Genomic DNA, 70,341 nt, shown 5'->3' on the forward strand with positions numbered 1-70,341 from the left:
CCGACGGCCTCCCGCGTAGAGACATCAAGCCGGCCACCAAAACAATTTGGTGGCGTCGGGGGGGTCGCGCCAACGCAGTTCTTTTCATTGTTGCTGTGTTGACTGCAAACGCTGGTGTAGCTCAGTGGTATAAGAGGAGCTCTCATGAATGCAGAAGGTTGTGGGTTCAAATCCCACAACACACAATTCTTTTCACCTGAGTAATTTTAACACATTATCAGTACGGATGCTCTCAGTGAATTGAATTAAAGTTGGCTAAACCCTGTGAATAATTGATATTCATGCTTCCATATGCATATGCAATATTCAATTTCATAATTGTTATGCATTAATCATTATCTATGATGCACATTAATCATTATCTATGATGCATAACAAACATACATGATTTGCATATGCAATATTCATAGTTTGTTCATGGTGCATGAAGCAAGGGGGTGTGTTGGAATATATGCTTCAAGTCCCATTTGAGTGGCCAAGCTATATGATCTAATATCCAAAAATCAGCAGTAAGACCAACTGTGTGTTTAGCTCACACTACGGGCAAATAGGTGTCGTTGCGGCCCGCAGCGTCACCTGACGTTGCATTAGGGGTCGCGGCCGCAGTGACTGCGCCTACATGCGCAGTCACGCGGGCTTGCAACAACAGGGTGACGCTGCATCCCGGAGCAACAGCTTCATGCCTGTAGTGTCAGTGGAATAAGAGCAGCTCTCATGAATGCAGAAGGTCGTGGGTTCAAATCCCACAACAAAAAATTCTTTTCACCTGAGTAATTTTAACAGGATGGAGAGGGAAAGTACGAATGCAGGGCCTAATTGTGTATTGAAGGCTTATTTAAGGAAGGTGGAGTTGCGCTGGATTGATGCGCCAGGGGCTCTGGTTTTGTCCTACCCCCTCCCTGGGAGCCCACTAATAACTTGATTAGGGCCTTCCTGGACTACTCTAACAACTGGCCCACTTTTGCTTGTTGCTGCGGCACAGCTGGAGGGTCATCCATAGGGCCTTTGGGCCTTTGGGGATTTCAATGTTTACTGTTATTTGTGTGGCTGTTTATGCCAATCCAAGTTTCTTAAATCCACACAAACGTGGAAACATAGATCTAAGTTTTGGTGTATTTCTAATTTAAAAAGAACACAACAGAAGAGCACCAATTTCTACAATACAGGCAGCTGTTGAAAATATCTGCAAAGACCTAAAAGGCCCTATGGATGACCCTCCAACTGTGCCAAAGCAACAAACAAAAAAGGGCCGGTTGTGAAAGACTCTGTGAAAGAGCTGTCAAGGAGGGGCCTAATCAAGCAATGTAGGGGGCCTCAAGGGAGGGGGTGGAACAAAACCAGAAACCCTGGGGGGAAAAATTGACACCCTCCCCTCCTCCTTAAACACCCAAACTCGGCTCAATCATAGGGGGAAAGTCATGACTCTTGACTCTAGGCGCATCCGGCGCCACGACCACTGTATCCTTGTCAACGCCACGCCACCCAGTCCCACCCAATGTAAACCCTCCGCTGGACAGGGCCCTATCACCTTCATTACTGTGGCAGCCGTATTTCTGGACCTATCATCATTGTCTGTGGGGCAGGCCGAAGACGTCGTCGTAAGGATCTTTGACCTTCAGCTTAGCTGGACACATTGGGTGTACATACGCGTTGAAGCAGCTGCTCAAACAAGCCTTGTTGTTTGATGCAAATCAGCCTTTGATACACAATGGCCTTGTACAGTCAAGATACCGAGAACGCCAACTAGACCTTCAACAGCCAAAGTGAGCTGTTGCCCGTTGCCAATCCTTCCATCCTCATCCTGTTGCTGTCCACCGAGTTTGCCGCAGCTCTCTCGCGCTGATTGTAATTGATCACTCACACCAAAGACCACCGAAGATCCTCCCACAAGCATCAGTCAGTGTCACCTCTGCTCTGAGCGCTCCTAGGCGGCCAATTGGATGGCGGCCAAGCTCCTCAAATGGCAGCTGTAGGTTGACTTTGGCTCTTCCAACACAACACAACACATTGCACTCGTCCAGCTTCTCCACTTTCAAGGTTCCAAGACGCTCAGAGTTTGGCTCCCTTCCTTCCTTCGGGTCAACTACTGAATACAACTACTTCTTCCAACTTGGCGGGTTCTTTATGGAGGTGAGATTGACACAGTACGGGCTCTTGATCCCAAAGCACCTCGCAGCAAAACATCTCTAAGGCCACCGGCGGACGTGTGATCTCATCTCAATCAACATCAATGTGTTTCTGTTCTCCCAGAGCTTCCTGCTCCCCTTCTTCGACCATCTCAGCCTCATCACCCCCACTGAGTACTGGTCCCGCTTAGCAGTCTTGTTGACCACGAGTAGCAATACTCTCCAAACAGGAGCCGAAGCAGGAACAAGCTCGGAACTCGACCACGCAGACGAGAATGCTCGAGAACGCACGCGGAGCATGCCCAGGCGGGCATCAGCCCCAACGGGGTCTTCTACTTGATTTTCCAGTGCCAGAAATCGCCGGCCCCCAGGCCAACGCAGCCGAAGCCAGCCGCGGCGGGCTTCACGACCAACTGCTGCTCAAGACAGTGATCTCAATCTCCTTGCGCCCACGCCCGACGACACCAATGATCATTTTGGCGCCATCGACCAGCTCCCAGCGAAGTGTGTTCCTCAACGAGTGCTGCTATTGGCCAGGGGCACCGCCTTCTCTCCCAACATCCCTCTTTCAAGCTCTCGCGCAGGCTGGCCAGCGAGCACGCCGGGGGGATCAATAGAATCTAGAATAAGCTTCTCAGTGCTCATGGAACGCGACCGGGCTATCTTGCCCACCCTCTTTGGTGTTCTGTGCCCACCCCTCTCTTTGACCATCTCTCCCACCCTCCTTGAATTTTTTGCCCACCTTCTGAGACGTTCCCAATCCCCGCCCTCTCCGTCCTCCAATCTGTCCCCTCCATCCTATCATTTCCGTAAATTGGCCGCCAGACTGGGCCCTTGGTGTTCATCTTAATTAGCCTGAGCAATGAAGGATCTTATATGATGTCATGTGCTAATTTGGATGGAATTTGTGGCTGTCAGACCCTGACTAGGCAATGATATCCCCAGCTGGTATCAAGTGTGAGTTGCAGGAGTACATTTGATCACCCGGTAGTAATGAAAGTCAGCAAAATCCATTTTCAGGGTTATATATATATTGATGATTGCCATATAATTAGTTGAGTGGTGAAAGTAGGGAAATCTTATTCTTTGTGATTTCTGGTTGACATCAAATTTTGTTTGTTGTACCTGTTGGCTGGTTGGGCTCCTGTTTCTTTCTCATTAATATAATTCTTATTGGAAATGTTGGGGAAAATTAGACTGAAATACAATGAAATGTAATGCCATGGAAAAGGCCATCAAATGTGTGAAATTATATATCTTGTCTGGGTCAGCCTTTATGCATACCAAAGAAAGACCATAGGCATACCATTTTTGGTGTGAATTAGTGTGCACTCCAAAAAATTGGTGTGCATTAGTCTGCACTCCAAAATTTGGAGTGCACACCCATGTACATACTCCACAAAATTGAAGTGCACACTCATGGACACAAAATTTGGAGTGCACACCCATGTACTCCACAACATTGGAGCGCACACCCATGTACTCCACAACATTGGAGCGCACACCCATGTACTCCACAACATTGGAGACTTGGAGTGCACACTCATGCACCCAAAAGTTGGAGTGCACACGCATGCACCCAAACGTTGGAGTGCACATGCATGCACAAAAGTTGGAGTGCACACCCATGCACTCCACTGAAAATTGGAGTGCACAACCATGCACTCCAAAGAAAATTGGAGTGCATACCCATGCACTCCAAAGAAAATTGGAGTGTGCACCTATGCACTCCAAAAAATTGGAGTACACACTCATGCACTCCATAAACAACCTGAATTTGGATTCCATGTGTTTGCACTCCAACAAGATTGCCCACCCCAAAACTACCATTATTTTTCAGCCCAGTGTGGATGTTTGTTGACTATTTGATTGTTTAAAGACAGAGAAATGCACTACCCAATCATGTAGTGCATGAGTGTGCACACTATGGTTTTTAGAATGCACACCCATGTAATCCAAAGCCAGGTTGGTTTTGGAGAGGATGAGTGTGCACTAAGTTTTGGAGTGCAACCCAATGCACACCACTTTTTGGAGTGAACAATAATACACACCAAAAATGGTGTGCATGTGGTATTTCTTTGTTGTGCATAAAGGTTGACCCGCATCAGTGCACCCTTTGGCACTGCATTCACACTGATCCCCGGTGACAACAAAGGGTAGTTACGTTACGTTGCGTTATCCGCGCAATTTTGGTAACGTAACTATCCCCGTTATCGGTGGCCCCCCGTTACTTTACTAGTAACGGGGCCATTTTAGGCCCCACGGGTAACGTAACGGGCCTCATTATTGAGGCCCGTTATTGCGTTATCCCCCGGATAACGCGATAACGGACCGTTTAAGGCTTTTTAGCCGCATTTTTTGCCCGCTCTCAGGGGCTCCGCGCGCCCGGATAACGCAACGAGCATGAAAAAAACCGGCTTAATGTGGTGTGATAACGTAATTGCACCGCCGTTACGCGTAACACGTAGATAACAACAAAAAATCCGTTATGTTACCGTTATCTACGCGTTACGCGTAGCGTAACTACCCTTTGTTGCCGGTGATATTCAGAGGTAGAACACTGATTCAGTGTAAGTGCAACGGTCAGAGTGCTGCACTGACGCCAATTGGGCTGGAGTATCAGCAGTAGACAGCAGTTTGGCACTGAAAATGCCTCTGATATCAGCACAGTGCAGATGTTTCACTGTTGGTTCCTACTGATCAGTTCATTGTAAGATGGGTAAGAACTTATCTTAGAGAAATTCTTTTTCATTTTAGACACCTGGCATTGCAGCTCCCCCTCCTTCAGCGGCAAAGCCGCTTTGGCCTCTAGTTGTGAGAAAACAACACCGCAAAACTTGGACCCAGAAGTCTAGATTTCTGTGGATTTAAGAAAGTGGGATGTTCTAACAGCTGCGTGTTAAAAAGTGCAGTGTTTTTTTTTGCCCCGCTGCGCTGCGCTGCAGGGTAGCGATCAGAGCGTGCAGCTGCAAAAGTGCCCCCAGAATTGTGATGGTTTGAGACAATGTTGATTACAGAAGAACAAACCAACACGCGTGAGAAAGACGTACTCCTCTCTAGTGAACATAGTGTAAACCCCAAACTTAGCTAAGTCCCTCCTGGGCGCGAAGCGCCCGCCTCCAAAGGAGGGACTTAGGAATGGGTGAAATTTTTTGGTCTGACAAGTTTTTTGAATTTGGCAGGGAAAAATTGAAAACTTAAATAACTTTGTAACCACACTAGGTAGAGTGGCATGGAAAAGATGAGAGCAAAGGCCTTCATCTTGCCTTTCTCCTCACCAATTTTGGGGACCATCCTTCTTCATCTTCCCTCCAAAAGGGGTGTCCCAAGTCCATCATTTAGCAGTTTTGTCTGGCTGCCCGGGGCCGCAAAATGCATGCCTCCGCGTGGGAAAAAACTGAGACTCCAATTCCTTGGGTTGTTTGGTGGCAAGAAGTTACTTAAAAAATAAAAGAAAAAATTGTAGAATGTAGCTGAGCTTCTTGGCTACTCATTACATGTTCTATGAATTTTTTTGGATGAGGTTTGGGAAAGATACGGCCAAGCAAAGAAGGTGTACTTCTACATACCTCTCATGCCACACTACAAACATTATGTACTTTACATGCATGTATAGCGGTTTGGTATAGCGGTTGGACATATAGCGGTTGCATTTGTTTAAAGTACTCCAGATTGTATTATTAAATTGAAGAAGAAATTGACTTTTTTTTGTTTCAAATTTACATCTTCATGTCAAAATGCATCTTTGAAAATGGCCCATTAGCAGCATTTCCCCTCATCATCTGGAATAGAAGTAGCTTAGAGCATGCACATTGGGGTAGAAAAATTCCACAACTGTGAATTGAATGGTGCCCCAATGTTCTCCATTCCATGAGCTTCCATAATAAACACTCTACTCACTGATTGTGGCATTACACACTGGTGCACAACAGCAAAAACAGGCAAAAATCCTGCTATTTAGGCTGCGAGCATGCACATTCGTGTGGAAAAATGCCTGAACTGTAAATTGAATGGTGCCCAAAGGTTCTTAATTGAATAATATTCCGTAATAAATACTCTTCTCACTGATTGTGCCATTAGACACTGGTGCAAAACAGCAAAAACAGGCAGAAATCCTCCTATTTAGGCTGCGAGCATGCACATTGGTGTGGAAAAATGGCACAACTATATATTGAATGGTGCCCAGATGTTCTTAATTGAACAATCCTCCATAATAAATAATCTTCTCACTGATTGTGCCATTAGTCACTGGTGCAAAACAGCAAAAACAGGCAAAAATCCTCCTATTCAGGATGCAAGCATGCACATTGGTGCGGAAAAATGGCACAACTATAAATTGAATGGTGCCCAAATGTTCTTAATTGAACAATCTTATATAATAAATACTCTTCTCACTGATTATGCCATTACACACTTGTGCAAAACAGCAAAAACAGGTGAAAATCCTGCTATTTAGGCTGCGAGCATGCACATTGGTGTGGAAAAATGCAGCAACTGTAAATCAAATGGTGCTCAAAGGTTCTTAATTGAATAATTTTCCATAATGAATACCCTCCTCACTGATTGTGGCATTCCACAGTGGTGCAAAATAGCAAAAACAAGTGAAAATCCTGCTATTTAGGCTGCGAGCATGCACATTGGGGTGGAAAAATTCCGGAAATGTAAATTGAATGGTCCCCAATTTTCTCCATTGAATATTCTCTCATAAAAAACACTCTCCTCACTGCTTGTGGCATTACACACTGATTCAAACCAACTTATATTCCAGATAATGGTGCAAACTCTTGCTAATTGGCCATTTTCAAAGACACATTTTGACATGAAGATGTAAATTTGAAACTATACCAAGTCAATTGCTTCTTCAATTCAATAATACAATCTGGAGTACTTCAAAAAAAACGCAACCGCTACACGGAAGTTGCGGGGCGCCGTCAAAAATGCCGGAAGTTTGGTCGTCAATTTGACGCACCTCGCTCTGCAGCCGTTGACGGCCAAAAAACAGGCCTCCGGTCAGCCGTCAAACACGCTGTCGAAGTGCCAACCGCCCCGACCGCCCACATTCAGGCAAATTTCGGTCAAACCTAACGCCGAATTGACCACTCGGTCAAATTGCCGAGCAAACCCGAGCCCCACAAGATCAGCGGACAGGGACGTTCGAGCGCCCTGACGGGCAAACCACCGGCAAATTGGCGGCCGATCACCTCACCACGCCCCACGGCCGTTTACCGCCGATCGTTTTAGGCTCGGTCCCATCGGGAGCACTCACAGGGGACTCTGACCGAAGTCAGACAAAGGAATCTAGGCCACCAGGGCCTTTTTTTTGTTTTTTATTGCATGTTTGTAGTTTTTTTTTGGCTTTAATATTTGGCGTGTTTTTTCTGCTTTTTGATGCCTTCTCTGTTTTTCTTTTTGTTACAAGCAAGCATTAAATAGAGAGTGGTTGAGAAGAGCGGAAATAAGAACGGATTTTTTCGCGCTCGTGAGAGATAATTTGTTCTGCTTGAGTGCCTTGTCGAGGTTACCTCGGACTTTGATCCGGTTGGCAGCATAAAGCTTTTGAGGATTCATCTGTTATCGTAAAACAGAGATCGATTTTCAGGTTGGTCGTCTGGGCAACAAATACAAGCAGACCCTTGGCCGAGAACAACATACCTCTCCGGTGGCCAGAGCTACTAGGTCGTTGTCTGAACACCATATCGTAACGTCCGGTTTGAACGGTGCCTTTCCTTTAGCCACCCGGTTTACCAGTTTTTTTCGTGAAGGAAAGGTATGATTGGTTACTGAGCCACTGGTGGTGTCTCCTTCCTGAAACCAACTCATGCTTAGTAAAATGAGAGAAGGGGATAATCAAGATCATGTGAGGTGACTAACCCGGAGTAATACATCAATTAATGCAATCACTTTTGATGTCGCAAACCCCTCTTCAGATAAATTGGGATCATTTAGAGCCGCCTGGACAGATTTTAAGCGGACGGGAAAAAGCTGATGGTTAGGGACAGATTTTAAGGGGACGGGAAAAAGCTGATGGTTAGTTTGTTCTTCGAGTCTCTCGCTAGGGTTCAGGGTCGTATCGAATTGGTTTACAGATGATCATTAAGAGGCATCCAAAGACGGCGGCGTAGTGGCAGTATCGATTGTTGAATTGGGCCTTTTGGAGAGTCGAGTTGGATTTGGAATCAAATGTGATGAATGTGCGAGGTTTGTTTGCCGAGCCACTGCGCTGATCTCTCGGAGACATCATGATGATGGGGGCTGATGATCTGGACGGGGTGCTCGGGACGATCGGCACAAGGAGTGAGGGGTGCTGAAGAAGGCTGTATGTATGGGAATGGTGGAGGCTTTCGGAGGCCAGGTCAGAGGGAGCGTAGTGGGGGGCCAAGCTTGATGGACGGGAGCCTGGAGGTGACAAGGAACTTGGTTGAAGGTGTCATGTCCCTCTGGAGGGGTGATGAGGGACTTGGTTGGAGTTATTGCTGGGGATGTGGAGGGTGACAAAGGGACTTGAACGTTTGCATGTGCCTCTGAAGAGTGAGGTGAAGGGGTGTTGAGGGTGACGTGTCCCTCCGACGCACAGACTTTTAGAATATTCTGGAATCTGCTTAGGCCCCCTCTCCTGATGGCCGCTGGTGAGCTCTGGTGGTTGCCGGCGTGCTTGCCGTCAGAGGTTCTTGACGGCGAATTGCCGCTATGCCCGCCGGTGTTTGATTGGTCAAGGCATGTTTACCGTCAAATTGACCAGGCAAGTTAACATAACTTGCCTGAAGTCGAGTCAACTTCACAAGAGCTTGAGTCTGCTTGAGTGTCGGCGGGGGTGCGGTCAGATTGGCGGCAATTTGACAGCGCGGGGGTCAATTTGCCGGTGGCTTCCACCCCGCGTCAATTTGACGGGCAAAACCCAAAATCGTGCAACCGCCGTGTATACCATCAATCTGGAAAGCCCTTCCAAAGCCAGATCTGGAGTTCCAGTGCCACAGAATTGAAGGGTTGACTGGTGAGTGAATTGAGCTGTCACGCGGGTTCGGGACAAGTGACATGTCTGTGAATGTCGCCCCGTGTACACTTCCGTATCTCGATTCTCAAGCCTCAACCCCAACGACTGGTCTCAAGATCGATCCACAGCATACAGGCGACTCCCTCGTTCGCATCGGACGCACTGCTTCGCAGCTCAGTCCAGTTGTCTCGCCCTCCGCTTGATTGTGCCCCTTCCCGATGGCACCAGTAAGATTTTCTCTCTCCCTAACCCCAAACATACCTGCAGCTCCAATATTGACATCTCGATGTCAAACCTCTCAGTCGTCAAGGAAGAAATCAAAACCCAACTCATCAGAACTTGACGCTGAACGCGCTCTCTTTTTGGAACTCCATCCCGATCATGACGAGCCAGCCCGGTTATTCGATGAACTTTGCAATGTTGCTGGATGTAAGCCATTCTCCCTGGGTGATCACGAACTGCAGAGCCGCAACTGATCTTCTTGGACACTCCTGACGAACCTGAAGTGGAAAAGGTGCGAAAACACAACAACGAACTAGCCCGTGTTTTTCGCCTTTCGGAAAGGACCAACAGACAACAGACGCGGATCACTTTCTCCTGGATGCGATTTACTCTGGGAAAACTGGGAGCTTTTTCCATGCTCCAGGAGGAGCTCAAGCTCACCGATGGAGCTGATGAAGTCCATGCACTGATCTCGTGTGCTTACTTCATCCGATTCCCCGACCAAACTTCTGAATTGTCGAATCAACAGATGCTTGCTGCAATTAAGGCTTCCGCCACTCCTGAAGAAGAGATACTCAAAGATACTGAAACAATCGAATGGTCAACCGCAATCGTCCAGAAAGGTTTTGAATCAGATTATAGGGGACACGATCTTATTGTTCTCCCAACCCTGAAAACCCTCAGAGAATTTGCAGGCCTATGGAAGCCAGATGATTACAAGGCACCCTACACTTCGATCATCGGCCCGACCATGAGCGGAAAAACTCGATTACTCAAGGAGCTGGCTGCTCACGTCTGTGTAGTCTATGTCTGTCTCCGGCCTTTCAATTCCAGTGGGCAGCCCCCCCGTTCCGGAATTGCGGATTATTTCACAAGCCCGCCGCCGAATTCAGACTTGCACGAGCACTATACTCGCTTATTAACTGCAATCCTCAACACAGTTTCTCGCTTCTTTTCAAGGGATCATATACGTAAAATCAAAAAGTTCGAAGATCGATTGAAGGCGTGGTTTGATTATAGTTTTCAGTTAGACGGCATTTTGAAGGATATATACAACAACGACGTCGCAGAGGCCATGGACAAGGGAAATGTGCGGAATAGACTACGGAAAGGTGCGGAAAAGCTAGACCAAGCTCTCGCTACTGCGGTAACACAGGTGTCTAATAAGCTCGAGTTCAAAAACGACGGAGGGCTCAGGGTTCTCTTGGCGATAGATGAGGCCAGCAAATTGATTGAGCCCATAGACACAAAGCACAAGATTCCATATTTTCGGGTGTTTCGTCGGGCCTTATCACAAATACCTGACTCCCTGGGGTTCTTTGGCGTCTTCACCGATACAACCTCGCGGGTCGCCAACTTCAACCCAGCCCCAGGCCGAGACCCCAGCGTAAGGTACCACGGTTTTGGCGATAAATTATTTGCGCCGATCTACCAAATCGCATCACTTGATGTGCTCGTCTCGAAAATACCGCCGAGCTCATGGGATGAGTTGCTATTGCCGAAACGGCTCTTTAACTATGGCTGCCCATTTTATGGGTTGTATTTCGACGGCATAAACGAAGAGAAACCAGTGACTGCTGTCAGAACCACGGCGTTGATTGCCCACACAAAATTATTGATGAAGAGTCCATCGGCATCTCTAGAATTGTCCGAGCCGCAATGTTTTGCCATACTGGGCTCTTTGATCCAGACCCGGCTGACCTTACATTCGCCCATCAACTCGAACTTGTTGCAAGTCACGCGGCTCATTGCCTTTTTATCGACGAAACTCGAGAATTGATTGTCAGCGAGTATCCCCCGCAGTTCGTCTATGCGTCGGCGGCAAACGGCATTCTTGCAACCAACGAGAAGCGCTGGATCAAGTGTATCGATGTTCTTGCTTCGGCAGTCCAAAGAGGACTCGTCGCCCTCGGAGACGCCGGCGAAATGGCGACCAGATTAATATTGATATACGCTATGCAGAAAACCCCGGCGGATCCTTGTAACCCAACCAATACAATCCCCAATGGATATTCAGTGCGATTGGCAGATTTCCTCGAGACCTTGAGCGGGAAAGACCCAGATACCATGGAATTTGGCTGTTTCAATAACGACGATGCAAACAACGACAACGCAATCAACAAGAGCGAAGACAACATAAGAAGACTCTTGAAAAAAGGCCAGATATTTTTCAACCACTTTGCCCGGATTTCGTACACCCCCAACGATACCGACTTCTTGGAGCTCTTGTACCGAGGTCTTGCGGTACAATGCAAGAGTGGGCAACCTGGGCTTGACGACCTATTTCCCATCTATCTCGCACCCACACCAGAATCTCAAGAGCTAGACTCCGAAAACATCACCTTTTGTGGTGTTCAAACAAAAAATCAGACGGGTTACGTTGACTGGAAGCAGAGTCCCAACTGGTCAAAAAGTTACGCCACTATTAAAGGCATCAAAAATCCGTATCTCATTCTGCTATTCAGCTTGAGAACCGCCGATTGTAAGGTTACAAAATGGGAAAATCCGACCAATCCCGAAGACACCGGAAGAGTTTCTTACCAGTTTCTTGGACTGGACGAGATCAAGTGTCTCACCCCTGAAATACGCTCTGCGCTAGAGCGTCTGATTACCGCGATACCAGATGACTTACTGAAGCTTCATGATAAACCTAATGAGTCGACTGAACAATGGGTCAAACACGTGAACCACGTCTTCTATCCGAGGGCACCTGAGCAACCGGCTCCTCCGTCAACATAAAAAAGCAGCCAAGCAGCACGCGAAGAGCACCCAAGCGAACCTGTAAGTTGTCCGTTTCATTGAACAAGCTAACCTAAATACCGTCCAAGTTATAAGATTCTCATTAGATTACGTGTTGCAGGTCAAATCTTTCCGATCAGTCCGCAGCTCAGACACTACCCCCTCGGCTTTGGGCAACCCTAGTTTGCGTCGAGTCTTAACTCTCAACAATCATTTCTGCTTTTATCGAAGTCTCTCATCTCATCCCCCGCACTATCCTATGTACTTCGAACCTCATTTCTCTTATTGGTTCCAAAATAACGTGTTTTTCTCATTTCCTTGTATTCTTTAACATGTATCAAGTATATAAAAACATGAAATCACTTTGATCCTGCTTGAATCAGAGCAATATGGTGCCATGTCACAACCTTGTAATCAGTTTTACCGGGTCTCCAAGAACTACGGAGATGTAAAGAACAAAGTATTGTGCTGCTTCAGTGATGCGACAGTGGATGAAAGCTACATAATTAGCCCGGCCCATAGCATGTATGATTCGGGCGGCATTAATGGGAGTGGCCTTGGACTTGTATCCCTGGCTGAAGCTCAGCATCACAAAAAAAAGGGAAAACCTTTTCGCAGCTCACGGATGGGGGTGTTGGGTCAAGGATACACGTATGGATGAACACGCCGGCCGGTTGCCAATGTCACCAACGCCTGGAGAGTCTGACTTGGATGGCCGGATGGGCGCACGGTGATAACCGTGCCGGCCACCGAGACAAAAGACTGCACTGACGTACTACTGGCGACAGGTCATCGAGAGCCAAATATTACATAGACTGTTGATGCCAATGGCCGGTCAGTGCCAGCCAACGAGAGCAACACATAACTAGAGATTGAAAATAAGATTGTTCATTGACTCATTCAAGCCATGGGGTGTTCAGCGTTCAGTTGAGACAAGGTTGATAAAAAGTATAAGGTTGATAAAAAGTATACATGCTTTATGCTAGAAAAACAAACAAAAAAGCAGAATACCAAGAGCATCGTGACATGAATACACAGAATAGGCCGTTTAACGGCGAGCCACGACGAAGGCCATGGCGACTTCATTTGAATGCGAGATCCCAAGCTCGAATTTTTTGATGCCTTTCTCGAGAGCGACCTTACTGGCCTCGCCGGTCAGTTTGATTTCGGGGCCACTGGGTCCGGAGAGGATTTCGATCTTCTTCATGGCCCCACCCGCGCCCTTGCTGAGGGTCTTCATGGCCTTGAAGGCTGCCTCCTTGGCGGACCATTTGCCGGCGAGTGACGCACTGAAATCAGGCGATTGGCGGCAGTAAGCCAGCTCTTGCTCGGTGAAGTTTCGATCTAGGAAAACGTCGGATTGTGGCACGGCTGTGATCATCTCTCAGCTATCAAGTTGTTTGCCGACATCAAACCGGCACCACTACAAACAGAAATGAAGTTACGTCAGAATGTTGCAAATGTGGGATAATCGGAGCAGACTGCAACTGACCGAGTCCAGTCGATAACAGCCCCATGTGAGATACAAGTACTCGCCCCAGGACTCAGAAGACCATCGATTGAACAATGTGTCGAGCGAGATTCGATTCAGAGTAGAGACCGTCGTTACCGAAGTTACCGTGGTTGGGGGACAGCGGCAGGACCATTTGGGTAGGGCGGGTGACGAGTTTGAGAGCATGCTTTTTCTTCTTGACCTCGCCCATCAATCTAAGCAGGTTGGTCAGCATCACTCGATGAGCAAGTTCGGATCGGTCATCTAAACCATTGATTTCTCGTCCGTTCTCCGGAATCGCTGCGAAGGGCAAGATGTAATCGAGGTCCATGGCCAACCCCTTGTCTTTATCGGTGGAGTAGATGTAGTCAACCAAGGCTAAAATAAATTACTCGAAAATCAGCGCAAGAGTTCCTCGTACATTAAACAAAGCGAGATCGAGTCTGACCTTCAACATCTTGCTTGGATCCTTGATTGAAAGGAACGACGGTGAGTCGACTGCCGCGCGATCCAACTTCTTGGTATAGCCACCCACGCGGTTGACCTCCTCGTAAGCAATTTTACCTTTGAGGGTTACGGTAGTCTTTGGTGCCGTGGGGAAAGTGACTGTAAATCATGAGAGGGTGAGCGAAAATATCTTATTGCCATGCCGTTGATGAATCGAACAATAAACTAACCATCTCGGTACAAGGGAGCTGCACCGACAGCTTCCCCTCCTCCGCCTTGTCCGGTGCCGAGCCGAATTCAGCCTCTGAGAAAGTCGAGCAGCACAATGGTTAGTTAAAGTGTTTCTCACATTGGAAGACTATGAGTCGACCGATAAACTTACGAGCACTGCCAAGCAGTTCATTTTGCAGAGTGGACTTGCCGCCGACGAAATCCTTGATTGCCTTGGAAAGGGGCGCATCATCCAAAGGTTTTTTCAAGCCTTGAGCAACCAAGACACACAGTGTTTCGACAGCCTACAGTGGCTCGTCAGCGACAGCGACGACAGGTCCGGAGCTAGCAGCGACAGGGGCTGGGGCAGCGACGGCAACGGCGGCAGGAGAAGCGGCAGCGGGTTCGTTGGCCGCTGGTGAGGAAGCCTCACCCTCAACCTTGTCTTTGTACTGGTAGCTACCATAGATCTCTTTGATGTTTTTCGAAATGCAAAGGATCTCTCGGGACATGTTGTGAGCTGTATCTTACTTAACTTCCCTCCTTGCATGAAAAACCTGTGGACCAGCAACTCAAACTATTCCTCAAGGTACAGTTCTTCAAACGCTTTCATGTCATCTGCCGGAATGATTATGGTAAATAGATACTGGCGAATTCTGCAACAGGGAATTGAATTGCCGATTCAAGAAGCTATCGTCTTTTGGAGGCAGGCATTCTGTAACATAAGCAATGATAAATTCCGAAAAGATTACAGATATGCCGTTCAACACAGTTGCGGGCTTGAAGGCAGCCGAACCAATTTGTGACGATCACAACCGCATCAGTCGGACCCCTCGAATCACACGGCTGTCCATTCAAGCAAATTAGCCAGGTCAATTTGACTAAACATCTCAATCAGATTTACCAGATTGACCTCAAATCGGACCTCATGAAAAATATCATCGAGTTCAAAAAGAACGACGAGCACTATCATCTGGCTTGTACGGCTGCTTGGGAACACCAACATAAAGCCTTGGGTGTTAAAAAGGGTGACGGTTTGGGTCAAGGGCGGAGTCAGTCTCACATCCGAACAGGTCAGGTTTCTTCATTCTTTTGTCCTCTCTCCCTATTTTTTCTCCCCGGTCCAGCATTGAAACTAAACTCTGGATATTAATTGTCAAACCTACCATTGCTTTTGTAGATACTATGAAGCCAGTTACAAATTGAAAACTGCATCTAATCCAATTCAGTCAGCTTAATTTTACCAATTAATTCAGTTGTAACATCAGCGCCTGTAGTTGTAGTAGTGGGTTAAGGGAATCTTCGTCTGCTTTTCATATCTATTGTTTTTTCCAACTTTCCAACAGAATGGCAACATGTTCTACTTACTAGCTTTTGAGCTGTATTTTTTTAGTTGCCACTTCTGTTTGAGATTGTGAGTTCCTGTTTTGCTCAATTGTTGAAACTATCTGATTGGGGAATGTATTGAATCAAAAATCCAAATAGCATTGAGCACCCAAATTAAGTGAAAGAGGAGTATTAAAGGATAGGGAACATTGACTAAAAAATTAGAAAAATGGAAAGCAGGCATCAGGTGAAGAAGAAAAACATTATGAAGCCAAGTGAGGGAGAGAACCATCAAAAGAAAGTTAGAAACAAAAGCAAGACAAGCAAATAAGATGACACCCAAAAGAAGAAGTAACAGAAAGTTGAACCAGACAAGAGGAGAAACAGCCCCCATGAGAAGAAGGAGAAAGACATCAGACAGGATGAGTTTTAGAGGTTTGAGTTCAAATATGTCAGGAATATGAAAAAATTCAAAAGTCAAAAATATGAAACAGTGGTGTGTCAGTAATCAGGTTGAATGAAAAGAATGAATTTTCTTCAATGATTACATCTAAGAAAATTCAAATATCAAGGATTCAGAGTTTAGAAAATGGATTTGTATCAGTCTGGAGAAGAATGTATGCGTGAACCTGGATTTCACTTACCAGGGAAGATATTATCCAAGTTTCTTAAATCCACAGAAATGTGGAAACCTAGATCTAAGTTTTGGCGTATTTCTAATTTAAAAAATAACACAACAGAAGAGCACACAATTTGGACAATACACAGAGCAGTTGAAAATATCCCCAAAGACCCAAAGGACCTATGGATGACCCTCCAGCTGTGCCAGAGCAACAAGCAAAAAAGGGCCGGTTGTGAAAGACTCTGTGAAAGAGCTGTCAAGGAGGGGCCTAATCAAGCAACTAGGGGGCTTCCAGGGAGGGGGCGGACGAAACCGGATCCCCTGGGGGGACAAACCACTGCACCTCCCCCCATTAAATAGGCCAGCATCAACCAGTCCGGCTTGCGGTTCAACACACCACCACACCGCTTCCTTGCCAATTGTTGTCCCACCGGCGGTCTCCAAGTCTACTCAACAGGTAGCCACCCCTCAAATCACCAGGCAACCACTTGGTATGTATCAAGCCACTTCGCCACTGCCACCACCATGCCCAACAACCCTAACACCATATCTTACACATTTATCTTGACGGCCCACATTGTCACATTTGACAATTATGGCGTCAGTAGCCACATCAACCATCGTGCAGTGTTCGCATCCGTCACCGAGCTAGCCATTGCACTATGCAAGAAATCACTTGCGCCAGGAAGCACGACAAAGGCACCCCAGCTTTTCACCGTCAAGTCGGTTTTCGTAGTCCAGAAGTATCTCGCCCTGTTCGACCTGCCCCTGTCATTCATCAGGCTTGTACCCTCACTCGTCCAAGGCCCTTTGCAGCAGAACAACGCTGCACTGAACCCGCTCACCTATGACCCGAAGAACCAGAAAAGCACCCGGGAGAGTGAGCGGCAACGGGTCGCGCTTCCAGCCGGCTTCGAGAAAAGAATTCTTGGTCAGCGGGTTGAGTAGCTATCGCGCAGCTAGGAACACCTTTTTGAGTCATCAATCACAGATGGTTTGGGACCGTCATCTCTACATGGTCCTCTCCCAGTTCATGTTGGTCCTCACCCCCCTCCTCCAACGCTTTGGACCATCGTGATGCTCACCAGAAAGCTCTTGTCTGCATTCTGTTGCTCTATTCTTTCTGGGCTTACAGGTACTTCAATACCGTCAAAAGGGTGGTCTGATCATCCATTCATTCGCCCGCGAATCCATCCCCCAACCCTCCCAAGCAAAAGTTTATCGGCATCACTTACCTCTTTCTTCTGTGGGTTTTTTGTTTTGCTCTGGGGTCTATAGGCTTGCCCACTTTTCCATTGTTATTCAGTCACAAAGTTCCTCAGAAGAGCCGCAACATACCTATCCTTGTCAATATACGATATCCCGGCGTTCAGAAGTGTAAACAGATACATCTACATCTATCTCTATTTCTGCTTAAACTCAATGGAATCAGTGGAACGCTGTTGGAATATATGGTCACAATGTGCCAGTTCATGACTGGATGATTGTCTGTTTAATGTAGATTTGTCTTTGCACCAACCACTCTTAAGAACTTTGAGTGTCACAGTGAGCCTGTCGTGTCTTTTCAAACCTTGATTAAGGCAAAACTGCACACTAAAAGCTGTCTTAATCCCCGCCGCCGCTGCAACAATGATGCTGGACACTGCACCTGGCAGGGACTTACCCTTTGCGAGAGGAGGAGGTCAAAAACGAGCAAAGGTCCAACTTTGCTGGTCACAACGTTCCTGTTGTCAAGCGGGTGCCCGCTCAGCTCTTCGGTGGTACCTTGGGATTGCTCCACCCTTCATCCGCCGCAACCAAAGAGAAGCAGGCATCTGAACGGCGCAAACGTGAGGGGGTTGGCTTGCGTGGCATTCAGCGCGAATAACACCTTTCCCAGATAGACCCACCACCAAGCAAGCTTCTTTGATTGCTATCCCGGTCAACCAAGCGCCTGTAGACTTCTTGGCGGATCCCAACAAGTATTCATCAACACTTTTCATTGCTGGTATTAAGCAATGTCCCATCACTTCTCTGCACCCTTTTGGTACCTTAGTCGAGGAGCTTGGCCCCATCGGTGACATTGAGGTTGAACCCGATTCTCTGCTCAAAAACTGTAACTTCACCTTGGAGGAATTCTCCAAGAATGTTGTCAGTTTCTTGCTGCCGTTGCCGTGGACCATCCCCAAACGTGAATAAAATATGCATTGTGACTTCAGGAACCGGGTTGTTTTGACGATCAATGGCGCAACCGCTCAAGACTTGGATGGTGCTTTGCCCATTTCAAAGAATGAAGACAGCAGCCTTGATTCTTGAAGTAGGAGTGCACATCACAGATGTCACTTATTTTGTCAAGCCAAGAACCGCGTTGGATTGCAAAGCTTGCAAGAGAGCAACTACCATCTATCTGGTTCAACGAGCTGTCCCCATGCTCCCTCCCACTCTTTCTGAGCACTCAAAACCACATTTTGCAAACTTGTAGTTAGTCTGTATATTCTATCCTACATCCATTGAATGAAAATCATTGGTTCTTTCCCTCTTTTCCACCATTGAGCTGTTCCAGTGAGAAAATCATATGTCACTGTCATTCTTATTTTCCTTGTTTCTCCAGCCCCTGTTTGAGCTTTGAGGTAAAAAAATCAACAAGGGGTTCACTAATTTTGCGGTCAGCCCAGCACTTCTAATGTTAGTTCTGGTGGTGTAGAAGAGGAGAGGTGTGCTGATCTAAGAAATCTGATTTTTGTAGCACAGCACAGCAATTCACTCTTGCAGCGGCGAAGCCGCCTTGGCCTTCAGTGATAAAAAAATAATACAAAGAATTAGCACGACGACTCCCAAAAAAAAATTATTTTGGGTCGACGACTCCCAAAAAACCCGTACCCAAAAAAAGGGTCTAGGTCGACGTCGAGCGCTGGTCGAAAAATAGTCGCGCCGACGTATGGGAGTCGTTTTCCCAAAAGTTGGGAGTTGTTTTTCCAAGACCCTAGTGTATATTGATCAAATTATATTGATCAATTTTTTTTGTATTCCTCTTGATACCTTTGTCCATGTTCCATTTTGCCTTAATACTCTTCTATAATCTCTCAACTTCCCCCTGTGTTAGCTTCAAGCCACAGGAATCTTTTCCTTTTTTTCCCTGATAAAATTCATGCATTTCTACATACACCATTCTGTTCTTCCTGAAAAAAAGACATTGCAAGTTTTAGGATTAATCCAGGGTGGCTGAGGGGTCTCAGAAATTTTGGATTGATTTTTTTACTTCAACCATTGATCTTATCAGAAGTCTCCAAATCTAATTTTTGTCAAAAAAGGGAAACATTGACCCCTCACCTCTCTCACAATACCATCCTTCCTGGGTTGTTAATTTGGTGTGACCTTAAATTTCCTGAAGATGTTGCATATCATCCTTGGTATGCTACATGCATATAAGGCCTTTTGAAATTAGTTTAACATGGTTGAGCATATTTGTGTCAGGGTCTTAACACCAAGAAACTACCAACTTAGTGATATCTGGCAACCAATCACTTTGTAGGTGCTACATTTGGCGGTTTTGTGGTCATTCAAGGTACACAGTGAATCTTTGACAGAATTTGATCATTTTGATAACAATATCATGGAAGAACTCCCATGCTGCCCTGAGATATAGTGGCAGAGCACCAAGAAACTACCAAATTAGTGATATTTGGCAGCTGATCACATTGTGGCTGCTACATTTGGGGGTTTTGTGGTCATTCAAGGTACACAATCCAGCTCTGAGCACTGCAAAAACAACTGTGTCAACGGTGAGCAGTTGACATGCGGTAACTCTGAGGAAGCTTGTGGTGTTACACCAGCCTTACTCAAGGTTTGACTAAACCCAAGCTTCAATGCACAGTCACTGTGCACCTTGCACAGTGACTGTGCCAACAAAGACATTTGTGCATTCAGTTGGAGTTACAATGGCAGCTTGGCTTGAGTATCCTGCATGTCAACTGCAAGCAGTTGGACAAGTTTTTTTTGCAGTGGAGGGCATTTGATCATTTTGGTAACAATATCATGGAAGAACTCCCACGCTGCGCTGAGATATAGTGGCAGAAACACCAAGAAACTACCAAATTAAATATAGCAGCCACAATGTGATCAGTTGCCAAATATCACTCATTTGGTAGTTTATTGGCCTTTCTGCCACTATATCTCAGTGCAGCGTCGTAGTTCTTCCATGATATTGTTACCAAAATGATCAAATTCCCTCAAAGATTCATTGTGTACCTTGAATGACCACAAAACCCCCAAATGTAGCAGACACAATGTGATCAGTTGCCAAATATCACTAATTTGGTAGTTTCTTGGTGTTTCTGCCACTATATCTCAGCGCAGCATGGGAGTTCTTCCATGATATTGTTATCAAAATGATCAAATTCTGTCAAAGATTCACTGTGTACCTTGAATGACCACAAAACCGCCAAATGTAGCACCTACAAAGTGATTGGTTTCCAGATATCACTAAGTTGGTAGTTTCTTGGTGTTAAGACCCTGACACAAATATGCTCAACCATGTTAAACTAATTTCAAAAGGCCTTATATGCATGTAGCATACCAAGGATGATATGCAACATCTTCAGGAAATTTAAGGTCACACCAAATTAACAACCCAGGAAGGATGGTATTGTGAGAGAGGTGAGGGGTCAATGTTTCCCTTTTTTGACAAAAATTAGATTTGGAGACTTCTGATAAGATCAATGGTTGAAGTAAAAAAATCAATCCAAAATTTCTGAGACCCCTCAGCCACCCTGGATTAATCCTAAAACTTGCAATGTCTTTTTTTCAGGAAGAACAGAATGGTGTATGTAGAAATGCATGAATTTTATCAGGGAAAAAAAAGAAAAGATTCCTGTGGCTTGAAGCTAAAACAGGGGGAAGTTGAGAGATTATAGAAGAGTATTAAGGCAACATGGAACAAGGACAAATGTATCAAGAGGAATACAAAAAAAATTGATCAATATAATTTGATCAATATACGCTGTACTGATCAATATACGACATCGCAAATTCATCCATGTTGGTAGTGTTTTGAAGCCAAGCGCCTGGCACTTTTGCAGCCGTGCGAGAAGGACGGACCTATTCATGACAGCAAGATTGACGAGATGCGCCGTAGATTCCCAAAGACAAAGGCCTGGCTTGATTGGTGGACAATGGCCAACGTTGAATGCATGTTGTTTCCAAGCCGCCCGAAGATGCTTGAGGACTCGCCAAATGGCGATGATGGCCTTCCAAGCTCAACCAACGCTCAGGAGAGCATGCACCGGCTTTACTACATGTTCAGTTAAATACTTTTTTTATTATGATGATTCCAATAGCCTTAATTGTGTTTTTTTAACTGTCTTTGCTGATGAAGCTCTCATGAACCCATAGTCCAGGAAAGAACCATTTGATTTCAGGTTTTTCCCAACTCTATGCGTTTGTAAAGGCATTGCAGATGGAGCATTCACTGATGATGCGCGGCGTGCCAACCTGCTACGGCATTAAAACCCAGGCGCAGAAGGATGTATCCCACTCAATTGCGTGGGTCAAGCCGACAAAGCAACAGCGGGCCGCGCTCAATGATGGACGCCCCCCTGACACAACTGAAGCCCTTCTTGATCATCCCAAGGGTGAAGCGCTGCGCTTCGCTTCAGAAAGCGGCCCATTCAGCGAAGCGCAGCGGGACCCCGCTTCTATCTCAGGCCAATTAGCGCAAGCGCAAGCGCCGGCGCGCTGCGCTTGCGCTAAGTTTAGCGATTCCCCGCTTGTTTCTCTGAGCCGTTAGCGCAAGCGCAGCGGTTTCGAGCTGCGCTTGCGCTATATCCAGCGCAAAAAGCGGGTTAAACGCTTTTTTTCCCGCTTCATTACGCTTTGTAGCGCGATTTTCCGCTGTGTAGCGACACAAGCGCAGCGCTGCGCAGAGGAGAGCCCAGCGACAGTTGGCTTGCCCAAAGGTTGGTTTGCACCTTGCAGGCGACCCACCGCAGCACCCAAGCATCTTTTGTACCAAATAAATAACTCCAATTGGGCAGATACTTCCACCTCCCCAGCAACTCAATCTTGCATCACATATTCACAGATTCACTTGGAAGCTCCCTCAACCAACTAAATCTTGTTTTTGAGAATGTCACCCAACCATACTAACAGCCATACCTCCGATGAGGTCCCCTCCACCCCACCAAATATTGCTGAAATTTCACCTGAGGTATCACAATCTGCCCGCAGGGAATCAACCCGACTCCGAACCCCCGTTGTAAAACCTGGCTTTGTCCGCACTGAGGGTGATTCCTGTCGAACTCTTAGTACCCAAGTCCCACCAAGGCGCACCCAAAATCAGGCTCAGCCCGACAGTGACATAGAAATTGCAGAACCCTTGGAGGAGGAAAGTGCACCCGGGTGATAAGGCAAGATTTGGCTCCTTTTTCTTTCACCCGCTTACTACATCTCATTGATTTTTCTTTTCTCTTTTTTTTGGTAGGCATTCACCCAGGTCACCCAAGTTTCCACCCGCACCGGCAAGAAGATTACTGTTGACACAGTACAGGACTCGGACGAAGAAAACGCCAAAGTCCAAGACAAATCCAAGAAAGTGTCAAAGGACGGGTAAGATCATCCCGTTTGTACTTTTAAGCCCAGGGAATGGGTCCCAAACTAGTAAGAATTTTCTATTTCAACTCATGTGGCATGATGTGCCTGATGTCAATGACTTGAATCCTAGTCCCCCGAGTCAACGGGTTATGCCTGTTGGTGGTGCCCAAGCAAATACAGGGCGCAGAACCGTTCAAACTACAACCTCAAGGCCCACCGCGATGGTTCCCACTACAAAGGCTCCGTACGATCTGCCTGCCCTGGACGGGCCAAGGCAATTGCCGCTGGCGCCAAACTCCCACCAACTGCAACCGAGTTATTCAAAGCAGCAGCGCAGGCGAATCCAGACACAGCGGGTACTTTGACAGCATTTGTATCTAAAGGTAACTTTAACAACGAAACTCTGAACAAGCTAATTGTCATATGGATCGTTCGGCATTGCCTCCCTTGGCTACGAATCAAAGATCATCTTATCCGAGTAGCTTTTGATTACGCTGTCCATAATTCCCATATCCGATCTCGAATCTGGGCCGCGCTTCAAGCACACAAGCTTTATGTCAAAAAACGCTTGCGGGTTGTCCAAGCTATCAAGGTATGCATTTTTTTTATGAATTCCTATATCTACATCAACTGAATTTTGGTCTTTGCTCTAGGATTCTGACTTGAAGATCAGCATGGTATCCAATGTTTGGACAACCAAGGGTAGCCACAAGGCTTTTTTAGGTATTTCCTGCTGCTACATCAACAAGGACTGGACCTATGTATCACAGCATCTCGCCATTAAGTATGTTTCTTGGCATCATAATGATCTTTACTTGGCGGCTCCTTTTGCAAACACATTGGTGAAACATGGTCTGCATAAAAAGATGAGTACTTGAAATCTCGTCTCGCCCTCAGGGGGAATGCACCAGTTGACCTTTCTTTTGTCACTACGTTCTCGCGCAGACTACTGACTCTGGCAGCAACAACTTCACAATGGCCAGAGAAGTTGCCTCAATCTTCTTGGCCGTTGATCTCACCGAATGGGAAGTTGAAACGCTGCATATGCCATGTGATTGCTCTTATCCTTGGTGCCGGACTGAAGGCTCTGCGGATCTCAAAGCTGATGCTTCGGTCCGAAAAGGCTGACCAGAGTTTTCCAGCCCTTGCGACTGTTGTTGAGGTGGATGAACCGACTGAAGAAATTACCAAGGTCATCAAAGAGTCTGATGAAGAAGATATTGATCCAGACAATGCAGCGGCTGGTTCACCCAAGGCTGATGACAATGAAAACAATGATGACAATAGCAGCCGTGGGATCGGGCTCACTTTGAAAAAGGTGTGTTTTATAGTTTCAAAGCCACTCACAATACAAAAGTTTGAAGGCCACAATTTTCCACACAGCTCCACTAAATATGTCGTTGAATTGCATCTTCACCACAGAAGCAGGCAGAGTGGAGGTTGTGGGCTGCAAAGTTAAGCTATAAGGGCCGTGGTGTGATCGGTGGCTACGGAATACAATGGAACATTGCCTACAAGAGCCGTTCAAGGGCTTACGAGGGCAGGAGAGTAAGCTTTCAAGGCTGGCCAACTGGATTAATCTGTGCTTTAACTAACCAAAATCACACAATTCCCAGGTCATCAAGCAACTGCTTGAGAATGAATCAGATAAGTGCTCCGGAAAATCAACAGCCAAGCATTTCTTCAAGAAGTATGAGTTGAGTTCCGAGGAATGGAGTGATGTGAATAGCTTGAACATTTCCCTCAAAGTAAGCATCTTGTTTATTGTTTTTCTTCAGACATTCCTTAGCTGATCACTGCTTCCTTTCTGATAGGACTTCTTGGAAATGACTAAGAGGATGGAAGGCGATAAGCCTCTCTTACCAATGGTCATCTACGAGTATGTGCGACTTCTCAATACTCTTGAGAAAAGAAAGGCGGCTGCCTACTTGTCTCCTTTGGCCCCCATGTTTGACCCAATGATGAGGACAACTCAGAAGTACTTGAATCTAGCGCTTGAGTGTGATACAGTGGTGCTGGCCACATTCCTTCACCCGGCGTGGAGGATGATGCTTTTTCACAAACAATTTGAGACACATGTGGACCAAATTGTTGATCTAGTCCAGAAAGCCTTTGACACTTGGCGCAAGGAAATCCAAGCTGGCCTACCACCTTCCCCTCTTGAAGAATCATCCGAACCAAACGATATCGGTAATCACTCCAGCTTGGATTCCAATGGTAAGGCATTTTATTTTACGAAACGGTGTCAAGATGGGAGGCGACTTTGAAGATTGTCAGGCAGTGATTGATGCCGCTCAAAAGAACCCAAAGTTCAAGAAGGCTTCCTAAATTATTTTCTTCCCTCTTTCCTCACCTTCCCCCACCATCTGTTTTCCCTTTCTTATTTATGCCCCCATTCCTATTTCTTTTCTATGCCAATCCCATCTCCTCCAAACCTCTGGTCGCCCCCCCTCCCCCAATATGTGCACTATAAAGCGGAATAAAAGCGGACCTGGACCAACAGTGGGCCGCTACGCTAAACTACGCTATTTTAGCCCTAATGTTTAGCGTAGCGACAAAAAGCGCTGGCCTTTTTTGAATAGCGTTAGCGCGCTGTTAGCGCCGCTACGCTGCGCTAATTTTCAGCGGCGCTAACAGCACACCATTTTTGGTTTAGCGTTAGCGCTAAACTACAGCCACTACGCTGCGCTATGTTGCGCTAAGGCGCTTTTAGCGGAAAAACGGCCTTTTTTGCCTCAAAAAGCGCTGTAGCGCAGCGTAGCGAACACTCTTTTGCGCCCTGCGTGCTTAGCGTTAGCGCCATTGCGCAAATCTGCGCTAACGCTACGCTAAAAGCTAAAATATCTTTGCACCCTGCGCGCGTAGCGTTAGCGCAGATGCGCGCGATTGCGCTAACACTACGCTAAAAAAATAGCGCATTTGCGCTGCTCTACGCTATGCTAACAGCTTTGTTAGCGTAGCTGACCCACTGTTACCTGGACCATGAAAAAGCGGAAATCCGCGCTTCATTTTGCGCTTTCAAAGCGTGAACGCGCTTCACTACCGCTATAATCTAGCGGCCCTGCGCTTGTTTGCGCTATAAGAAGTGCGCAAAAAGCGCAAAAAAACAGCGCCCCAAACCAATTAGCGCAAGCGCAAGCGGACCAGCGCTATAAGTAAGCGCAGCGCAGCGCGGGCCAATTGCGCTGCGCTAACCGCTGCGCTGCGCTTTTTGAAGCGCAGCGCTTTCACCCTTGATCCCAACAAGCGTTTGAAAGGCGGCAGGCCTTGGAATTCTCTGAAGATAAACCGCGCCGTGCACACAACGTTCATGTCATATGTGGCCAAGTCGGCCAAGCACTTGAAGAACCAATGTTAGTTGGCAGCAGCTCTGGACTCTCTCTAAGCGGTATATAGCCCCCTCTGGCTCCGAACCAGCGGTGGGAAACAATCCAACATTTTCCACACCTTGGTCTCTCACTTCACTTCCAGAACGACGAATGGGTTAAATGAGAATAAAAATCTAAAGTCGTGCCTCACTCGCGGTGCTCACGCATAATTTGATCAGGCTTGGGAACTTCATCCACATTTGTTCATCCCTGGAGAATTTGCTTCATGCAACTTCTTCATTGAAATCCTCCTCGATCCCAAAACAAACTTGTCCAAGGCGCTCAGGTAGTTATTCTCAGTCCAAGAGACTTGCAATTTCTCATGTCCCCGGGGCCGGAAGCAGCACAAGCAAGTCAAAAATTCTCGAGGCAATCGCCTGTTGTACGTGCTCAAGATTGGAAAACCAATGTTTGCAGCCAATGGGATCAGCACAATGGACGCAGAATCCCTGATCACCCAATGGTCATCCGCGGGCATTGCCAAATCTTTGGGCCTCCAATGTACCGGCTGTAACACAGGCACGGGCCGGGCGGTGTGGAACTCCGTCCGTGCCAGGCGGCGGCAGTTGTTGGAGGGGAAAAGATTTGGGGGAATGCCCTCCGGGGATCGTCGCAGAAAGAGTGGGAGATCTAAGAGCGATGAGGTAAGGGGGTGTTTGATTTACAACGGCGTTGAGCGCGCGTCGGCGGGGTTGTGAGTTGAGAAGAGGAAGAGAGAAAAACTGGGATGGATGAGGAAGGTTTGAGATGTGGGGGATCGTTGAAGGGCGCCAGAAGGCGGGGATCAGAGAAGATGAGGATCAACAAGAAAACGCCACGTGCGTGATAAGGAGTCCCGCAAGTCTTCGGGATGGATAAAGCTCAGAAGGCGTCCCGGAAGCGCTGATAAGGTGATCTATAAAATTTTTGATGTGATTTTCTGGTTCAGAGTTAATCCCATGCCGCCCCATCATCTGAGTTCGAACTGAACTCAGACTCCGGGGTTGTGACATGCTGCGGGACAGCTCATCATGCCCCACGCGCGCAACAAACAAGAAGGAGAAGAAACAAAACAAAAGGGACAAAACCAAAACAGACCAAACAAAACTCAGACAAAACCAATCCGTCACATAGCCAAACCATCCAACACGCGTATGTAAGAAAAAATAGAACAAACAGGTGGGAACTAAAATGAATGAAAAGAAACAGAAAGAAAATGAAGAAAAAAAAAGTGTACAACACTACATAAGCGAAAAAAAAACCTCCACGCGTCTTGATGCCTTCGGCGCGCCTTTGCGAGTTTTGAAGTTGACCCCGCGTGTACAAGATTGAACACCACAGCGGGCCGGTCAAAAAAGCAAATGCAGTTGATACCAAATCATGAAGACCAACCTCAACCCAGCAGTTTCCTCAACGAGTTATCAATCTTATCTTTCCCTGACTCGCAAGCCCCTCCTCACCTCTACTTTCACATTGACTTGTCAACCATCGCCGATAGCCATGAACAGCAAGACTTCATGGCTCAGATGGTATGGCCTTTCAAGCTCATGGTATCCGGGGAGGTATACACACTCATCTTGCTTGGCTTCTGGGGTGCGGATCACTACTGGGGTAAGGTGTTGAGGAACATCCAAGGGGTCACTGGAGTTTGGCTCCATAATGATCGCCTCAATGGAGGATATGCTCAGATGGTCGACCCTGTACCCGGCGCAGTCAGTGGTGCACATCCACACACAAGTTGGCTGATCTACTCGCGGCGCTGGAACAATGATGAGGCCGATTTTGTGGATCAAAGCATCCAACGCATCCGACGCGATAACCCAGAGGTCACTTCCCCAATGCCATTTGCCCATATGAAGAACATCCTCAACATATCCTACAACGGAGATGTGACAATCAAATCCTTGAACCCTCTGACTACCACATCTCAGCCCGTGCCTCCAAAGGAGCATGTATATTACAGCAACATAGGTGACAACATCTCAGAACATTCTTCCTCGGCGGCCTCCAGCAAAGAACTTACTGAGGAGCCTGAAGATGATGGCAATGACACTGCTGACAGCAGCGATGACACCGGTGATGATACCAGCAAGGATGGCTCGGAATATGAAGCTCCTGCGCCCGCGCGAAATCCCCCTAGCCAATTCAAACCAATCAAGATCCGACTCCGCTTAAACAACACTCAGCTGGCTGCATCAAGACCTAAGCTGCAACCAAAAGGAAGATCGGCCTCTGCCGGCCCAAAACAGGAAACCGTCCAACACATGCCTCGAAGGCGGGGTTGCCCTCCAAAGGCCCTCCCAGTGCTCTCCCCTGCGCATATTCCCAATAACCCCCCAGCTCTCCCAGATTGTGATGACAGTTGGCCATCAAAAGCGAACCATGAAGAACCAGCCGCTTGTCCAGCCTCCGGACGTATCACAACCTCCCCAATCAAGTCCACCAGGAAACGCGGACGTCCTGTGAAGGTGGCTGCGGACACTTCCAACATCACAATCTATCCGGCCCCGCTAACAGATGCTGACTGGGAGCGCATTGTGGCACGCTCGGCAGCAAATTTCTCGGCTCATTGGAATGCCAAGAATGAGAGGTATTAGGCCAAAAATCCAAACAGTGGCGGAGCTCAACAAATAGAGGTGGGACTGTCAGAAAAGAAATGGCTCCACCAGGACTTGAACCCGGGTTGGGCTATCTCTAGGTGCCTGCTTTACCACTAAGCTACGAAGCCTGAGTTGCCAGATTCATAATCTAACAGGGACGAGTCCGGAATTCCATTATCAAACCCGATGACTCTCAGAAAACCACAACCCCTCATGATATTGCCCGGTCGCGGGCCATCGCCCAACAGAAAGCTATTGCAACCAAGAGGGCGGCCGCCGCCACTCTGGCTGCCAATGCCGCTCACAACGCCGCCCTGAATACTGTTGCCACTCAGAAAGCCATTCACAAGGCGCTGGCCAATGGGAAATTGGGGACGCGCAGGTCTACACGAAGACAAGTTTGATTTCTTTAATCTTCTTTGATACCTTCCCCCTGCCCCCCACCCGCGTCTTGTCCTGTTATGCTTTCCTATATTGTGTTGGTTTTTTCCTGTTCATTCCTCCTGGCCTGCTTGTTCCCTCCGACTGGCTGTGTTTTTGGTGACTTGTTTTTTTTTTCAGGCTGTCAGGCCTTTTTTTTACAAGGCATTGCAAAATTGCATCTCAGTGGAGTGAAATGTATCTTTACAACCCGTACTTTGCAATCTGGATCCTTTTGCAAATAATTTTGATTGCAAAATTATTTGTTTGGGGGCAATATGGCCTTTTTACATTTTCCTTTTTTGCAATGGGTCAACTTGGTAATACTTAGGTTGCAAATTTCCTCTTCTACATCTTCTGAGACCAGTTTTTCAATTTAATTCTTGCAAGGCCTTATTTTGCGGTCCCTTGAACTCTCCCGCAAATTGTAAACTTATTTAATTTTGGCATATTATGTATTTTTACAATTCCTTGGGTTTGCAATTTACCTACATTGTAAAGAACCAATTGTAAAATAGGCAGCCCCATTTATAACTATTGAAAAGAAAGGATATGAAAAATTACAATGGCAAATGACTATATTTGAAATAATTAATTCCCTTTACAAGCATCAAGTGATAACTGTTGAGGATTTAAGACAGTTCTTTCAATATGAAAATAACATTGAATATGCTGCCAAATATCTTCAAGACCAATATTCATAGGGGCTGTTGATTTTTGCAATTTGTCTTTTGCAATGTCAGTAAATTGCAAAACCACAAAATTGTAAAACTACATAATATGTCCAAATAAATCAGATTTGCAATTTCTCATAGAAATGACGGAAGCGCAAAACAAGGCTATGCAAAAATCAAATTGCAAATTTGTAGATGGTGCCAAGTGTTGCACATAATCCAAGTTTATTAAAGACACAGTTTTGCCAAAATTAAAAAAATCAAGATCAAGGGTTCCCCCTGTAAAAACACAAAATCAAAAAAAAAAAATCAAGGGTTTGCCCAAGTTACAAAAGGGTAAAAAAAAGACCACAAATTTACCTCCCAATAAACATACATACAAAAATAAGCTGATCTAATACAAAAATAACAAAAGTGATCACATGCAAACCTCAACCAGCCTTCCAACATCAGCAAAGCTGTGCCCACAGGCGCAACACCCAGCCCGTGCCAAGTGCACGGGTCAAAAGTGATGGACATGAAGGCCCCCGGCCCGCAGCAAAGGCTGTGACCAGTGGGGGGCCCACTCTTTAGCCCCTCAGACTGTGCAAGTGCAACAGCAGAGGGGGTGAGGGCGAACCGTCCGCTGGAATTACAGCGGCAGAGGACGCCCTGGGGATTATCCAAACACACAAGAGCACCCCCTCTTATATGCATGCTCCACCAGCAAGCTCGCCTCAACTCCCCTCGACTCCGCCCTGCATGCCTCATATCCTTGGCAACAATGCCACCGCCACGCTGATGTATGTATGTCTGACCTGCGCGGCACCGACTACAACTCAACAGCCTTTGATCACCTGGAGGCTGGGCCCACGCAACCATCGCATCTCGCCTCAAGTTCTTTCTCCTAGGAAGGTTTGATACAAGGTCATCGAGGTGATGAAGAAATCCAATTGGCTGACCAACGGAATAAGAAAATTATTGCTGAGATCGGAGAACAACAGCTGGTCGAGTTTGGTAACGATTTTGTCCTCTGCAGCCTCCTCAACACCGCCCTCGCCCCCCTAAGAACAATTTCAGTAGCCCCGCAAGCGCCTTCAACACCCTTGCTACCGGGCTCGGCAGGATCACTCAGGGCAAGATTGGCATCAGCCCCGACCGCAGCTTTGACTACGCCCCCCCCCCCCCCCCTGAATCCTTCACTTTGATCCCCTGTAGACCGAGCTTGACCACTCAGAATAGTGGCGACGGAAGCAGTGCTGCGAGCCATTATGGTGGCGCAAGCTCCACCTCGATCTCCTACGACCTTTCAGGATGGTGTGCGGCCGTATTGAGCGTGCTTTGCCTGCCCGAGCCGGCCGGAAACAACTCAACGACAAGTCGGAATGAGACAGCAACCGAGGAAGCCGGAGGGCTCATTGGCAGAGACAAACGGGTTCTGGGTCTATCTCTTGCATATCCATCAGCTCGCCCTCTTGAAGCCCTGGCTCAAGCTGACCACCAGTTGTGTTGCCGCGCGTCCAGAAGCCTGCCCCAGCAGTTCGAGACATTCGCGCTTCGGTCCGCGCCAGCAGCTACTGGCAACCTGGTCCATGATGGCCGTTGATTGCACGATGTCCCCGACCCCTTTTGGATTTGATGCGGCGAAGGACCACCAAAAAACGACTCCGGCCCCCTCTCAATTTCACTCTCCAGAACACGGTCCCCCCTTCCTGCAGCGCAGATAGACGACCCGGCAAACAATCAACGCCGGCCTTTGTTTTTTTGGTCTACACAAACTCGATCAATTGCTCAACCAGTTTGATTGCACCCCCCCCTCCTCAAAGCTTTTTTTTGGGCTGCAAAGATTGACCTCAGGCGAGATCTCGAATGGAGAAGCCAAACAATCGCCCCCCTCTTCTTTTTTTCATGACTCAAAATGATAGCAGGTTGGTGAGTGGCCGATGTCCCCTCTCCCTTTCCCATCTCCCTCACGCTCTCCCTGACCGATCAACAACAAAAGACCCTCGCTACCGGCCTTCCCGACAACACCCTGCAGGCTACAGAGACAGCCCAACGACCTGCTTCAAGCCTCCTCTCCCTCCGCGACCTCCGATCAACCCAATGACCGCTGAACGGCCTCCAAATGTTAACCAAACTCTTTAGAACACCTCCGAACGCCCTCAGACCTCCCCAAGCAATCAAGCAACCCACAAGGCAAGCTCTGACTCATGGGCCGCTTATGACGCCAACATCACCCCTTTCACTTCTCTTGGACTTGACCAACCAAACAATTGCGGTGCCCTTGTTTTCTTACTACAATTGACCACATGGGATCCACCTCCCTCTTTTGTCCGGTGGTTTTTGGACAGGCCGATCAAGCTTGCAACATACATCAGTATTCTCTCCTGTTTCATTGATGCATATGATGTTGAAACTGTAGAAAGTAACCCAATTGGGATGTTTATCATGATCACTTCATTCCAATGGGGAAAAGAGAACAAGGAGACACCAGTGGAACAATGTGCCTTGCCGAATGGCAAAAAAATTTCCTTTCCTTATGACTGCAAAAAAAGGTCACCATTATGATGTTTGTAATTTTTGTTAACAAGTTTTGAAAAAAGACTACACATAATTTACAATGATGGGCAAAAAAGGACATAGGAAGGAATGAGATAAAAAAGGGATATAGGAGGGAAAGGAATGGGTTGAAGAATGATGATGGAAGAAAATGAGAAGAAAATGACAGATTTTTGACTTCTTGTTGTGACAAATTATCTTCCCAACTGGCAACATGGTGATGAAAAATAATTCTATCTAAAATTATGCATTGTACACTCTTCCACACAAACTAACCTAGATGTATATTTTTTCCAATACAAAAACAAACGGCTGAAAAAAATCAAATTTGCAGTTTAATTTACCCTGTTGATGAATTTTTTTTTCAGGGGTGGAATTTAAACAAAGTTTCTGGTATGGTCTTGTAAAAATCTGGGAGAGAATATGTCAAAAATATGGGATATATCTACTATTCTGGGCTACATTCATCATCAAACTTGACTACACCCAAGTTTACTTGCCTGATGTGGACTTTACCACATGTGAAGATCTGCAGAATTCTTTTGTCAACGTAATGCTTTGTAGATAAATTGTGCCAATTTTGAAGTGGTAGACACATCATTTGGGTTGGATCTACAACTTGGCCAACAGGACAGAAAACATATTGCCACCAGTACTTTGGGAATTGGAATGAACACTAGAGTCCAAGGCGGCTGCGCCGCTGCAACCCCCCAGAGCTTGTTTTCATAGCTTGCTTTGTATTTTAGCTGCATAACTTATGTTACGTTGTTGCATGAAACAACTCAATTTCTACTCCTCAACAAAAATTTCATGCAATTAATCTGAATGTGTTGTTTTTGTCACTTGGGATTCTCAATGTTAAAAGCATAAAACCTCTCACATTGGGGAATACTGCTAATTTAATCACCTTTTGCAGGGAAATAAACAGATAATATATGCAGATATTTTGCATTCCCTGAAAAGAAGGTCTTAATCTTCTTTGAAATATGCTAATTGTCAAAGCATTGAGCACCATAACAAGGTAGACTTAACATGTCAAATGTTTTCTTCAATTATACTGCAAGATTTATTAAATAGTCAGGGGAGATATGGTCCACTGTTGGTATAAGGAATCCCACAGAGTCTTGATCAGGAAAGCTATGTACATATTCAGAGGAATAATTTTCCTGCAAGAAAGATGAAAATAAAATCATAGTGTAAGAGTCCAACTGGGACTCTTCACTGAAAGGATCAAATGGGGGGTGCTGAGAACTTGTCTTGTGAGATTCAGGGCCCAAGTCACTAACATTTAAGATGAAGGGAGGAAGAACCTAGTGTGGAGAGAATGATCTCTCTTAGTATCTACAACTTTTGGATGAAGAGAGAGAAGAGAGAGAAGGAGGAAAGAAGGCGACTTACCTAGCGTGGAGAGAAGGATGTTTGCCAGGCTAGGTAGGGGGTGGAGGATCCGGGACTAAATATGAGCCTCTTGGTACTGCTGGTACTCAGCAACCAGATCCTGCATGTTGGATTCTGCTTCCGTGAATTCCATCTCGTCCATTCTGATGAGGGAACAAGCGCCAAGAGAGAGAGAGATGAGCAACTCGTTGACATATAAAACATCTGAGGAATGCCTAGACGTACCATTCTCCAGTGTACCAATGCAGGAAAGCTTTACGTCTGAACATGGCCGTGAATTGATCGGCCACCCGCTTGAACAAATCTTGGATGGCAGTCGAGTTACCGATAAATGTCACAGACATCTTGTGTGCACGAGGTGCGATGTCACAATGAGCGGTTTGGACGTTGTTTGGAACTGCCATGAGATAAAGAGAGGACCGCAATTAGTAGAGTACACCGAGAGGCGTAAAGGGATAGTCATCTGCGCAAAATATGACTTACTCCACTCAACAAAGTAGTTTGAGTTCTTGCTTTGGACTGACAGCATGTTTTCTTCGACTTCTTTCATCAAAACCTTACCACGGAAGTAGGCGGCGACGGTCAAGTATCGGCCGTGTCTCGGGTCTGAGGCAGCCATCATGTTCTTGGCATCAAACATATGCGAGGTCAACTCAGGCACGGTGATGGCACGGTACTGCTGGCTCCCACGGGCGGTAAGTGGAGCAAATCCGACCATGAAGAAATGCAATCGGGGGAAGGGGACCATGTTGACGGCCAGTTTACGCAAGTCGGAGTTCAGCTGACCGGGGAATCGGAGACAGGTGGTGATACCACTCATGACGATTGAGACCAAGTGGTTGAGGTCACCGTAGGTGGGTGTGGCCAACTTCAGGGTGCGGAAACAGATGTCGTAGAGGGCCTCGTTGTTGATACAGAAGGTCTCGTCAGAGTTTTCGACCAGTTGGTGGACCGACAAGGTCGCGTTGTAGGGCTCAACGACGGTATCAGAGACCTTGGGCGAGGGGACAACGGAGAAGGTGGCCATCATACGGTCGGGGAATTCTTCTCGGATTTTGGAGATCAGCAAGGTTCCCATTCCAGCACCGGTTCCACCACCAAGGGAGTGGGTGATCTGAAAACCTTGGAGGCAGTCGCATCCCTCGGCTTCCTTGCGGACGACGTCTAGCACTGAGTCGACTAATTTGGCACCCTGAGTGTAATGTCCCTTGGCCCAGTTGTTACCGGCACCGGACTGTCCAAACACAAAGTTGAGATCGGTGGTACCCTTGTATCTGGATGATGGATTGAGTGGTTCTGATCAGCGGTCTCAATCATATATGGTGGGGAGCTAAGCTCAAGAAAGATCGACATACTTCCCATCAGTAGCGATACTGTGTTCGTCGGAGACCACCTCCCAGAATTTGGCACCTGAAGAAGACAAATGTTATGTCAGATTGGGTGATTCCGGGTAAGCAGTGAGCCAAGGATTAGTGAGGGGAGCAGTGCTTACCAATTTGGAAGCATCCGTTTGGCATTGCCATCCTCGCCGGGTATCGGATGGAGTAGGAGATTGCTCACCTGGGCGATCAACAGTTGCGTAGGCTGGAGAAAGTAATGCTTGAGGTTGAGGCCCTTGACTTTGAGCCCATTGAGCCGGTCAGCAATGGAGTGTTGGAGCATCAAGTTGGCGAGGATGGGGAGGCTTTAGCCGAGTTTCTGCAGCAGTTTCTGAATACCTTGATCACGCCCTGGATGTAGTCAAGCACGATGTTGCTGTTGACCTGAACCTGGGCGCCGGCTGTCTGGGCCTGCCCTCCAGGAGTCCAGTGCGCTCACGAATGTTGTCCCAAACAGCATGATCTCCTCAATGTTTGCAAAGATGATTGCTGCCACCCACACACCAATCAGCGGCTCAAGCTCCTGGCGAAACACCTGCAAGAGGATCTTGCAGATCTTGTCAAAGCCCACCTCTTTCTGGATCAGCTTGTATATCGCTTCCTGTGCTAGTGCTTGACAGACGGTGTGGCAGTTGAGGGTGCGGATGGGGCAGGCGACACCTATCAGGGCCCAAGAGCCACAAACGGAAGGTGTTGCTAGACTCTAGTCGAGGGGAAGGTTGAGTCGGAGCTCAAGGGCTGGTGGCGTGGATTTGAGTTCAAATATTGGCCCTGAGGCTGGTGATGGGGCTTGGGTTGCTTGGTGGTTTCTGGATATTATTGGCGGGGACTCTTGTTGTTGTTGTCATGCACAGCCCAAAACCTAGACAACGCCTAGCCAGTCAAAACACCACTGTGCAGGTCAGAGGTACCGGAGGGGCGTGGCGGTGGCGTAGTTGTCAGGGCTTGATTATTGTGGCAGTCGAGTTGGTGGGTCTTGAGAGCCTTAGTGCTGGATTGTCTATAAAATAAGCTTCAGCTTGCTGGTTTGTGTCCGCCAGGACGTCCTCTGCCGCTGTAATTCCAGTGTGCGGTTCGTCCTCACCCTCTCCGCTGTTGCACTTGCGCAGTTTGAGGGGGGGATACTCGGTGGCCCCCCTTTGCATAATGCCTTCAATGCGGCGCGCTGGGGGTCATCCACCCACTATTTTAAACCCTGCTAGACAGGGATGGATAGTGGGTCCAGTTTGTGGTGTTTGAATTTTGTGTTAAGAAGGCTTTCTGTGATTTGTTTTTTTTGAAAGGGGGAACCCTTGCATTTTTTTTTGTGATTTGGTTAACTTGTAGGGGAAACCCTTGATCTTTGTTTCTGTGTTTCTCTGTCTTTAATAAACTTGGATAAGTGAGGTGTGATGCTGACAGGTTGATTGTGACATTTTGAAGGAGGGATCAAGGAAGTAGGAGAAATGGGACCAGGTATCTGCAGCGGCAAAGCCGCCTTGGCCTCTAGTTACAATTGAAATCTTACCATCAATGGCCATTGCAAAAATGGCCATTGTAAAACTGCATCCATGAGCCAAGACAATGAGTATTGCAAGCTCATTTGTTTACGAGGTAGCGAGCTTGTAAAATGGAAATTGTAAAAGTACATTCCAACCCTCAGATATGTAATTTTGCATTCCCTTGAAAAAAAGGTATCGCGCCAACGGTCCTAAAAAAAAACAAGGGAGTACGCAGTACAGATCAAGAGGAGGGGAGAGATCCGGCAGGAAGAAAAATATGGAAAATGGGAAAACGGAGCACCAAAACAAGGAAAGCAAGAAAAGCAAGAAAAGCACCAGAGGCAAACATGGGGGAAAGATATCAAGATTTTCAACAAGAAGATCTTCGCGTACCCTCCTTGGGGACGGATTTATGAGAGGAGGGAACCAATTTCCGAGTCGCGGCGGCTTTCTGAGGGGCCGAGGATTTCCGAGGGGCAGCGGCAGTGTTGCAAGTTGTGGCGGAAGATTCTGGGGCCCTACTGGCCTCTATTAACTGCGATGGGGCCAATCCAGAGTTCTGGGACCTCAACTTGTCTTCCTCGGCGGCCCAATGAGCTGTCCAGTAGGCTGAGGCGCGGGCGGCAATGCGCTCCCAGTTTGCAGCTTCCAAGGGAGCGGGCTTGAAGGTACTGCGGGTGGCATCGACCGCCTCCTTATTTGGGGGTCCTCGTCGTTTTGCTGCGGGCTTTTTTGAGGCAGTTGCTGAAGATTGCAGTGGCTTCCTCGACACCAAAGGGCCAGAAGTCCCAGCTGGAACTGCTATTGGGGGATCTTTCGGGGGCAACAGAGCGGGCTGAGAGGATGCGGCAGAACTGTTCGGATCCAACAAATGGAGGGGTACAACCTTACGAGGGCAGAAACGCCTAGCCGAGGGCTGAGACGGCAAATTATGTATGAATGGGGCGGCTGAGGCGGATCTTGCTGCTGTTGGAGGAGTTGGCTTTGAAGGCCCCAGCTGACTTTTGTTCAATCAAAGACGAATCTTGAATGGTTGGCTGGGTGGACTCGGTGGTGCTCCGTGATCATCAGAATGGGAAGCATTGTGGCTTGATTCAGCATCTGTGGATTCTTCCCCAGATTTGTCTCCACTTTCTTCAGTAGATTCGTCGCTCAAATCTTCGCTAGAGTCGTAGGAGCTGCTGGAATCATCGGATATGTTGTCACCAATATATCGGGTCTTGCTTGTCTTCTTAACCACTTTCTTAACCGCCAAGTTTGTATTGATTTTTGGAGGTCCCGACGTGTCCGCAGTGACATACCCGCTGTCATGGATATTCAGCAAGTTGTTCATGTGAGCAAATGGGATGCCGGAGGTGATTTTTGGGTTGTCGCGGCAGATCCTTTCAAAACTTTCATTGACAAAACCAGCTTCGTCTTCAGTCCATTGTCGTGAGTAGAGCAGCCAACTGGTGTGTGGATGTGCCCCGCTGATGCTTTCAGGCACCGGGTCGACCATCTGAGCGTAACCGCCGTTAATTTGATCGTCATGCAGCCAAACGCCCGTGACACCTCGCACGTTCCTAAGCACTTTTCCCCAGTAGTGGTTGCGACCCCAATATCCTCGTGATATCAACGTGTAAACAATCCCCGATACAGTCAGTTTGAACGGCCATTCCATCTGGCCCATGAACTCAGCCTGCTCATCTTGGTCAACAATGGATGTCAGGTCAAGGTGGAAATAGAGATGAGGCGGAGGTTTTGAATCGGGGAACAAAATTATTGAGACTTCTTCTAGGAAACTGCTGGCCGGAAGGTCTTCAGGAACAGAGGTCTGACTTCGACAAGAATTCCTTGATCGGTTGGAATTGCAACTCTGACACTGAAGGCCAGAAGTTCCAGCCAGCCCAGAAGACGCCCACCGGGCGATTAGACTCCCTGCGTTAGAATAGCTGATCGCATTGTTATCAAACATCGATTTGTCCACCTTGAGCGCAACCAAGCGGCGGTCTCCACAAGGATGCTTGATTGTCTTGTTGTGAGTGTTCCGGGGGCACGAAAACGAGCGGGTTTCCTGGACTGCAAACAGTCCTTGCAAGAACTTTGAGGAGTTTGTCTTCGGATCCAACAAGATTTCCATGAAGAAATCACATGACGCGAAATCACCGGGAACGAAGGAGTTAGGGTGTAAATTCCGAGCTGCTTCAAAGAGCTGGTTTGATCCACGGGTGAGAACAGTTTTCAAGCGGGAGTGCTCAATGAGCTCGTTGGTCGTCCTAGAGGTGAAGTGAGAGACCAAGGTGTGGAATAGATTGGTTTTCTTGCCGCCGGGAGTTTGGAGCCAGAGGGGACTGTAGATGGCGTATAAAGATTCCAAGGCAGCCGCCAGCCAACAACGATTTTTCCTGAGGGGATCCTTTGAGGCGGCGTAGGACATGAAAGTGGTATGCAAAGCTCGGTTGTTGTTTTGGGAATTAGGGGGCCTTCCGAGCTTGGCTCACTTGTTGGGACAATCTAGCAGTGCTTCGGTTGTGTCCGGGGGGCGGCCATCATTAATTGCAGCCCTCTGCCGTTTGGTTGGTTTGATCCACCCAATCGAGTTGGCAACATCCTTCTGATCATTTGGTTTGACACCATATCGGATGGGAATTCCCCGCATCCGGAGAGAGTGATCCCGCTCCAAAGCCTTGAAAAAGGCGTAAAGCTCTGAAAAACCGGCCAACAAACTCTTCTTGCCCGCACTATGTTTTTGAGAGAGCGACATTAGTTGCAATTCAAAGAAATTTCAAATGGAAAGAATCAAGCAACTGACCTGAACATGTAATAAACCCAATGCATGCTCTCCTGAGCGTTTGTCGAGCTCGGAAGACCCTCATCTCCATTTGGCGAGTCCTCCAGCATCTTGCGGCGGCTTGGAAACAACATAGACTCCACGTCCGCCATGGTCCACCAATCCAGCCAAGCCTTGATCTTGGGGAACCTGCGGCGCATCTCGTCAATTTTATCGTCGTGGGTGGGCCCATTTTCCTCACACGGCTGCAATAGCGCCAAACACTTGGATTCAAGCACGGACTAGACGGAGGGAAAATGTCAGCGATTAATCAGGGAAGGATGACAGAAAACATGGAAATCTAACCTGCTCATCGGGATTAATGACCGCGCGGTTCCGCTTGACACGTGTGACTGATTGACGAAAGTGTTCACGACACCCCTTGAGTTTTTGCATTGCTTCTTTGGGGTCGGATTTGCCAAAAACGTTCATGTAGGCCGCAACAAAGCCTCGTTGCTGTGCTTTTGAGAAATCGACTATGCTACATGCCATGTTTTCGCGCTCGGTTTGCAAGAGAGAGGGTATGAGGAATTGCCGGAACAGTACAGAGAAGTGGATGGTGTAATATGATTCACTGAGCCCACGGATCCAGCTCAGCTGGACGGGAATCCATCGACTGATGTCGTTGCAGTACATTGAGGTGGTGAGCAAATATCCTGCAGCAAAGAATCGGTATGTGATGTTGGATATCAAGCCACCTGAGTAAAGGGTGTTGCCGTCCTTGCGACGCTCAAGCAGCATCTGAGACATCCAATTCGTCTGGAACGTTATATGTTCTTCACCCCTCCTGCATGCTATCGAGATAATCTCCATTCCGTTCCTGTGATTGTGAGATGTAAATACATCAGTCAATCGTCGAAGAAAAAAATAGAGGATTAGTTGTTGATCCGAACTCAACAATTGCCATTGAAACAAGTCATGCATGAACTTGTCACCCCCGTCACCACCCTTACCAGAGCCAAAATCAATCTGCCGCAGAATCTCCCGGCGAAGATGGCGCAGCCAATCCGAGTTCCCCAAGGATTCGTGAATTTCAACCACACTACTGTTTGGCTCACCAGGCCCGCCAGCCTTCCCAATCTAAATTGTACAGAATCAAACATTTCAGGTCAGTTCACCGGATGAAAACACAAGAAATGGCAAGCAAAAGAAAGATAGGACAATACCTTGAGCTGGAGAGCGCTGGCCTTCGGGTTTGTCTTCACAGTCCCGATGAGATTATTTTTCGCCAGAGGGTCGGGTTTCTTTGAGGATGGCCATCGATGATTGTGGATGCCTCGGTGTCAGAGGAGACCCCATCCTGTCTTCTTGTGATAATTGAATCGGCATTGTGTATCTGGACAGTCCTGCCAGTAAATCTTTCCGGGACATCGACCGGCAAGACATTTGCAGGCTGGGTTACTGCAAGAGCCCGTAAAAATATACATCAGTCTTCATTCATGGGCTGATGAAGAAGAAACAGAATCATTGACCTGCTGAGAAATTCCTCAATCTTACCGCGGCCGGTTGGCGGGGGACCAGCGTAATCACAACCTTCCTGATCACACCGTAGAACACCTAGGCAGTAGAGTCGAACAACTTTCCACTCATCTGACTTCCCCCCATTGCTACTGCGCTTTGAGTAACCGACTGCTCCAAAGTTTTTGATATCGGCACCGACAGAGAGCACGAAGATAATAGAACCGTTGGGGTAAAGGGGATACCCTTGCCTGTCCAAAACGCAGCCGTGGTCGATGTATGTAGTGAAGCCGTTGTCCATCGCAATTGGGAACTGCCAGTTTGCAACGTCTTCCGCATCCGCCAAAGTCGAGTCTTGATGGCAGCTGGTGGTTTTTTTGATTTTCTTGCCGCTATTGGTGGTGGATATGGTGGGATGAGAAGTGTTGGCGCTAGGTGAGATTGTCGGGGCTGAGGATATTGTCGGGGCTGAGGATAGTGGATTGGGATTGATAGGGGCAGAGGATATCGGATTGGGATTGATAGGAGTGGTGCTAATTGAGTTTTTGGCTCTGGATTTTTGCTTGCGGGGCATGGGAGCGGTGTATACTTGTTACGAAATAGTCAAGCTTATTGCATATAGCTTATCGGGTATCTATTTGGTTTATATTTGTAGGGTATGGTTTTAAGTATCTCTATTAAGTTTGGTAGATAAGGTTGTAGGGGTGGGATTATGAGAAATGCCGAATGAAGCGATTGATCGGAGCGCTGCAGCGGGGAACCTAGATTTTCATGATCAGCCAGTCGGTAGAGGGTTTAATTGGGGCGATGGGGAGAAGTCCTAGCCCTAACTAGGTCTGTTGATACAGATAAAAGCACGATAGAGACATGTTGTGAAATGGGTGTTGTAATTTTATTTACTGGGTATGTTTTATGTAGATTTACATGCATTGTAACATGCATTGTAACTCGTGTGGCTGTAAAAGTACAGGATACCTGTCTCTGTGTTGTGTGTTACAAACTGTGATTTACAAGGGGGCAATTTACATTTGGTGGTATGTACCCGCGGCATTGTAAAATTAATTTAATTGGGCAATTTATGTAGTTTTGCAATGCATGTACTTTGCAATGGGGGGGCATTGCAAAACACAGTTTGTAAAAATCACCCACCCCATATTCATACCATTTCAATGGTTCCTTTGAAAGAAAGTATGTCTGCAATCCTGCAAAACATGTTTTTGACCCAGGCTTTGGTTTATCTCTGCATAATATCTTCCCTGGTAAGTGAAATCCAGGTTCACGCATACATTTTTCTCCAGACTGATACAAATCCATTTTCTAAACTCTGAATCCTTGATATTTGAATTTTCTTAGATGTAATCATTGAAGAAAATTCATTCTTTTCATTCAACCTGATTACTGATGTGGAGGTGTAGGGTTGTAGTTCTGTTTTGTTTCTGCTTCCAACCTGTCTTCTCACTTTCACATTCTGTGACATGTCATGTAGTGTAGTCTAGTCACCTGGGCAGCAGACGTGGAAGGCTTTTCCTCATCCTTCCACGAACTCATCTGCGCTGTGTTCTGCTGTCCCAGGTGAGCTTTTCCTTTCTTCTTCTCCTTTTTCTTTCTTTCTCAGCTTTCCTTGTTTTCTCATGATGCAATGAAACTTATCCTTCCACGAACTCATCTGCGCTGTGTTCTGCTGTCCCAGTTCACTGCAACAGGTTATGAGACCCAGTTGCCTCTAGCTCGTGCACATTAAATACCAGATTACTTAGTTCGTGATTCATCCAAAGGATCAACCACTCTTTCGCTCCATCAGCACTGATGTCAACCAGCGATTCCACCGTAAAATTTGCTCCGCCTCACATGGAGCTCACATCACACCCGGCACTAAAGATCTCTGGGGTCGAACCACTCAAGGCCCCAGGTGAAAAATCAAACTATCTCGACTGGTCCGTGGTACTTGAAATTCATTTCAACGTGACTGGAGTTGGCTATATCATCGAGACTCTTCCCCAAGGCACTGCACCTACTCGACGACCTACCCAAGCGCAGGATAATCTGACCGCCACCGCCGCCATGGAAACCGCAGATGTCGCGCAGGACTGAAGCCTCAAGCCAAAGCAGGAAAGACTACGGTCGTTGAGCTTGGAGGGGGGGAAGACGATGACGACTCCGACTACTCGGGCTCGGATGACGGCCACTCTTCTCACCATCCGGCCAGAGCAGGCAATGCGGTCGTTATCGCTGAGCATACCGCAAATGCCAGCTCCATCGCCCAGCGCGATGCAAACCTCGACTCGGGATGCTCTAACTTTATGACGCCGTATGCAGAGGCCGTCTCCAGCATCAAACCAGACCATACCGCAATTTGCCTTGCCAATCACTCGAAAGTCTCTGCTACTCATCGTGGCACTTCGACTCTTCCGCTTGACACACCAGTCTCAGTACCCACCCTCGTCGTTCCCGACCTTCACGAGCCTCTGTTGTCAATAGCAGCCATGTGCGACGCAGGTCTGACCTGCATCTTCAACAAGAACAGCTGTGACATCTTCCAGTCTGGCTCTGTTGGGGTACAAGGCAACGCCGTTGGCCAAGGATACCAAAAAGGAAATTTATATTACCTTCCATCCAACGAGGTAACATCTCTCTCTACATCCACCCACTATCAGTCTTCCATTGACACCTCTCTTCTGGGGTATCATCACCGCCTATCTCACATAGGCCTCTGGCCCCTGAAGCGCCTTTTGAAGATCAAGAACATCAAACCATCAATCATGAACGAGATCGATGTTCAGCAATGTCCTGTGTGCGTGCAATCCAAGATGCACCGTTTATCACCAGGAAAAAACAATGATCACTTGTCTGCAAGTGACATAAAAAAGTACAAAGGGGCCTTTGTACTTTGCTATGTCACTTGTTGACAAGTGATAATTGTTTTTTCCTGGTGTATCCTTCAAATCTCATTCCGCATATCGATCCGATCAACCCGGCAAACTTATACACTCCGACGTTGGATCATTCAAGGTCCAATCCAGAGAAGGGTACAAGTACTTTGTAACCTTCATCGATGATTTCTCCAAATTTGTTTCCTTCTTTCCGATGAAATCAAAATCAGACGTGTCTTCCTGCTTCAAAATTTTTCGTGCCCACTTTGAGCGAGATGGAGCGCACAAAATCCTTGCACTGCGCTCCGATAACGGTGGTGAATACATGTCATCTGAGTTTTCTTCCTACCTGGATCAAGCTGGAATTTCACACAAGCCCGGGCCTCCGCATTCCCCCGAGCTAAACGGTGTTGCAGAACAGACAAATAAAACCATAGGGAACCTAATCCATTGTTCCCTTCTGAGTGCAGGCCTTCCCAAATTCTTTTGGGCGGATGCCCTCCGCCACGTGTCTTTCTCTCTAAACTCTGTCCCATGCTACACCCCAGCAGGTTTCAAGCCACCAAACGAGGTCCTGGACAAACCGCTCGTAAATTTGTCATCCCTACATCCATTTGGTTGCTTGGTTTGGTACAAGGTTCCAGAAGCGGATAGGAAGAAACTCGACAAGAAAGGCCGATCAGCAATACTCCTCTCCTATCTGGGAGACGGAAACGGGTATTGAGTATGGGATTTGGAAAGGAGGTCCGTCATAAAAACTCAAGACGTTCTCTTTGACGATCTCTCCTTCCCTTACGGTGCTGAGCTGAAACGTGAGCCATCATCTGTAGCTGTGGAACTACCTTGGCCCATTTGATATTCACCTCCTGCTCAACCGCACCGTCAACCTCCCAAATCAATCCTGGGACCTGATCCCGTGTCTGGAAATCTACCACCACTGGATATTCCGTTGAAACCAAGATTTGACCGTCGTCTAACAGCATCTATTCATGCAGTACCGGCTCAGCGACCCTCTTCACCGGTTTTATCTCCTCTGGTCCCTTCCGCTCCCCCTCCCTCCCCCAGTTCCCCCTGCTCTCCTCCTCCCCCTCCTCCCCCCTCCCCCTCCCCTCAAGCTTCTCCCTCATATCCTTTGGTTCCCCAAGCTCCTGCACCTCTGGCTCCCTCCTCTCAACCTCAGTCTTCGATTCCAGCAGCGGCCGTTCCTCCACCACAGACTGCGGCTCTTAGGAACCCTTCGCCTCCAGCTCGTCGCTCCGGCCGTCAAAGGCGCGCTCCAGACCGCTACGGTACATGGTCAAAATCTGCATCAGCCTCTGATGAAGTCGACACCCCTAAAACCTGGAAACAGCTGCTGCGCTCACCAAACAAAGCTAAATGGCTGAAGGCGGCTGACAACGAGTTTGTCTCTCTTCTCGGCATGGACACCTGGCGATTGGTCCCTCGTCCGGCCAAGCGTAAAATCATAAAGTCCAAGTGGGTCTTTAAAATTAAACGTCGTCCCGACCATTCAATCCAAAAGCTAAAGGCAAGATTAGTTGCGATGGGGTACACCCAAGTCCACGGCGTAGACTACGACGAAGTTTTCGCACCCACCCTTCGGCAAGAAACCCTCCGCTTGATTCTGAGCTTATTGGCAATCAAGCAGTGGAAAGGCAGGCAAGTTGACTTTAAAACCGCCTTTCTGAACGGCCGTCTCAAAGAGCCTGTCTTTATGGAACAACCTCCGGGGTTTGAAGACCCAGCGCACCCAGACTGGGTCTGCGAAGTTCACCGTTCAATCTACGGCCTGAAGCAGTCCCCGCGCGAGTGGAACAAGGAGCTGCATGATGGCCGTCTACAGGCAGGTCTTACTCAGTCTCGTTACTAAAAAGATAGGAGCAACTGAAAGATTGATTACTTGTCAGATGCGCTAAGTACAAGATTTGTATCTAAGTAAAGCTATTTAATATGTGAGCTGCAAGTACCTGAAAGCAGACAGAGATCTGCCTGAGTTCTTCTAGGGAGAAGATATGAAGAAGAAGATGGGGCGATAGTTGTCGGTCTTGGGGCCGGGTCAATAATGACGGGATGAAGATCTATAACTACGCCTACATCAGTGTCTGTTTTATATCTTCTCTTTATCTGTTGGGGCTCACGAAGATCCAGTACGGCTATTGTATGATCTTTGTTTTATCTTGCCAGAGTCCGCTTGCGGTTTCCTGCGCTGCAGTTCAACCGGGCGTCTTAGCATGAATGTCTGATAGCTTGGTCTGATCTGTGAGTCTTAGCTGAGGTGCTTACTGGATGCTTTAGCTTCCGTGATTCTAGCAAGTAGCTTGTCTTGGATTTTTGGTCCAAATTGTTCTGCTAGGGTTCTGTGGTTGAACGATTCTAGGTCAGTCTCTGTTACAAGCTTTCCATTGTCTAGTCTCTTGTACTTACGAGTTTCTTGGTGCTGAGGTGTTCTCTGTTCTGGGTTCTACCGATGGCGTTGCGGCTGATTGTCTGGCTTCTGTGATCGTGGCGATACAATTAAGCTCTGCGTCTGGGTTAGGTCTGGACTGCGAAAGGGGCTTACCTTTCTTAGCAGCTGGGGCTGGGTCTAACCGCGCGAGCTTCCTCGGGGGTTGCTGCGGGTCTGGGTCTGGGTTTGGCTCTGGGCCTGGTTCTGGATTCCTACAGTTACGACCCTACCTTATACTTCACCGTAAGGAACGGCAATCTCGTTGGTGCGGTCACGGTCCACGTGGACGATCTGGCAATTGTAGGGGAGCCGCTAGTTGTAGACTCACTCATTACCTCGTTAGGTAAACGTTTCAAAATAGGAGCGGACGAGGAGCTCCATCACTTCTTGTCGATGAAGATTGAGCGCGACTTTGACAACAAGGCAGTCTAACTTTCCCAGCCGCACTATATCACCGACATGCAGAAACAATTTCTAGTCGATGTGGTGGACAATCTGGTACACGCGGAGGAATCAAGTTTTTTGCCGCGCAGGGCGCGCGCCAGAGGACGTCAGGATTCAAGACATCAAGGCATCAAGTTCCCAGCCCTCAAGGCTTCCTCAAGATTCAATGGCGCGGCGTGGCGCGCATCCTCAAGGCGTTTCAGGTTTTTCTTTTCCCTTCTTTTCTCTCCTTTTGTTGATGGTTTTGTTTTCCCTTCTTTTCTTTTCATCATGTTTGTTATTTTCTTCTTTCACTCTGCGCGCGTTGGACAGGTCTTTTGATGAGGAGGGTTGGTCTTGGTTTTGTTGTGTTGTGTTTTGTGCTTTCTTTTGTTTCTTGTTTTGTTGTAGCGCGCGTGTGCGCGCTAGGTTGTGATGAGCTGTCTGTAGATGTCACAAGCTCCAGAGTTTGAGTTCAGTTTGAACTCCGGCTTTGGAGCGGCATGGACCCACTCTGAACCATAAAAATCTCAGTCATCCACCAATTTCTAAAGTTTAAGTCTTGGCATACAGTCTGCCCAAAGGTTCACGTCTTGAAGTTCATTCTCCCCGCAACGCTGGTCTCTTCCCCCTCCTTGGTTTAGATCACATCCCGCCGGCAGTATCCCCGGCTAAATTCTCAACAAAAATCGCCGACGCGCATCTCCAGCCATCAGAAAAATCACCCCCCCCCCCAACGCTACAAGTTTCTCTCTCTGCGCTCATTCTCGGCCAATCACCGGAGGGCATACTTATCACTTCTCCTCTTTTTTTTTATTCCCCTCCTCGAACTGCTGCCGGCCTAGCACTGGCCAGAGTTCTATATCAAACCCCCGATCTCAGTCCGTACTCCTACCGATTCCGTTTTCAAAGATCTAGTACCCCGCAAAGCAGGCGAGAAATCGTCCCCCGGTCCTTACCCCCAGCTGGTTGGTGCCCTTCTCTGGGCATCTCAATGCACGCGCCCGGATGTGTCCTTCGCAATCAACAGACTCTCTCAGTTTCTACGGGACCCCTCGGAAGCTCACTGGCGCGCAGCTGTTAGGGTACTCCACTACTTAATCTCTACCAAAGACCTTTGTCTGCGACTTGGAGGTTCCCTGACCTGCTCTGGTTTCTCGGATTCGGACTGGGCTGAAGACCGCCATGAAAGGAAATCAACATCTGGATACACCTTCCGCCTTGGTGATGGCGCTATCTGCTGGAAATCTCGGAAGCAAGCCACGGTTTCACTCTCCAGCACAGAGGCTGAGTACAAAGCCATGTCCGACTCGTGTAAAGAAGGACTATGGTTAAGGTACATTTTGACGGAACTCAAACTTCACCCGTGCTCCGCAATCCCTCTTCATGTTGACAACGCTGGAGCAGAAGCGCTTGCAAAGAATCCTGAGCATCACGCGCGCACCAAACACATCGACGCTCGGTATCACTTCTCACGTGAATGTGTCAAAAGCGGGAAGATCACGGTACTCCATGTCTCAACAAGAGACATGCTTGCAGACATGTTAACCAAGCCTCTCAACCGGGTTCTTCTGGAGGAACATCGTGCGCGCTTTGGGGTAGTCTAGTTATTCTCTTTTCTTTTTTTTTTTTCTCTCTCCATTTCTTCTGTTTTCTTTTGTTTTCCTTTTTCAGGTTCTCAGCAAGGGGGGGTGTTGAGGTGTAGGGTTGTAGTTCTGTTTTGTTTCTGCTTCCAACCTGTCTTCTCAATTTCACATTCTGTGACATGTCATGTAGTGTAGTCTAGTCACCTGGGCAGCAGACATGGAAGGCTTTTCCTCATCCTTCCACGAACTCATCTGCGCTGTGTTCTGCTGTCCCAGATGAGCTTTTCCTTTCTTCTTCTCCTTTTTCTTTCTTTCTCAGCTTTCCTTGTTTTCTCATGATGCAATGAAACTTATCCTTCCACGAACTCATCTGCGCTGTGTTCTGCTGTCCCAGTTCACTGCAACAACTGACACACCACTGTTTCATATTTTTGACTTTTGAATTTTTTCATATTCCTGACATATTTGAACTCAAACCTCTAAAACTCATCCTGTCTGATGTCTTTCTCCTTCTTCTCATGGGGGCTGTTTCTCCTCTTGTCTGGTTCAACTTTCTGTTACTTCTTCTTTTGGGTGTCATCTTATTTGCTTGTCTTGCTTTTGTTTCTAACTTTCTTTTGATGGTTCTCTCCCTCACTTGGCTTCATTATGTTTTTCTTCTTCACCTGATGCCTGCTTTCCATTTTTCTAATTTTTTAGTCAATGTTCCCTATCCTTTAATACTCCTCTTTCACTTAATTTGGGTGCTCAATGCTATTTGGATTTTTGATTCAATACATTCCCCAATCAGATAGTTTCAACAATTGAGCAAAACAGGAACTCACAATCTCAAACAGAAGTGGCAACTAAAAAAATACGGCTCAAAAGCTAGTAAGTAGAACATGTTGCCATTCTGTTGGAAAGTTGGAAAAAACAATAGATATGAAAAGCAGACAAAGATTCCCTTAACCAACTACTACAACTACAGGCGCTGATGTTACAACTGAATTAATTGGTAAAATTAAGCTGACTGAATTGGATTAGATGCAGTTTTCAATTTGTAACTGGCTTCATAGTATCTACAAAAGCAATGGTAGGTTTGACAATTAATATCCAGAGTTTAGTTTCAATGCTGGACCGGGGAGAAAAAATAGGGAAAGAGGACAAAAGAATGAAGAAACCTGACCTGTTTGGATGTGAGACTGACTCCGCCCTTGGCCCAAACCGTCACCCTTTTTAACACCCAAGGCTTTGTGTTGGTGTTCCCAAGCAGCCGTACAAGCCAGATGATAGTGCTCGTCGTTCTTTTTGAACTCGATGATATTTTTCATGAGGTCCGATTTGAGGTCAATCTGGTAAATCTGATTGAGATGTTTAGTCAAATTGACCTGGCTAATTTGCTTGAATGGACAGCCGTGTGATTTGAGGGGTCCGACTGATGCGGTTGTGATCGTCACAAATTGGTTCGGCTGCCTTCAAGCCCGCAACTGTGTTGAACGGCATATCTGTAATCTTTTCGGAATTTATCATTGCTTATGTTACAGAATGCCTGCCTCCAAAAGACAATAGCTTCTTGAATCGGCAATTCAATTCCCTGTTGCAGAATTCGCCATTATCTATTTACCATAATCATTCCAGCAGATGACATGAAAGCGTTTGAAGAACTGTACCTTGAGGAATAGTTTGAGTTGCTGGTTGTTAGAGTGTTGGACAATATTATGTATTTCACCTATATGTACATACTTCATATCATGTACATAGCTCGCTAAACCTGATCACCTTGTGATACCGGTACACACAACCCTATCTGTTGTGTACCGGTATAGATAGCCACATGCCCCGGCTCCCTTCTCTCTCCTTATCAAGATTGGAGACGGATCGCGTGTGGTTAGCTTACTCACTGGGCTGTCATCGTACAGGTTAGTCTTAGCTTGCAATTCAATCAAGATTGGAGACGGATTGCGTGTGGTTAGCTTACTCACTTGGCTGTCATCGTACAGATTCCCTGAGCTTTCTATAGGTTAAAAGCCGGCTCGTCCGCAACCCACGTGTTTATCCCAAGAGTTCTCCCCGAACGCACTACGTTCGCATGGTGACATCCGCGAAAGCACAGAAATAAATAACTCTGATTTGAAAATTAAAACATTAAGTTGGAAACTCACACTTTTGCTGTCCGGTCGTCACCCTCTCGATCATGGCACAACCAAACAACCAAGCCAATCCCCGTGCTAATGACCCTGGAGCAGATGCATTAGCTGTTCTCCAGGGGCAAATCAACAACCTCAACGCCCAGATCGCTGGGCTGTTGACGGCTCGAGGCACCATTCGCCCGAATGCCCAAACCCGCCAGGACATCATCTACTCGAAGTTCCTGAAGACCCCGATCGCCATGCACAAGGAACTCAACCCGTCCTATCCTAACCTTGACTGTGACGGTGTTCGTTTTCAACCCTGGAAAAAAGCGCTCGACCGTACCTTAATGCATGCTTTCAGCCGAGTCGCGTCTTTTGTCAATGACCTCAATCTTTTCGACAGTCTTGAAATTGAGGAGTCGACCACTGTGGACAGTCTGATCCGGAACACTCTTGATTCGGATCTCTTGTCGCTTGTCAGTGCCACAAGTCACAGATCAGTGAAGGCATTGTACGAGTTCATCACGTCTCAGTGTCAACACTCTGATCGTCGTCACAAGATTGGACTGCTTGACCAAGTCTATGATCTGATGACCAACCCCAATCCCTCGAGCAAGGCAACGCTAGCAAAATGGTCTCTGCTTGGTGCGGACATCAAGCAGTTGAAGATGTCGTCCGATGAACTTCTTGGTATCTTCCTCCAAAACACTTTCAAACCCCCCGTTGGAACCGACAGCCTCACCTTCAATTTCAGTGTTTCACAGACTCTTGATGCAAAGAAGTCGCCATCCCTGAAAGAAGTCGTTACGGTTATCCAGTATGCGACTAGCAAGCATAGACCCAAGGCTGGAGCAGACCCACATGCCATGGACCTCGATCGGATCAGCGCCTTTCAAGGTCGTGGCCCTCATAAATATGCCTCTTCGCCACGTCGCCCGACCACTCTGGATGCCCCCAAGACAAACCACCCCAGGTTTTTGGTTGAACGCGCACACCACTTCCGCGGTAAAGGTCAAACGGCAGAACAAACCGCAAAGCATGGCACCATTTGTTCGTACTGCTCCAAGAACGGACACTGGTATGCTGATTGCGTGGATTTCTGGAGAGCTGTTGCAATGGGCAAAATTGAGGCGCCGCCGCAAGACTACCGATCAAAGTCGTCCGCCTACATTCCACCAAGAAGGTCAGAACATCATGTACGCAAGGTCGAATTCCCGGACGCTTCGGATGGAGTCTTACTTGACTCTGGAGCATCAGCCCATGTGAGTGGCGACTGTAAGAGTCCCATTTGGACTCTTCACTAAAGGTCGTAAGGATGGCGCTGAGAACTCATCTCGAGGTTTCTAGTGCCCAAATAAGTGTATTGCAGATGAAGGACTGGCTCAGAGAGAGAGGGGATCAGTTCTCTCCTAAGTACAACTGGAAGAAGAGAAGAGAAAAGAAGGACAAGAGAAGGAATGAAATGCTTACCTGGCTCAGAGAGAGAGGGGATCAGTTCTCTGCTGAGCCAAGGAAGGAAGAGGAACGGGCTATGTATCTATGTGTGACATGTCTTGTGGCCTTGTGAACCCCGAGGGAGGGAGGGGGTTTACAGCGACTCACCGCTGTTCATTGCCGGACCCAAGCTGATCAAGCCTTGCACGTTCTACCTGGCCGTTTCCGACTGCAACGTCACTGTCAACAGAGTAGGAACCGTTCGCATTCCGACACCGACAGGAGTGATCACAATCCCTAAAGTTTATCATGTGCCAGGTGTTGATGGAGTGATACTTTCAACCGGAAGACTTTTATCAGACGGATGGAAACTTACTTACAATGGCCTTGAAGCAACCTTGTCTGACCCCAAAAACATTCCTATTTGACTGTTTTTCATAATTACTGTTGGAATTTAAAGACAAGTGACACTGTGAGCAAAATATCAAAAGTGACACAAGTACCATCTTTTGATTCTTATGTGTGGCATGTCCGCCTTGGTCACGCGTCTGAAGCAATAGTAAGATCCTACCTCAAGGCGAACTTTCCTGATCTCAACCTGACATGGGAGTCCTTTTTCTGTGAGCGCTGTGTGACGTCAAAGAGCATCAATAAGAAGGCTATGGTATTAGGAACTCAAATACCTAGGGATAAACCCCTTGACCTGATGGTCTCTGATGTTGCTGGACCGTTTGATCTCGATATTAGTGGGAGAAGATACATCGTTACACTACGGGATCATGCAAGTACTTACACCTTTTGTACTTCAATGATAGCAAAATCGGACGTCCCGGCCAAAATCATGTCATGGATGCAACGGATCAGGAACAAGTTTGGAAGATATCCGGCCTACCTTCGTTGCAATAATGCTCCGGAATATCTAGATTCACTCAAACCTTTGCTCGACGAGATCGGAGTTGTGCTCGCGCCCGTCACACCTTACAGCCCGCAGCAGAATGGTGAAGCTGAAAGAGTTAATCGCACTCTTGGCGACATGGCGCGGACTATTTTACATGAGAGCGACCTACCTAGGAAGTTCTGGAGTTACGCTTATTCAACCGTCGCGTATATGCATAACCGGATACCGAATTCAAGGACTGGGACAAAGTGTCCACTCCAGCTGTTTTACGGGGTAGATCCCGATCCTAATTCGCTCTATCCTTTTGGGGCGAAAGCCTTAGTCCACATACCAAAAGAGAGGAGAAAGAAGCTGGATGAACGGGCGCAGGAGGGTCACTTACTTGGTTATCCTGATGCTGGAGTTGGTTGGCTGTTCTGGTTGCCTCGTGAAAAGAGAATGGTCCATTCGTCGTCCGTCAAGTTCCCAGATTTTCAAGACCTGCCGGTGAAGAAGAAAGCAACAAAGAAGTCGGATCTTGATTTCATCTTGAACCAATTACTGCTACAACTAGGCGAAGAAAAGACAGCCGAATTCGCGGCGGAGGAGGAAAGACAACTCACTCACCTGAATATTGGCCCCAAACACGAGTTACCAAAGACCATCAAGTCGGCATTGGCGGGCTCTGAAGCAGATGAATGGAGGCTGGTGGCAAAATATGAGATGGGGAAGTTTGGCAAGCTTGGAGTGTGGGTTCCGGTTGATCCTCACAAGGGAATAAAGGTGCTCGGTGCGCGGTGGGTTTTCTCCATTAAAAGAAAGCCTGACGGTGAGATCGATAAGTACCGTGCAAGATACGTTGCAAAAGGCTTCAATCAAAGGATGGGAGAAGATTGCAATGAAACCTACGCACCGACGGCCTCTTTGAATACGCTGCGCTTACTTATCTCAATCGCTCTGCGCCATCGCTTCCCCACTGCAACATTTGATGTTAGCTCCGCCTACCTATATAGTCCCATTGAAGAGGAAGTCTACGTGCAACCACCGATTGAGATCTGTCCTGAGCTGAAAGGAAAAGTTATGCTGTTAAAAAAAGCAATGTACGGTACCAAGCAGGCGGCGAGGTGTTGGTGGAAATTCTTCAAGAAAACTGTTGAAGGTCTCGGTTTTGTCGCTAGTGAGATCGAGCCATCCCTGTATATGTTCAAGAAGGAATCAGGTTTTGTCGTCATCTGGTTGCATGTCAATGACGGATTCGCCTTAGCGTCTGATAGTCGGCTACTCGAAGAGTTGCGGATCGGTATGACGCGGGATTTGGAAATCAAATGGTCATTGTTGGTTGAGCGCCTTGTTGGTATAGACATCAAGATGAACAATAGTACGATAGCATTGAGTCAAAAAGTCCTAGCCAATCAAGTTGTGAAGAAATATCATCGGCAAGCTTACCTAAAAGACTCTCCGCTGATGGATGATGACCTTGAAATATCTTCAAGTGACCCCGTGGATCCGACACAGTATTGCTCCATTATTGGTTCTTTGATGTACTTGTCCAGCGGTACTCGGCCAGATCTGTTGTTCCCGGTTAACATGCTTGCAAGGTTCAGCTCGTGTCCTTCTGACAAACATTGGAAGGCGTTGGATTGTCTGGTGGGATATCTGAAGAAGACGGCTGGTCGTGGTTTGATGTATAAGGCGGACGGTGAAGGACTGCGGCTCTGGACGGATGCGAACTGGGGAGGTGAACATGAACAATCCACGACTGGATATGTCCTGACTCACTGCGGGGATGCAGTGGCTTGGGGATCTTGGCGACAAACGGTGGTTGCTCTATCAACATGCGCTGCAGAGTATGTTGCGCTATCGGAAGGTTCTCAAATTCTGGCTCATGTAATTAACATTCTTGAAGATTTGGAATATTACCCCGCAAAGTCTATCCACGTTGATAATGAAGCAGCAATTCTCATCGCGTCTGACAACGCTTCAAAGAAGAAAACCAAATATCTCAAGCGTGCTTTTTATTTCATGAATGATCTCATCAGGGAAGAAAAGATTCAATTACAATGGACAAGCACACACAACCAACTCGCGGATATCTTTACAAAACGGCTTGGATTGACAAAGCTTCTTCAAGCTTTGCAGAAACTCAATTTGGGCGGCTGATCGACATAATCTTGGGAGGGGGTGTTAGAGTGTTGGACAAGATTATGTGTTTCACCTATATGTACATATTGTGTTTACTAGAAAGCTTGGACCCGGTGATTTTTTGAAATTTTCGCATTCCAAAAATGTATGGGGTTCGGCCTCAGGAGCTTTTGTTTCTGGCTTGTTTCTGCCTCTTGACATTATCAAATTATATTAGGCAATGCATGACACTCTCGTGCAATCATTGACAGCATTTTCAAATCATGAACTTAAATATCTGACACCTGCCACTTCCTGGCAAGTTCGGCCGGGCTCCACTCACCAAACCTTGCAGCTGATTCAAGTATCCCATCCACTCTTTCCCCTCAAACCCACAAAAAGAATCCCCCATTTATCCAAATCGAAACATCTAAATGGACCGACCGACCAAGCTTCCTTCCCCCATTTCATCCAATCATCAACCAACCAGCAAGAATGTCAAATCCTCCACCAGTGCACAGTCCTCCCCGCTCAGAACAACCCGAATCACCCCCAGAGAAAATAAAGTCCCCGGCTCCCGAAATGGTATGATTTTATTCATTTGCTTGGTTGGTATATTGGCTAAAATTGTATCTCTATGACTCAGGCAAATGTAATCAAACCGCGCGCACGAAAAGCTGTACCAAATGATGAGCCCGTTTCCGAACAGGTAGAGTTTTTGGTTCCATTGGATCAGAGTGCTAGTGAGTGACTGACTAAACTGTGGAGTGATTTGACTTCTAGGCCAACAAAATAGAAATCTCGACCACATTCAAGCTCTATTTAACAACCAAAGGGAAGAAGAACAAAAAGATTTTGGCTCTAGTTCCGTCCCCAACTGCCTTCATTGTGACTATTGACTTGAACACAACCTACGACGACTTTCAAGACCTAGTGGCTACAGGATGTGATCAGTCTGTTGCGAACTCCGCGGATATCATATTGGAGGCGCTTGAGAAGAAAAAACTCGAACTCTTCTGGTATGCTAGCATACCTTTGATACCGGGCTGGTTGAAATCGGACTGGTTCAAGATTATCGACTCGTCTTCCTATCAAAAATGGATCGATGCGATCCTGGCAAAGAAGAAGAAGATTTACAAGGCTACCCTGGCTCTCCGTATGCCCAGCCCAATCGAGGCCGTCAAACGAGGGAAACAGGCGGACCTTCTTGCAAAGCGAGTCGAATACAAGAAGTCCATCCAAGAACAGAAGGACCGCAAGCGAAAGACCAAGGATTCTGATGATAGCTCCGATGGCAATGACGAAGAGGCCGAAATAGACCCCGAGGAATGGAACGATGTCAACTTCCACATGCGGGCCATTATGGATGCATATCCTCTCCGAGTGGAGTACGACACAAAGATACCCGTTTTTGTCCACCCTTCCGATCCGAACAGGTACATTGTCCTTACAATGGCTGCTTGCCAAGAGTGGGCCATGGCAATTGTTAGTTTATTTCTCATTTCCCTTTACTGCTCATGCGTGTCTTGACTAATGGGCTGTATTGCTTGGTCTTTTTGTATAGCTTGATGTGAAGATGCCCGGTGTAGACAAATCATCCCCACCAAGGTCCTTGCCATACCAAACTCGCGCGAGCCCAAACAAGAGGGTCAAACCCAGCATTGAAATTAATATTGATGTTGATTCCCCCATGCAAGCTGAGAATACTGCACTGCGTCGTCTCTTTGTCGAGGCAATTGGAGCTCAATTGCTGGACCCCGTGGTGGTCACCGGGAAATCTTTGGCCGTTGCCCCACCTAGTTCGGAATCAGGTGGTTCAGTTCGAGCGGTGGCCCCTCCAATCATCGGCTACTTGGAGTATTTAAATATCAGGAACATCTCTGTAGTTCACGAAAAGCTTCTCGAAAACGACATCTGCACGCACGAGTTCTTCCTTCCAGGCACTTCATTGAGTTGAAATGAAACCATTGGTTTTGGCTTAACGGTAGGTGTTGTAACTGTGAGATTGCACGCCTAGGTGAACGGCAGCAATCTCATAAATTGAGATTGCTGCTGGGATCTAAAACAGCTGCTGAAAATGGTAAGCAAAGCAAACCATCTCCGCAGCGCAAAAACCATAGCCGCGGGGTCATAAAACTGACACATCAAATTGATGCATGCAGGTCCGACACCCAAGAGCAAGAAACACAAGTCACTATCCAAGAGAATCACTGCACATACCAAAGGTAAGTGAAGCAAACAAAAATCAAAGATAGGAGACAAGCAAGAAGCTAATGTGCTATCTAAACTTCCCACAGACAAAGCCGGAAAGGAAAAGACCGAACTTACTGCGTCCCCTCTAAGAGAAGGAAAAACGACCGGTAAGTGAGAAAGGTCCCTGCCCAAAGACAGCAAGAAGACTTACACTAAGTTGCAACACACACAGAAACCATAAAGGAACTGTCGCATCGTTTCGCCTAAAGGCAATCACCATCTTAACCGCTACTAAGTCAGGAAGCAAATGCTTACGCTTAATCAGCGGTAGAATACTGACGAAAGACAAATGTGATCTCAGAACTCTGTCATACAGAGTTAGCTTAAAAGGGAGCTATTACCACTGCTAGAATAAAGCTCGTAGAGAGCGGCCCAGCGCCTGCTCTTAGGTAAACCGCTCAATCAGCCTTTTTAATTGCCAATCATTATTGTAACTAGCAATCTGTGTCTGACTAGAAATCAATCTTAGTTCTCTGATTTCTTTCAGATTTACAGTCTCGAAGCTTAAAACGCCACCTCATAATCAGAAGACTAGGAGCAGGACGTTCCAATGGCCAACTCCGAAAATGAATCAAGTGATCCCAGCTTTGGAGGAAAACCCACGATGAAGGTTCCGAAATTCACCGGAGAAAATTTCGAAATCTGGGAGAAGAAAATCCGCATGGTGCTAGCGGAATTCAATCTTGAGGACTTCATCAACAACCCACCGCTGCCAGACATGACAAAAAGATCCAAAGCTAAAGCCCAAAAAGCCGCTAATCTGCTGTGCTCAAATCTTATGGACGGAGTGTTTAATACCATTGTCAAAAAGGACAACTCAAAAAACCCCTATGAACTCTGGCAAATGTTCAAGTCAGTCTACGCCTCGGATTCAATACTCGCAAGCTACGAGGTGTGGGCCCAATGGGAAGACACTCAGTTTAACAATGACATGGCCGGATACATCGCCGGTATTGAGGAGTGCCTTGCTAAATTTGAATCCTTAGGCATGATTGTACCTGACTTCGTCATATGCTGCAGCATAATCAGCCGCATAACCAAGAAGAGGCCCTTTTTAATGCAGAGTCTTTTTGGTGATCTAAACTCGCTCGGCAAACCTAAATTTGTAATCAACCGACTCAGGGAAGTGGGCCGCTTCGAAAGGTCGAACAAGAGGAAAGCACCCAATCCAATCTCCTCTAGCGGCACCTCCACTGCTCTAGCCACCGCTACCAGCGCAAAGCGAAAGAAACCTTATAATCCTGTCAGATGCTACGACAAGAAGCATAACCCCGCCGCGAATCACACCGAAGAAAACTGCTGGACTCTTCACAAGGAGAAATACCAAGAACATCTTGAGAAGAAAAAAGAACTCCAAGCAAAGGAGAAAGGCGCATCATACCACACGACTGCGGAGACCACCAGCCGCACTCAAGATGTTGACTCAGCAATGCACACTGATGACAACGTACGGCCTTCATTCAGCTATCTCCTGGATTTGGGAGTGAACAAACGCCAGACGACTATCTTAGACTCCGGCGCAAGCAGTCACATGCTGAACGCTCTCGGTTACTTCAAGAAGACGAGCCCTGTCTCAATTGAAATTGTAACCGGCAGCGGCTCCGGTGAGCTAGTGGCGACGGCAAGAGGAGAGGCTACTTTACCACTAGCGAATGGAGGCACCTTAACCCTGAAAGACGCCCTCTATGTGCCTAAACTCACCCGTAATCTAGTCTCGCTGGTCCAGCTGATGCGATCCAAGGCCCTAATCCAAGAAGGCACCAACGGGTTTGCAGTTCGCATCGATGACGGAAAACCTTTTTCAGTGGACACCAGCAACAACCTGCTGGAGATCAAAGGAGTGCTCGACCCCGAGAACCTGACGGTTGGACTCCTCACCGAGACGGCTAACCCACCGTCGGACTTCGTGAAATGGCATAATCGCTTGGGCCATGCATGCTCGTCAAGAATAGTCACCTCCGTACCCACCAAGCTCGACCTCACTAAGACTCATGCATGCGATGCATGTATGCAAGGAAAAATTGTCAGGCAGAGCTGCAAAAGTCACTTCAAGCCAACCACAGCACCACTGGAGGTAGTCCATGGCGACTTAGTCGGACCCATCTCTCCAGCAACCAACGGCGGCGCAAGATACTTCCTCACGCTAGTCGACCAGCATACGGGCTACATCCACTCGGTTATACTCAAAGAGAAATCTCAGGCGACACAGGCCATTGAGGACTTTAAAAGACGTTTCAAAAAACAAACCGGATTTGCCATGAAGAAGCTGCTTACCGATGGCGGAGGGGAGTTCTGCAACAGGCAGCTGAGTACGCTCCTCAACGAAGCTGGCATACAACACAATGTTGCTCCGCCTTACACACCGCAAAACAACGGTCTGGCGGAACAAGCAAACCGCACCCTCATCGAAATGACGAGGTGCATGATGTTACAGTCCAATTTGGCTCCGGAATGGTGGGGCGAGGCGGTTCGCACGGCGACGGCCACAACCAACTGCTTGCCATCTCTGTCCAAGAGTAAGAAAAGCCCAGTAGAGCTACTCTTCAAGATCACGCCAAATATGAACTTTTTCCGTCCATTTGGCTGCAAAGTCTGGGTGGTAAAACCAAAGCAAAACCGTACAGATAAATTTGGTCCCATCTCGTGGGAGGGAGTTCTTCTCGGATACGAGAACGACTACTCCTCGTATAAGATCTGCCGACTAGAAGACAGACAGGTTATCACGGCTAAACACGTCCACTTTGATGAACGAACGTTCCCCATCTGTGCTGCTCTGTGCCAAAGCCGTAACACGAATACCAACGACAGACTGCCGAACTTCCTCGGAGAGCCTGACCTGCCGTTTGAAGAGGAAGACCAGGTTCCTGATGCGGACAGCAGTCAGGGTGACATCGAAAGCGCTGATGAGGAGCAAGACTTTAACAACGTACTCAATCAGCTCAAGTCAAACTCTCCAGACAATTCGGTCCAACCTGTCGCCCCAGCGGACTTCCCTGACTTGCCGAGCCCAACCGGTGACTCTCCGGCCCCGTCCCGAATCATCATAGGAGCGATCGATCAGCGTAACATAGTTGAAGGCAAACAAGAAAGGAAACAAGCCTACACAATGACGGTATCAATTGAACCAAAGAACCACAAGCAGGCGATGGCCTGCGCAGAAAGCAACCGATGGAAGGAAGCGGAATCGAAAGAAATCGCAAACATGCAGAAACACAATGTGTGGATTGTTTGAGTCAGAATCGAAAGTGACGACCCGATCCCAGCTACCTGGGCGTATCACAAGAAGCTCGGCTCCGACAATCAAGTGGTGGAGTTCAAGGCGCAAATCTGCGCCCAGGGCTTCAAGCAAACGCATGGCTTGAACTTTGAAGTGAAATACGCTCCCACCGGCAAACCCGCCTCGCTTCGCTTTCTGCTATCGTTTGCAGTCAACAACGGCCTGAAAATACATCAACTAGATGTACGGAGTGCGTTTCTAACCTGCCCCTTAGAAGATACAGTCACTCTGCTTCCACCTCCTGGCCTTGACTGTCCACCTAACTCAGTGCTCAAACTCAAAAAGGCGATCTATGGGCTCCGCCAGGCGCCTCTTGTCTGGTACAAAAGACTATCAACCTTTCTAGCCACTCTAGGTTTTCGAGCAGCAATCTCAGACCCTTGCGTCTTCTGGCGCACAGCAGAAGGAGGTAAACCAGCCATTTGGATATTTGCACACGTTGATGATTTGGTCATCATCAGTGACCAACCAGAAGTCTTCAAAGCCGAGATGGAAAGCAAATTTGAAATCAAATACATGGGCCAGGCTGAGTTCCTCTTAGGAATGAACATTGAAAGGTTCCATGAAGGCATTCAAATCAACCAAACTCAATATATCAAACGAAAACTTCAAGAATTCGACCTGCAAGACCTTTATCCATCCAACAGTCCGCTCAACCCCCGCAAATACTTGAAGAAAGCCACTACGGACGAAATCAAAGCCTTTGAAGCTACAGGAGTCAACTATAGAGCCCTGGTGGGATCGCTCAACTACCTGAGTATCCTTACTAGACCCGACATTGCTTACGCAGTCAGCACCCTGTCGCAGTACCTTGAAAAACCAGGCATAAGACACTATCACGCCGCCATTCAAGTTTTCCGTTACCTAAAGGGAACCAAACACATTGGTCTCACTTACACTCGACAGCAGGACGCCGAAATTCTGGCTTTTGTGGACGCTGATTGGGGCAACTGCCCCAACACGAGGCGATCCACAACAGGTTTTGTGGTACAATGTGGAAAACATCTCATCAACTAGAAATCATCAAAGCAGCCAACAGTTTCCCTCTCCACCACAGAAGCGGAGTACAAAGCGTTCTCCGACCTTGGAAGAGACCTTGCTTGGACAGCCAATCTAGCGGACGAAGTCCTCTTATTTCCAAACCTGAAGAACATCAAGGCGCACATCGACAATCGTGGGGCTATTGACCTTGCTAAAAGCAAAACCTTAGCAAATATGATTGCTTAATAGGGAAACAACGAGCGGTAGCGTAGTGGTAACATAGTAGAAATGAGCTTGTTCCTTTCAGTTTCCAGTTCTCTCTTCTCTCACTTGTGAATCTTATGTCGTATTCATCTATCATCTCTTCCGCTGGTGTGCTATGTTATTCCTCAGTAGTTCCCATATCTCACTTGTTATCAAGGTAATTATAAATGTGATTTTGAATGTTCTTGGATTCAAACATGATTTGTGAATCCATATTTTAAGTCACGGGCCATTTGAATCTCGCTTGACAAAAAACAACAAAATCATTAAAGGAGAGGAGATGGGGTCCCAGGGGTGTGTTCGCGTGGCGTGATACCTCCGACATAATTGTCAGTGTTATGGTGATGTCGTTCAAGGCGCTGAACTCCCTCACACAAATACCGCGCTGTACCTATTTGGCCGCAAAAGTGTTAATTAGCTTGAACAGAACACACAGCCAACTACTCCTGAAACAAAGGAAGCGCTGTACCTATTGGAAAGCCGAGCTGCATGAGCTCCGCCTCATTTGAGTTGCGAAAAAACAACCAGTGCACTATCCCATGAGCCCACAACCGCCCTTGAGTGTATTTATCGTTCGGGTCAATATGCGCATAATGGAGGAATGTCTCCATATCATACCGCTCTAGCTCCAGACAAGCAGGAGGCTGCATTGTTGATGGGGTCGGAGGACGCTGGACGGGGGTCAGAGGACGCTGGACTGTTGGACTGGGCTTGTGGCCTTGGACACTCCGGCCAGTTTGGGGATTGAGGACTTCTACTTCTTTGTCCAATTCCGATTCATATCGCACCGGGAAAACGGGCCTACTGGATCGGTCCGCCGGACCTGTATTCCTTTTGGCATCTGGTGACTCAAAGGAGTAGTGCAAACTGCGCTTGCGGGCGTCGATGGCTTTCTGAATGTACATCATCAGAGGGTAAGCCATCGGCCCAATTATCAGATCAAGATACAAGATAGACAATGGGGTCTAATCTAGCTCACCTCGGCTCCTTGATCCTGGTCCTGGACCTGAACATCTTCACTTGGATTAGCCATTATTAAAGAGAGATCCATGCGGCCTCGGCCCGGGCTAGTCTTGTAGGCTGATTCGGCGAAGTTGGCAAAATCCGCCGCCCCAAAGATCTGGGCCGTGACTAAATCGCCTGCCGGGTTAGTGATTGACGCCACCCACTTGATCTTCTTGGCATGATGGAGGCTAAGTACGAGTTGATAGACTGAGTTGCTATCATCCGCGACGTGCCTTAAAATTGTCGTTTGGAATTCGGTCCAAGTCAAGGACACAATGTCCATGACTAGAGGTCTGATTGGCAATTTAGGGATGATCTTTCGCCATTTGTCGCTGTGGGGGAGGATGTCTTGGCTAGTACAAATTATATTATTGAGGTCGGAAAGCTTAATATAAAATATGTAATCAGCAGTCAATTGGGCAGGGCGAGGTGGTTTAGACATGGATGGAGACGCCTTCAATGGGGATTCGAGATGGGATGGCATTGAGAACAGAACACCTGGGGATGCGGAGGAGGATCTGAGTGAATGAAACATTAATACCCCAAGATTAAATAAAGCCAAGGCCGGCGATGAGAGGCCTTCTCATTGAATGTACTCCCTTGTGCGCTCACAGCGGATCTTACAGATCCATGATCGCAGATCTGATCAGCATAGAAAATTGAATGGCTCAAATTTGAATGGCTCGATTGCGCAGATGAATCACTAATTAGAGTTCAAAATTGATTGGCTCGATTGTGCAGATGAATCAGATAAACATTTACATTTCAAAGGAATCAACAGAATAGAAGAGCAGAAATGATTCACGCGGTCCAACAAACACTAGGTGCTTTAGATGGGAGGGAACAATTGTGGCACATGGTAGCCACAATGATAGTATAACTTGCTACATAAATTACCCGTCATAACCTGCACACAAGCCCGTCGGATTTCCCATTTGGGTTGATTGGTGAAAGATAGGGCCTGGCTTTGTCTTAATCGACCCTTGAGTATACCAAAAGCCAGCTCAATTGGGTTGAGCTCCGGACAGTAGGGGGGAAGAAAAATCAACCGGACTCCAGCTTCATCACAGATCTGTTGGACTCGATCTCCCCAGTGGATCTTTGCATTGTCACAGACAAGGATTGAGTTTGGGGCTGGGAATCGGTTCATCCGAGGGATCTGGGGAATTTTTAACATCCAATCAATTGGAAGTCAGTAAACATGTGCCAGCGATTCCAGGATTGAGAAATGTTTGAGCTCACTAGGTCCCATTTGAGAAAGTGTTCAAACTTCTTCCCATTGAAGGTATCTTCTCGCACAGTCAAAGCCACAATACCGTCAATCGATATGGCCGGAAGAATACTGAGCCGCATCGGATTTTGTCGAAAGATGTAACGTGCCAATGGCAACCCCCGCTTGGATCGTGCACGAGTTCTAAGTAAATCCCGTTCGCACACTGCACTTTCATCTGATGGGTATGTGTCAGCTTGAACGGGTCCATCAAATGTGATGGCAAGGAAGAGGAAAACTTACCGGTGAATACAAGGTAGTTAGCTGGATAAAACTCCATTTTCTCAACATATCAATACTTATTGAGTAAGCACTTTTTGGAGTTGAGAGTTTTGGCTTTCTTCAAAGTGATTGATAAGTTGTTCACAAGGTTTTCATCAACAGCATTCATGCTAAGCAGGGTGCCACTGGAATCGTACAGTCGCTCGCGTATCTCGTCCAAGAATAATCCGGGTTCGTCCTGGACCAGCTGGATCATGAACGCCGCTTCATCGGATGTAAGTGTCCTTGGGCGACCAAGAAGTTCATACTTGTCGGGATTGCGGATGACACATTGCGTTTCGCGGTAAAGGTAAATCCAGCGGTTGAAAGATTGTTTTGAAATTTGATGGCCCAGGGTCCCTCGGATCTCGTTTTGCGAATGTCCTTCAATTACCATTCTGACTGCGACTGCCTTGATTTGCGGATCATACTGCACATAGACCATGGTTGAGCTTGCGGAACGATCGATTGGGTTGTAGACTGGAGAGGGGGGGGGGTGACCGATGGGGGGCTGGCTGGTGGGTGTTGCGTGTGGGAGAGGTAAATCAACATTGCAAATGTCTGACAGCCTGACAGAGGCTGCATAAACTTTATCACTAGGTTGTATCAACAGTTGGAAATTGTCTAAAATAATAACACAGTAGGGGTGTTCAAAGTTGACTGCATAAAATTATAAAACCATAAATTCATAAAATTTTAATCTGAAAAAAATGTGTAACACGCAATCACTCAAAAAAGAGCAACAATTCTAAAATGGTACATAAAAAATGATCACTCAAAAGTGTTATGATTTTATGATTTTATGATTTGAAAAAAATATGATTTCAATTTTGAACACCCTTAGTATTAAACTCGGCTGAACCCCATACATTTTCGGAATGCGAAAATTTCAAAAAATCACCGGGTCCAAGCTTTCTAGTAAACACAATACTTCATATCATGTACATAGCTCGCTAAACCTAACCTTGTGATACCGGTACACACAACCCTATCTGTTGTGTACCGGTATAGATAGCCACACGCCCCGGCTCCCTTCTCTCTCCTTATCGAGATTGGAGACGGATCGCGTGTGGTTAGCTTACTCACTGGGCTGTCATCGTACAGATTCCCTGAGCTTTCTATACTGGTCCACAGGTTTTTCATGCAAGGAGGGAAGTTAAGTAAGATACAGCTCACAACATGTCCCGAGAGATCCTTTGCATTTCGAAAAACATCAAAGAGATCTATGGTAGCTACCAGTACAAAGACAAGGTTGAGGGTGAGGCTTCCTCACCAGCGGCCAACGAACCCGCTGCCGCTTCTCCTGCCGCCGTTGCCGTCGCTGCCCCAGCCCCTGTCGCTGCTAGCTCCGGACCTGTCGTCGCTGTCGCTGACGAGCCACTGTAGGCTGTCGAAACACTGTGTGTCTTGGTTGCTCAAGGCTTGAAAAAACCTTTGGATGATGCGCCCCTTTCCAAGGCAATCAAGGATTTCGTCGGCGGCAAGTCCACTCTGCAAAATGAACTGCTTGGCAGTGCTCGTAAGTTTATCGGTCGACTCATAGTCTTCCAATGTGAGAAACACTTTAACTAACCATTGTGCTGCTCGACTTTCTCAGAGGCTGAATTCGGCTCGGCACCGGACAAGGCGGAGGAGGGGAAGCTGTCGGTGCAGCTCCCTTGTACCGAGATGGTTAGTTTATTGTTCGATTCATCAACGGCATGGCAATAAGATATTTTCGCTCACCCTCTCATGATTTACAGTCACTTTCCCCACGGCACCAAAGACTACCGTAACCCTCAAAGGTAAAATTGCTTACGAGGAGGTCAACCGCGTGGGTGGCTATACCAAGAAGTTGGATCGCGCGGCAGTCGACTCGCCGTCGTTCCTTTCAATCAAGGATCCAAGCAAGATGTTGAAGGTCAGACTCGATCTCGCTTTGTTTAATGTACGAGGAACTCTTGCGCTGATTTTCGAGTAATTTATTTTAGCCTTGGTTGACTACATCTACTCCACCGATAAAGACAAGGGGTTGGCCATGGACCTCGATTACATCTTGCCCTTCGCAGCGATTCCGGAGAACGGACGAGAAATCAATGGTTTAGATGACCGATCCGAACTTGCTCATCGAGTGATGCTGACCAACCTGCTTAGATTGATGGGCGAGGTCAAGAAGAAAAAGCATGCTCTCAAACTCGTCACCCGCCCTACCCAAATGGTCCTGCCGCTGTCCCCCAACCACGGTAACTTCGGTAACGACGGTCTCTACTCTGAATCGAATCTCGCTCGACACATTGTTCAATCGATGGTCTTCTGAGTCCTGGGGCGAGTACTTGTGTCTCACATGGGGCTGTTATCGACTGGACTCGGTCAGTTGCAGTCTGCTCCGATTATCCCACATTTGCAACATTCTGACGTAACTTCATTTCTGTTTGTAGTGGTGCCGGTTTGATGTCGGCAAACAACTTGATAGCTGAGAGATGATCACAGCCGTGCCACAATCCGACGTTTTCCTAGATCGAAACTTCACCGAGCAAGAGCTGGCTTACTGCCGCCAATCGCCTGATTTCAGTGCGTCACTCGCCGGCAAATGGTCCGCCAAGGAGGCAGCCTTCAAGGCCATGAAGACCCTCAGCAAGGGCGCGGGTGGGGCCATGAAGAAGATCGAAATCCTCTCCGGACCCAGTGGCCCCGAAATCAAACTGACCGGCGAGGCCAGTAAGGTCGCTCTCGAGAAAGGCATCAAAAAATTCGAGCTTGGGATCTCGCATTCAAATGAAGTCGCCATGGCCTTCGTCGTGGCTCGCCGTTAAACGGCCTATTCTGTGTATTCATGTCACGATGCTCTTGGTATTCTGCTTTTTTGTTTGTTTTTCTAGCATAAAGCATGTATACTTTTTATCAACCTTATACTTTTTATCAACCTTGTCTCAACTGAACGCTGAACACCCCATGGCTTGAATGAGTCAATGAACAATCTTATTTTCAATCTCTAGTTATGTGTTGCTCTCGTTGGCTGGCACTGACCGGCCATTGGCATCAACAGTCTATGTAATATTTGGCTCTCGATGACCTGTCGCCAGTAGTACGTCAGTGCAGTCTTTTGTCTCGGTGGCCGGCACGGTTATCACCGTGCGCCCATCCGGCCATCCAAGTCAGACTCTCCAGGCGTTGGTGACATTGGCAACCGGCCGGCGTGTTCATCCATACGTGTATCCTTGACCCAACACCCCCATCCGTGAGCTGCGAAAAGGTTTTCCCTTTTTTTTGTGATGCTGAGCTTCAGCCAGGGATACAAGTCCAAGGCCACTCCCATTAATGCCGCCCGAATCATACATGCTATGGGCCGGGCTAATTATGTAGCTTTCATCCACTGTCGCATCACTGAAGCAGCACAATACTTTGTTCTTTACATCTCCGTAGTTCTTGGAGACCCGGTAAAACTGATTACAAGGTTGTGACATGGCACCATATTGCTCTGATTCAAGCAGGATCAAAGTGATTTCATGTTTTTATATACTTGATACATGTTAAAGAATACAAGGAAATGAGAAAAACACGTTATTTTGGAACCAATAAGAGAAATGAGGTTCGAAGAACATAGGATAGTGCGGGGGATGAGATGAGAGACTTCGATAAAAGCAGAAATGATTGTTGAGAGTTAAGACTCGACGCAAACTAGGGTTGCCCAAAGCCGAGGGGGTAGTGTCTGAGCTGCGGACTGATCGGAAAGATTTGACCTGCAACACGTAATCTAATGAGAATCTTATAACTTGGACGGTATTTGGGTTAGCTTGTTCAATGAAACGGACAACTTACAGGTTCGCTTGGGTGCTCTTCGCGTGCTGCTTGGCTGCTTTTTTATGTTGACGGAGGAGCCGGTTGCTCAGGTGCCCTCGGATAGAAGACGTGGTTCACGTGTTTGACCCATTGTTCAGTCGACTCATTAGGTTTATCATGAAGCTTCAGTAAGTCATCTGGTATCGCGGTAATCAGACGCTCTAGCGCAGAGCGTATTTCAGGGGTGAGACACTTGATCTCGTCCAGTCCAAGAAACTGGTAAGAAACTCTTCCGTTGTCTTCGGACTTGGTCGGATTTCCCCATTTTGTAACCTTACGACTGGCGGTTCTCAAGCTGAATAGCAGAATGAGATACGGATTTTTGATGCCTTCAATAGTGGCGCAACTTTTTGACCAGTTGGGACTCTCCTTCCAGTCAACGTAACCTGTTTGATTTTTTGTTTGGACACCACAAAAGGTGATGTTTTCGGAGTCTAGCTCTTGAGATTCTGGTGTGGGGGCTAGATAGATGGGAAATAGATCGTCAAGCCCAGGTTGCCTACTCTTGCATTGTACCGCAAGACCTCGGTACAAGAGCTCCAAGAAGTCGGTATCGTTGGGGGTGTACGAAATCCGGGCAAAGTGGTTGAAAAATACCCGGCCTTCTTTCAAGAGTCTTCTTATGTTGTCTTCGCTCTTGTTGATTGCGTTGTCGTTGTTTTCATCGTCGTTGTTGAAACAGCCAAATTCCATGGTATCTGGGTCTTTCCCGCTCAAGGTCTCGAGGAAATCTGCCAATCGCACTGAATATCCATTGGGGATTGTATTGGTTGGGTTACAAGGATCCGCCGGGGTTTTCTGCATAGCGTATATCAATATTAATCTGGTCGCCATTTCGCCGGCGTCTCCGAGGGCGACGAGTCCTCTTTGGACTGCCGAAGCAAGAACATCGATACACTTGATCCAGCGCTTCTCGTTGGTTGCAAGAATGCCGTTTGCCGCCGACGCATAGACGAACTGCGGGGGATACTCGCTGACAATCAATTCTCGAGTTTCGTCGATAAAAAGGCAATGAGCCGCGTGACTTGCAACAAGTTCCGAGTTGATGGGCGAATGTAAGGTCAGCCGGGTCTGGATCAAAGAGCCCAGTATGGCAAAACATTGCGGCTCGGACAATTCTAGAGATGCCGATGGACTCTTCATCAATAATTTTGTGTGGGCAATCAACGCCGTGGTTCTGACAGCAGTCACTGGTTTCTCTTCGTTTATGCCGTCGAAATACAACCCATAAAATGGGCAGCCATAGTTAAAGAGCCGTTTTGGCAATAGCAACTCATCCCATGAGCTCGGCGGTATTTTCGAGACGAGCACATCAAGTGATGCGATTTGGTAGATCGGAGCAAATAATTTATCGCCAAAACCGTGGAACCTTACGCTGGGGTCTCGGCCTGGGGCTGGGTTGAAGTTGGCGACCCGCGAGGTTGTATCGGTGAAGACGCCAAAGAACCCCAGGGAGTCAGGTATTTGTGATAAAGCCCAACGAAACACCCGAAAATATGGAATCTCGTGCTTTGTGTCTATGGGCTCAATCAACTTGCTGGCCTCATCTATCGCCAAGAGAACCCTGAGCCCTCCGTCGTTTTTGAACTCGAGCTTATTAGACACCCGTGTTACCGCAGCAGCGAGAGCTTGGTCTAGCTTTTCCGCACCTTTTCGTAGTCTATTCCGCAAATTTCCCTTGTCCATTGCCTCTGCGACGTCGTTGTTGTATTTATCCTTCACATTGCCGTCTAACTGAAAACTATAATCAAACCACGCCTTCAATCGATCTTCGAACTTTTTGATTTTACGTATATGATCCCTTGAAAAGAATTGAGAAACCGTGTTGAAGATTGCAGTTAATAAGCGAGTATAGTGCTCGTGCAAGTCTGAATTCGGAGGCGGGCTTGTGAAATAATCCGCAATTCCGGAACGGGGGGGCTGCCCACTTGAATTGAAAGGCCGGAGACAGACATAGACTACACAGACGTGAGCAGCCAGCTCCTTGAGTAATCGAGTTTTTCCGCTCATGGTTGGGCCGATGATCGAAGTGTAGGGTGCCTTGTAATCATCTGGCTTCCATAGGCCTGCAAATTCTCTGAGGGTTTTCAGGGTTGGGAGAACAATAAGATCGTGTCCCCTATAATCTGATTCGAAACCTTTCTGGACGATTGCGGTTGACCATTCGATCGTTTCAGTATCTTTGAGTACCTCTTCTTCAGGAGTGGTGGAAGTCTTAATTGCAGCAAGCATCTGTTGATTCGACAATTCAGAAGTTTGGTCGGGGAATCGGATGAAGTAAGCACACGAGATCAGTGTGTGGACTCCATCAGCCCCAACGGTGAGGCCGAGTTTCTTCTGGAGCAAGGGAAGAGCTCCCAGTTCCCCTGAGGTAAGTTCTTCCCAGTTCCCGGCGATCTTTCTCTGCTCTTTGACGGTCCTTTCCGAAAGGCGAAAAATACGGGCTAGTTCGTTGTTGTGTTTTCGCACCTTTTCCACTTCAGGTTCGTCAGGAGTG

The 70,341-nt window shown here is 47.4% G+C and overlaps 11 protein-coding genes across 11 annotated transcripts in view; 6 read left to right on the forward strand and 5 right to left on the reverse strand.

Annotated features, from left to right (window-relative positions):
- Window positions 1-7,538: 7,538 nt before the first annotated feature.
- Window positions 7,539-7,946, reverse strand: PtA15_5A860 (uncharacterized protein; the record flags this gene model as incomplete). The annotated part of the gene is made up of 2 exons (XM_053169666.1): window positions 7,539-7,694; window positions 7,779-7,946. 2 exons carry the CDS (start codon window positions 7,944-7,946, stop codon window positions 7,539-7,541), a joined length of 324 nt encoding a protein of 107 aa, XP_053020840.1.
- A 1,389-nt stretch (window positions 7,947-9,335) lies between these two features.
- PtA15_5A861 (uncharacterized protein) lies at window positions 9,336-10,053 on the forward strand (the record flags this gene model as incomplete). The annotated part of the gene is made up of 4 exons (XM_053169667.1): window positions 9,336-9,344; window positions 9,420-9,546; window positions 9,624-9,952; window positions 10,024-10,053. The coding sequence occupies 4 exons, from the start codon at window positions 9,336-9,338 to the stop codon at window positions 10,051-10,053; spliced, it is 495 nt and encodes a 164-aa protein (XP_053020841.1).
- A 3,569-nt stretch (window positions 10,054-13,622) lies between these two features.
- On the reverse strand, window positions 13,623-14,739 carry PtA15_5A862 (uncharacterized protein; the record flags this gene model as incomplete). The annotated part of the gene is made up of 6 exons (XM_053169668.1): window positions 13,623-13,948; window positions 14,019-14,031; window positions 14,106-14,153; window positions 14,248-14,321; window positions 14,400-14,460; window positions 14,668-14,739. The coding sequence occupies 6 exons, from the start codon at window positions 14,737-14,739 to the stop codon at window positions 13,623-13,625; spliced, it is 594 nt and encodes a 197-aa protein (XP_053020842.1).
- Window positions 14,740-16,700: 1,961 nt separating this feature from the next.
- PtA15_5A863 (uncharacterized protein) lies at window positions 16,701-18,353 on the forward strand (the record flags this gene model as incomplete). The annotated part of the gene is made up of 3 exons (XM_053169669.1): window positions 16,701-17,106; window positions 17,831-18,004; window positions 18,055-18,353. 3 exons carry the CDS (start codon window positions 16,701-16,703, stop codon window positions 18,351-18,353), a joined length of 879 nt encoding a protein of 292 aa, XP_053020843.1.
- A 3,925-nt stretch (window positions 18,354-22,278) lies between these two features.
- On the forward strand, window positions 22,279-22,761 carry PtA15_5A864 (uncharacterized protein; the record flags this gene model as incomplete). The annotated part of the gene is made up of 2 exons (XM_053169670.1): window positions 22,279-22,422; window positions 22,633-22,761. The coding sequence occupies 2 exons, from the start codon at window positions 22,279-22,281 to the stop codon at window positions 22,759-22,761; spliced, it is 273 nt and encodes a 90-aa protein (XP_053020844.1).
- Window positions 22,762-23,847: 1,086 nt separating this feature from the next.
- On the forward strand, window positions 23,848-31,358 carry PtA15_5A865 (uncharacterized protein; the record flags this gene model as incomplete). The annotated part of the gene is made up of 3 exons (XM_053169671.1): window positions 23,848-24,060; window positions 30,802-31,197; window positions 31,287-31,358. 3 exons carry the CDS (start codon window positions 23,848-23,850, stop codon window positions 31,356-31,358), a joined length of 681 nt encoding a protein of 226 aa, XP_053020845.1.
- A 2,576-nt stretch (window positions 31,359-33,934) lies between these two features.
- Window positions 33,935-35,242, reverse strand: PtA15_5A866 (uncharacterized protein; the record flags this gene model as incomplete). Its single annotated transcript, XM_053169672.1, has 4 exons — window positions 33,935-34,116; window positions 34,203-34,993; window positions 35,075-35,129; window positions 35,212-35,242. 4 exons carry the CDS (start codon window positions 35,240-35,242, stop codon window positions 33,935-33,937), a joined length of 1,059 nt encoding a protein of 352 aa, XP_053020846.1.
- Window positions 35,243-49,256: 14,014 nt separating this feature from the next.
- Window positions 49,257-49,481, reverse strand: PtA15_5A867 (uncharacterized protein; the record flags this gene model as incomplete). The annotated part of the gene is made up of 2 exons (XM_053169673.1): window positions 49,257-49,282; window positions 49,358-49,481. 2 exons carry the CDS (start codon window positions 49,479-49,481, stop codon window positions 49,257-49,259), a joined length of 150 nt encoding a protein of 49 aa, XP_053020847.1.
- Window positions 49,482-55,148: 5,667 nt separating this feature from the next.
- Window positions 55,149-55,404, forward strand: PtA15_5A868 (uncharacterized protein; the record flags this gene model as incomplete). The annotated part of the gene is made up of 2 exons (XM_053169674.1): window positions 55,149-55,299; window positions 55,361-55,404. 2 exons carry the CDS (start codon window positions 55,149-55,151, stop codon window positions 55,402-55,404), a joined length of 195 nt encoding a protein of 64 aa, XP_053020848.1.
- A 9,800-nt stretch (window positions 55,405-65,204) lies between these two features.
- PtA15_5A869 (uncharacterized protein) lies at window positions 65,205-66,321 on the forward strand (the record flags this gene model as incomplete). Its single annotated transcript, XM_053169675.1, has 5 exons — window positions 65,205-65,390; window positions 65,484-65,544; window positions 65,623-65,696; window positions 65,791-65,952; window positions 66,034-66,321. The coding sequence occupies 5 exons, from the start codon at window positions 65,205-65,207 to the stop codon at window positions 66,319-66,321; spliced, it is 771 nt and encodes a 256-aa protein (XP_053020849.1).
- Window positions 66,322-69,931: 3,610 nt separating this feature from the next.
- PtA15_5A870 (uncharacterized protein) overlaps window positions 69,932-70,341 on the reverse strand; it is a gene marked incomplete at both ends in the record, with an annotated part of 678 nt that continues 268 nt past the window's right edge. The window contains 2 exon segments of the mRNA XM_053169677.1: window positions 69,932-69,963; window positions 69,983-70,321. Coding sequence (XP_053020850.1) covers window positions 69,932-69,963; window positions 69,983-70,321 — 371 coding nt within the window.

This window comes from Puccinia triticina, chromosome 5A, assembly GCF_026914185.1.
Source record: "Puccinia triticina chromosome 5A, complete sequence".
Taxonomy (NCBI): Eukaryota; Fungi; Basidiomycota; class Pucciniomycetes; order Pucciniales; family Pucciniaceae; genus Puccinia; species Puccinia triticina.